General features: G+C 30.6%; 5 protein-coding genes across 11 annotated transcripts in view; 2 read left to right on the plus strand and 3 right to left on the minus strand.

Moving 5' to 3' along the window:
* Positions 1–2,378: 2,378 nt before the first annotated feature.
* LOC106774158 lies at positions 2,379–9,246 on the minus strand. 3 transcript variants are annotated; one of them, XM_014661036.2, is made up of 9 exons: positions 8,876–9,246; positions 7,842–7,970; positions 6,530–6,685; positions 6,259–6,364; positions 5,763–5,945; positions 4,767–4,932; positions 4,013–4,326; positions 3,352–3,441; positions 2,379–2,749 (listed from the first exon to the last, which is right to left on the minus strand). In XM_014661036.2, the coding sequence occupies exons 2-9, from the start codon at positions 7,854–7,856 to the stop codon at positions 2,688–2,690; spliced, it is 1,092 nt and encodes a 363-aa protein (XP_014516522.1). In that variant the 5' UTR covers positions 7,857–7,970; positions 8,876–9,246; the 3' UTR covers positions 2,379–2,687. The 3 variants fall into 3 exon arrangements, with proteins under 3 accessions (XP_014516522.1, XP_022642137.1, XP_022642138.1); XM_022786416.1 differs by lacking the exon at positions 8,876–9,246 and adding an exon at positions 8,690–8,835; XM_022786417.1 differs by lacking the exon at positions 7,842–7,970 and having other exon boundaries at positions 8,876–9,244.
* A 24,075-nt stretch (positions 9,247–33,321) lies between these two features.
* Positions 33,322–39,371, plus strand: LOC106773127 (probable trehalose-phosphate phosphatase 3). Its single transcript, XM_014659818.2, has 9 exons — positions 33,322–33,450; positions 33,702–33,842; positions 33,982–34,053; positions 34,161–34,286; positions 34,445–34,501; positions 34,898–35,002; positions 35,097–35,174; positions 35,250–35,390; positions 39,216–39,371. The coding sequence occupies exons 1-9, from the start codon at positions 33,349–33,351 to the stop codon at positions 39,369–39,371; spliced, it is 978 nt and encodes a 325-aa protein (XP_014515304.2). The 5' UTR covers positions 33,322–33,348.
* A 2,361-nt stretch (positions 39,372–41,732) lies between these two features.
* On the plus strand, positions 41,733–47,864 carry LOC106774255 (DEAD-box ATP-dependent RNA helicase 31). The gene is made up of 10 exons (XM_014661186.2): positions 41,733–42,486; positions 43,381–43,487; positions 43,836–43,891; positions 44,412–44,636; positions 45,171–45,377; positions 45,474–45,560; positions 45,684–45,779; positions 45,989–46,204; positions 46,536–46,721; positions 47,499–47,864. The coding sequence occupies exons 1-10, from the start codon at positions 41,819–41,821 to the stop codon at positions 47,724–47,726; spliced, it is 2,076 nt and encodes a 691-aa protein (XP_014516672.1). The 5' UTR covers positions 41,733–41,818; the 3' UTR covers positions 47,727–47,864.
* Positions 47,865–48,895: 1,031 nt separating this feature from the next.
* LOC106774038 lies at positions 48,896–56,862 on the minus strand. 5 transcript variants are annotated; one of them, XM_022786177.1, is made up of 10 exons: positions 55,731–56,862; positions 55,133–55,321; positions 54,362–54,454; positions 54,083–54,265; positions 53,902–54,004; positions 53,615–53,800; positions 50,609–52,873; positions 50,448–50,497; positions 49,717–50,297; positions 48,896–49,451 (listed from the first exon to the last, which is right to left on the minus strand). In XM_022786177.1, exons 1-10 carry the CDS (start codon positions 55,962–55,964, stop codon positions 49,424–49,426), a joined length of 3,912 nt encoding a protein of 1,303 aa, XP_022641898.1. In that variant the 5' UTR covers positions 55,965–56,862; the 3' UTR covers positions 48,896–49,423. The 5 variants fall into 5 exon arrangements, with proteins under 5 accessions (XP_022641898.1, XP_022641897.1, XP_022641896.1 ...); XM_022786176.1 differs by having other exon boundaries at positions 49,717–50,300; positions 55,731–56,860; XM_022786175.1 differs by having other exon boundaries at positions 50,448–52,873; positions 55,731–56,861.
* Positions 56,863–69,296: 12,434 nt separating this feature from the next.
* The window catches only part of LOC106773723, a 3,756-nt gene continuing 963 nt past the window's right edge, over positions 69,297–72,089 (minus strand). The window contains exons 2-5 of the mRNA XM_014660467.2: positions 71,212–71,727; positions 70,534–70,593; positions 69,991–70,407; positions 69,297–69,767 (exon numbers count right to left, since the gene is read on the minus strand). Coding sequence (XP_014515953.1) covers positions 69,420–69,767; positions 69,991–70,407; positions 70,534–70,593; positions 71,212–71,727 — 1,341 coding nt within the window. The 3' untranslated portion in view covers positions 69,297–69,419. The remainder of the gene's footprint in view (positions 69,768–69,990; positions 70,408–70,533; positions 70,594–71,211; positions 71,728–72,089) is intronic.

The raw sequence follows: 72,089 nt of genomic DNA on the forward strand, positions 1-72,089 counted from the left end.
TATTTAACCCGAATATAATCAATAAAGAAGTTAATGAAAATTTACGTGAATGAGTGGATAGAAATAGGTAAATTTTAGACATTTGTGTAAATAATATAACAAAAAGTAAAAGTATTAAAGTTCATTATCATCATCATTATTATTATTATTATTATTATTATTATTATTATTATTATTATTATTATTATTATTATTATCATTATTATTATTATTATTATTATTATTATTATTATTATTATTATTAACATTTTCAATTTCTTATGCAGAATTATTTTTATACTGGTAGTGAGTAAGTCCTACGTGTTTTAAAAGTCATGTCATGTAAAAAGAAATTATAAAAAAAAAAACTTTTATTTGAGTTAATTTGTTTTATAAACATCTGTCTTCAATAAGTAAAATCAATGTAACACATTTAAATTAAAAACTATTACTAGCCTAAATAATAACAACCTAAAAATAATTTTTTAAAATTATACTCATCAATTACAATATTTTCATCAAAAATAAATATAATAATAAATTTAATATAACAATATATTACACATCATTTTCTCTTATATTATATCATAAATATTAAATAATTTAAATTTTTACTAGCCATAAATAAATTGGAACTGTTTTTATCGATAAAGTTGATATAATATTCAACTATTTTTTGTTCTGCTTTTGTTTTACCATTCTCTCGAAAGAATTTGAATAAACTATATAACTTTAAATTGTCAAGTCGAAAAAACAATAAATAAACGCTTTTAAACTTCTTCTTTTTATCATTATTTGATTTCTCATTCTTCTTGCACTTGATGTAATTGTTATTATTATTATATTATTATTATTATTAATTGGAGACTGAATTGCAACTCAATAAATAGCATGAATGTTACATTATGCTATACATTCACGGAAAAGGAATAGCCCCTTTGGATAAATATGATAAAAAATAACCAATGTTGAAGTAAAGAAACTAGTTATGTACCTAAGCTTTATTCAAAATTATTTACAACATTTATTATAATTTAAGAGAGATAGAAATTAAAACAAAGTAAAATTACATCAACAATGTGATGAAGAAAATTAAAGAGAAAAAATGTTATAGAAAATTATTGAGTATAGTATTACTTTATTATGAGAATTGTTGCACTCTATTTGACTTGGATAAGAAAGAAAATACACAAAGAAAAAATTTGAATATAATTTTTTTAAAAATGAGAATAAGTTTATGTTGTTTGAATATAAAATGGTTTCTTTTACTTAGTTGGTAGAAAAGAAAATATACTATTATACCCCTTATAAAAGTTGTAAGTTACTTTAGTGTTTGAGTGTGTGTATATATATATATATATATATATATATATATATATATATATATATATATATATATATATATATATATATATATGTCCCTTTACAAAGTAGGGACATGAAGAGTCTAACAACCAATCCATGTTCATAGATCTTTTTGTGTGAGGGCAATGTTAGGTTTGTAATCTAATGGAAAAGTTTGCATTATCTTTTAGTACATATTTCAACAACTTCAATGAAAGTTGGTGGACCATACCATCTTCAATTTTGGTTGCCTCTAATAAAGCAACTTTATTTATGACTTGATTGTTCATAATGGGAATGAGATGATTGTTTGGGTGCTTAAAAAATGGAATATTGATTACTTGTAAGTAAATTATGAACTCTACACATTTGGCAATACCTTTATGTACAAACAGAAAATTATACTCATTTATTGATTGTGTTCTACTGTTGTTTGAAAAAGAAAAAATACTCTTTTCATAGTAATGGTTTTCTGTGAGAAAAATAGCAAGATGTTTGGTAAAATAATGGTGTTATAGACGAGTGACTAACTCTTAGGGCTTAAAGTAGTAACTGGAAACTTTCTACAGAAAGACACATCTTTAGTTTAATTACAGAAATGTTGTTTGTGAAACCATACATTAAACAAAGTTAGGCATGTTATTTTTCTTGAGAAAGGCATATATATATATATATATTAGAATCACTTGGGGCAGAAGGGCATTTGAAAAATCAGAGGTTTGAATCAGTAAAAGAAAACCATCCAATGATTAAGTGAAAATAAGTATACAATGATTAAAAGAAAAGGGTAATAAATTTAGGGGGAAAGGGCTAATTTTTAATTATGTAGAAGGATGTTTTAGCAATCTTAAAGCAACAATGAAAGACAGTGCAGTGAATAGAGCTTCAACAATAGTACATGTTCACCCACTGCACTCATTGTAAATGAAAAGGTAAAAAGGACTTTAATCTTGTTATGATGATGCTACAACAAATAATCTGACACCATTGGAGTGCCAAGGACATAAACATTGCATTGAAATTCTGTGAGGTAGATATATCATTGAACTGAGAAGGATCCAAACAATATTATATATTATATATTATATATATAAATTATATATATCCAAATGCATCAAATCAATTACACATCCTAAACACTGTCCCAACTCTTCCTGATAACAGATTTCTGAAAAGAATGCAAAAGATTGCTAGTTTGCTACTACAGGGAACAATTGACATTCTATTTTCATCCTGATGATAAAGATCAGGCTGCCTACACTTAGGTAACAGTAAACCTGTATGCCATGTAAGCTAGATGACATTTATTAATCCTAAATTTCCCTAATCTAACAATTAATGTGAAACATGCAACTTGCCTCACCTCAAGATTTATCCTCATCTGATTGAGAGCATGGGGGCTCAGAATTAACAAAGAAGTCATCAACTGAAACAAGAACAAAGGTACCTTTGTTTAAATCAAAACAAGGTCTTCAAAATAAGAACTAAAAAGCAATAGCAAAAATTTCTAGATGAACGACAACATTCGGCTGGCACATGTACTTACCATTAAATGCAAACACCATCTTCTATGGAATAAGGTGCTCTACTAGTTAATTTATTTCATGAAATTTAGATTTCATTCTAGTGTCCACTTTGTAGTTTTGATATTTTCTCCTGTAGTCCCCTACTTACTAAATTTCCATGTATGTCCATATATTTCCAGTTTTATACTTTGATACCTAGTTTTGTAAAGTGGAAAACAAGAAAATTATGCTAGGGTGGTCGCTAAATCCACCTACCATTACAGCACTAAAGGGATCTAACTAAAATTTTGTTCAAGTATTGGAATTTGGAGACTAATTCTGATATCTAAGCTACAGATAAAATAGATTAGTTTAACCTTTTTTTATGTATTGGAAGACAGTTGGTCTAGAACTTAGATCCTATGTCAACAACATATTGCTTGGCCACTATTATTCATCAATAATAATTAAATTCAGATAATTTAAATATTATATATAAAAATATATTATCATAGAACATTACCTATATCCTGTTGATCAGGAGATTCGAGCAAAATATCTGAATCGGATGGCAAAAATGGTGAACCAGGATAGTTTCCCAGAGCTCCTAGATCTGCAAAGAACTCAAGACAGTAAAAGCAAGAAGATACCAACAATTGTGGAACATATAATTCAAAATCTCGAGTATGATCCTTGACTGCATTCATTGATTTCTAAAATGATTACTGGTCATTTACATGGAACCAATAGCGCTTGGGACATCAAAACGTACATCAGATAACTTATGATGCCAGCATAAAATACAGTAAAAGTTCTTCATACATAAAGTCCAATTTTACTTCAAACTAAATATCGATGGTAAATGCTTCCTGATTCTTGTTGTTTATTACTGACTCACAGATTCAATTTTTTCTTCTAAAATATTCATATTACTTGGGTCGACTAATAACATAACAGCTCACAATTCAATTTTTTTTTTTCTCAAATATTTGGATTGCTTTAGGTTGATGAATAACATAACATAACAGATCACAAACTCAACATTTTCTTCTGAAATATTCAGATTACTTTGAGCAGATGAATGGCACAAAAGACCACAAGCTCATCATATGTTGTACATCTAAAACAATTTCACATTTAAGTGCATATCTGAAAGCAAATCAGAGAACTATATAAGAAATTACCTCCCAAGTTTGGTAAATCTGCCGTTAGATCTGATAGACTAAAGTTCCATTGTATTTGATCCAGTGATCTGGAAATTCCATTGCCACCATCTGGCGCAAGCTGTAATCCTACTGAACTTGCCACATCAGATGTAAATGCTGTATCAAGAGCTGAGGCATCTGCACCCATTCCTGATATTTCTGATGCAGTGAAGGGGAAATGGCCACTCGATGCGACTGATGTCGGACTTACTGGCATTTCTGAGACAGATGACATTGTACCATTTGGTGGAATAACAGGAGCCATATCAGGAGCGTTGTGGTCCATCACCATACTTCAACAAGGACAAAAGCAAAGCATGTTAGTTTTAAAAAAAAAGGAGGAAGGTCCTCCCTCCACTTCAAATTAATTAAAACCGCAACAATCCGGGCATAAAAATGTGCATATGCAGAAAAACACCAAGGGCACACAGTTACACAGAAAAATAAAATTACTAGCCGTTTCATGGTAAATCATCTCATAAAATTTAAAATTCCTATCAACATGAATGAGGATCATTTTAACTAACAGTTAGAAATACCTTATCAGTCATACAACTGAACAGTTAATGATGAAATAAATTACCACTTAACTACAAAACACACATTTACCCATTTCAATAACTTAACTACAAAAGATAACAATCCAAGACCATATACAAGCAATCAAAATTGTAATATTGCCCCCTGTAGGAGTCACAAAAAGGAATTATGTGTAGTTAAGAGAAGTTCTCACTCATTCCCAGAGTTCATCCGAATGGGGTGAAAGTTGCCTGGGGCAGGGACTCCATTAACCACGTGACAACTTGATATACCACAACCCATGGAATCAAGATGAGGTTGACCTGTTGCTTGCATGGGAGGCTGCTGTAGCACTGGGTATCCCATAGGTAGGTTGTTGACTGCACTGCAAACAAATGGTGTTAAAGAATAATGGAAGGAAATGAAAAAAAAAAAAAAAAAGATTAAGCAAAGTGACTTGCGCATGTGTAATCTATCCATCATTTTAGACTGAAATGTACACAAAGATTATGCAAAAGACTCATACCTACAGGCAAACAAAACATTTATAACACAGCAAAAAGTTCCCCGCATTCATAAAAATAACACAATTAAGGAATATGTAAAAGGTTTACTCAATTTAGATCTTAGGGTAATACAAAGCCAGAAATGCATAGGATAGAAGAACATACTGAAGTTTCCAATTTTTGTATTTCAGAATTATGAAGATAAGAATTTCCAAGAAATCTCGTAATAGCACTAGTGATTGATAATTCTTCAAGAATCCAAACTTCTTAACTAACCAAAGTTTTGCTTAAATCTAAGCATTAACATCTGGCGTGAAATCAGGCAACACCATAGTCAATACCCAGGAAAATGTAATTAATTACTGATTAATTCTCTTCAATTAATAATGTAATTAATTTTCACAGTGATGACACGGTAAAGCCTCTATGCTTTTAAGGAACTTCAGAGAATCATGAGAATCATACTACTTTTTAATTTTCATGAAGTATCACTTTAGACCATTTAGACGAGACATGATCGGTTCCCTGTTGTTGGCATGAAGTTTAGAGTGCAGTGAGAGTGAGATTACATAACATGAGAAGTGACACATAAGTGTTATCACTCAACTCAACACAGTTTACATTTAGCCATGCAAAGATGTGAAGATCTTTGTGTTTAACACAAACTGTCACATATACACACTGATAAGAGGGCAAGAATGTACCAGGCATTGGATGGATTCCGTTCTGTATCGGGGCCAATGGTACCTTTGCAGGCATGGGACACTTCATCAGATGATACTGATGCTCAAGCAAATGATTGAATAAAAGAATTTGCTTTTTCAATTTTAGCCTGATATAGTAGGCCCTGAAGAAATCTGCGTTCTCTTCCTCCAACTTCTGCCATACTGAATTAAAAAGGACCGGTTACAAAGCAATGTGACATGAGTCTGCATCTACTTTAAAATGAATTGAAAAGATACAAGAAGGCAAGTAGTTCCATATTTTCTGTAAAAGCTTTAAAATTATGCTAATTACCATGTCATCTAACACATGAATCGGATAACAAATTAGACTAAATAAAACTTGCATAATCATTACAATTTACATATCAATATCATTTAAACATTTGCCATAAATATCATATACAATAGTTATATAATTAATTACAATTCACAGTGCAATACATAGATGGCATGACGGAGACCTTAAGATGCCTACCAAGGGTGGTGAATCCAGGATCTATCTTTGCCCGTGTCAATAGTGTTTTAACCACTTCATCTTTATTCATATATAACTGTAGGCATCTTTCTATTAAATTCTGGACCTGTTTGAACATGTAATCCAAAAGACAAAAATAAACAGATTAATTCAGTTAAACTTCTGCAGATTATCCTAATAAAAATTCAATCCTTGGCATATAGGAAGCAAGGGGGAAATGAGAAATAACAGAAAACTAATCAAATGTTCAGCAAAGAACAGATATCCTTACAAACTCAATATCCTGCCGTGAAACTTTTTTACTGTCATTACTTGTAGCAGATGCTGAGCCTGTGTCTGTACCAGGAGCATCATTTGTGTGATTGTTTGGTTGTTCACTCTTAGGCTCATGAGAAGCTTGAGTTGATGACTGCAATTCTTCTGAGCTCTGCAAATCCATAAAAGACTAGCTTAGTGTAACTACAACAAATGTAAGCAGCCACAGGAGTTATGAAGGAAATTTAGAGGATTGGGCATATCGATGTAGAATGCCAGAAAGCCTGAAGATCTTTAATGTTCAGAACATTAAATATGTACAAACTAGTTTGCTTCTATAAGCATTACAGCAAACTAGACAATTGGAAATGGCAAGGATATTTTATTATTTTTCGGGGAAATACTGAATTTAGCCTCTCGTTAACCTCCATCATGTTCAAATTTGATAAAAGAATTATATCATTGCGTCTTGAGTAATAGACCTTCATTCCATAATCATTCAGTTAGATTCCTATTGAAGAACAATTAGATTCAGAGCAACTCCATCACTTGTTAACTTATTAATTAGTTATTGCTGGCAACACCAGTGACAGATGAGATAACAAACCACCATGAAAAACCTCCATTTCATCGATTTTAAAAGCACAAACCATTGTCTCAATGCATACTGTGGAATTCATTATGCTAACCGAGCATTCTTTTTCCCTCGTCATATCAACCCCCTTGTTGGTGCACAAGTGCACATCTTCTCAGGGTTTTCCACCAAAAAAACCAAATTAACAATGTCATATAAACACGAACTAAATCATTCTATATCCATTCAAACCAAGTGACAAACACCCAAAACTACAAAAATATTATACGGGAGGAATTAAGAAAAAGTTACAAATAATTCCATTAGCAACGACTGGCATACGTAATAAATGCGCACTTACCACTGCTACTAAATTGGGCTAAAAATTATTTGTTAAAGCTTATAAATTAGAAACTTTTCAATTCTCCGACTATGATAGATGGTTGAACAAAGATATACCAAACCACGGTGATGTTTCAGATTTAGCTAATACGGGGAATAATATGCTTATGTGGATTGAATTAAGTAGTTTCAAAAGGGTAAATTTGTCTTTCTCTCAGCAAACAGCACAGCATACATCAAATGGTTGGCTGTAACTAGATTTTAAAAGGAATAATATCATGCATATATATTCTCAATGTTGACATCCAATAAGGCCAACTGTATATTAGATTCATAAACTTAATCATTGCGATGGTGGATATTGCAAACTATGCACCAAATACCAAGATAAAAAAACATATAACAGGGGAACCTGCAAGTTCTTCATTTCAGCAGAAAGAAGGCTGACTGCATATCTTTCAGGGATTTAAGTAACCACTAATAGTCTTCGAATTCAAGTTTGTTTGCATTTATGTCAATGAAACGCCCAAGTTGAAGCAGTCTTCATATGAAACAAGAGGAGTAATGAGATAATGGTAAACCATACCGCTTAAATAAGCATATGGTTATTTAATTCAACAAAAACCAAATACCTTTAAACAAATATAAAATATAAAATAAAAATAAAAAATAACATGTTCTACATCAGAGAGAACCTCATGTGACAAAGAAAATGTAGTTGCCACTTGTCTGTACTGTTAAAAATCTTAAAAAGGAAAATAAGGTCCATTAGCTGTGCAATTAAAAATAAAAATACCCAGAAAGGAAGGATGACAAATGCATTTATTACTACACTAAAGTAGACATAAGCAAATTAGTGCACCCAGTCTAAGATGACGCAAAAAAGCATAACTTCCATAGTTTTTATCTTTTCAGTCAACTTAGTAATTTCACCATTCCTTGTAAAAGAATAAATCAGATGAGAATCCATGGCGTTAAAGATGAGTGGTAAAATTCTTCAGCCAGAAAAAATAAATTAAAAATTAAAGTCGGTTCGGGTTCTCCAAGGATTAAGCAATAATTAATCTCTCAATTTTAGAAACCACGAGAAAAGGGGAGAAGAGAATGCAATTATTTTCAGAAAAAATGGCAGTCGTGAACCAATGTCTTCCTCCAATGAATCCTAAGTATCCACAATTGATTCAAACGGTAGAACAAAAAAAAAAAACAGAATTTTTCAAATCTTATAAAAAGGAATTGAAGAAGAAATTTGGAGCAAACCAGATCTCAATTGTCAATGAGATGCTGAGAAGTGAAGTAGAAGAAACAGACGAATTCATCAAGCAAAGAAACACCTTCAAGGAAAAAACTTTCGAAGCCACGAAAGAAGAAAGCACCCCCAATGCCCCCGAAAAGAAACACCCCATGAAGCAAAAAAAGGAAATGAAGATCTAGCAAATATATTACCTGAAAGGCAGTTCCTGAATCTCGAAGCAGAAAAAGAAAAACACAGTTATATCGACAGATTTAAAAACCCCACCAGCTATTTGAAGCTTAATTAGCTTGAAAAAGATGCATCAACTGGTGGGAAGGGAAAAAGAATGGAAATTTAGGAAAAATAGGGAAGGCTGGTGAGTGGGGGCTGAGGTTGAAAGAAGGAAGAAGTGAAGAGTGAACAATAATAATAATAGCATTTGAGGTTTAAGAAGATATTTTGAAAAGGTTGGAAAATGATATTTACATTAGGGACACAAGTCTGAATGACAATGAGGGTGCTTCAAGAAAATTACAGTGTGTATGAGAGAGAGAGTATGAGAGAGAGAGAGAGAGAGAGAGAGAGAGAGAGAGAGAGAGAGAGAGAGAGTATGAGAGAGAGTTGTTATGTGCAAAAGGTTAACAGAGGGTGAAAGAGATGCCTTGAGGAAAATTTTGGAACAGGGAAATCAAATTTTGAAAATATATTCTACTAGCAATTTTGGATGGTGACTTCTTTTGACTCATTTGCTTTGGACTTTTTATTATTTATTTTTTTAAGTAAATAAATAAATAAATAATGATGAGTAAAATTTAATTTGTTATATTTATATAAGACAAAATATGGAGGTGTTCAAATTCATGCGACTCAAGCCGCTGATTTATCGGCTTCAAACAACGTAATGGAAAACATAAGAAACACCAAACTAACTGGCTCAAAATTAATGTTTATAATTAACAAGTTCTATTAGATATTACAGTGAATTGTATCTGTTCTAAAACAATTATAAAAAATTAATGCTTATTTTTAAGAAAAAAAATAAAACATGTTTACTGTATTTTAAAAATCTTAATTGTACGATGATTACATGGTTAACTTTAGATTAGATCGTCTAATAGGCCATTTATGTCCTAAACGATTCTGAGTAATGAGTGGCGAGTCAAATAATTAGTCTATAAAAAAAATTATGTTTAATGTTAATCAATTTAAGATAAAGTATAATTATTATTGGGTTAAATATGTTTTTAGTCTCTATACTTTCGAACGATTTTGGTTTTAGTCCATTTTCAAACTAAGGTATAATTTAGTCCTTCAACTTTAGAAAACTCTGGTTTTTAACTTTATTTGTTGTTTCAAGCACGTTTCATTATAGCATTTGGATTTTTTTACTCTGTTTGACACATTTTTTCTTCAATATTAATTGAGAAACGTGCTTGAAACAACAAATAAAATTAAAAAAAATTGATAAAAAGAACTAAAACCAGAGTTGTCTAAAGTTGTTAGACTAAATTGTACTTTAGTTTGAAAATGAACTAAAACCAAAATCGTCTCAAAGTATAGAGACTAAAAACATATTTAACCCATTATTATTCATCGAATCATAAGTAAATTATCATTAATCTAAAATTTTTTAAAATTTATAAATACAAATTTAAAATAAAAAATAGATAATAATATTTAATATACAATAATAGTTTAAACTGGGAAATATTAATTTTAACATAAAATTACTGCAATTAAAATAAAAATAAACACTTAAATGACCAGTGATTCAATACAAGAACAACCGATGATTTTGACCCAACAAATAATGTGTACCAAAATATATATTATATGACTTTTATTGTAAATATTATTTTAAAAAATCTTTAAATATCTCATCAACATAAATGTTTGCAACAATGTTAGAATGGAGTAAATACAAACTTTCTTGATACTTAATTTTGATTGAAAAATCTCATTTGACTAATTTTTTTTCTTTAACTGTGTTTTAAATATAATTAACTTTAAATTTACTTTATAAATATCATGTCACATTTATTAAAGATGTTTCAAGTCGACAAGAATTGTCAAGCATACGAAATGGTCTTCAGATTACGTCCAAAGTTATCTTTTTTGGATTCAAATATCTCCAAATCTTCAAACTATTTCAAACCAACCATACAAAAGTACACCTCAAACCATAAATACACAACAAGCTGAAATTAATAGAAAAATAATGAAAAAAATAAATAAAACACTTAACATAGTAAAATATGTTATGAAAAACAGTACATTAAATCTAAAATAGTAGTGAGGAGTAACAAAACCAACAATTGGAGGTTGAAAAAGGTAATTATGCAAATAAGTTAGGAGATAAAAAATATTTGTAATGGTTGTAAACACTAAATAAAATAAAATAATTTCATTAAGGTTGGAAAACTTTATAAATTTTCTTTTAAAGAATATGTATGATACTTGACATTTTTTTTATTAGAAAGTGAGTTTTTAAGTCTAACTCAATCCCACAAAACCGACTTGTAAAACGAGTGGAATAGAAACAAAAATATTCACTTAGAACTTGCTAGGATAGGATTTAACCATGACTCTCATACCATGTTAGAATGTGGATTTTTAAGCCTAACTCAATCCCACGAAATCGGCTTGTAAGGTGAGGTTTGCAGCTCACTTATATATTATAAATTGACCTTATCTTTAGTCGATGTGAGACTTGCAACATTCTTTGTTTCGCAATCATAAGTTAGTCTCTAATAATTAATTTAACAAAATAAGTTAGAGAATCATATGAGAATTATTATTATTATTATTATATATAAATATAATGTGAAAACAACAGATAAATTTGTTTTTTGTTTTGAAGTATAAAGAATTGGAATCAATATGTTAGCTTAACATTTTCTTAATTATGAAAGAAATTGAATAAGGAGACTTTTGTGTCAACCTTCTTCCAAGCTAATTAAAGAAAACTATGTATGATAGGAAAAGATGATGAAACACGAGGTACAAATAAGACCAAGCATGCTCAATTAGGTATATTATTAAATCTGGAAAATAAACCATTTGATGTTTGATTTCCAAAACTAAGCAAGTTTCATGTATGGTAATTAGAAAAACTGTTTATACAAAACAGTTTAAAACATTAATTAAGTTTTATGAGATATATAAACTTAAATAATAAATCATATATTTTTACTTTCTTAAGTTCATTTTTTAAATATATTTTATCTTCACAATCTTTTGTAAGATTTTGTGATTGAAATGAAAAACACACTTTACTTTGATTACAGTTGAATTATACTATATATTTGATTGAACTATTTTTATTTCTTAAAGTGGTTATATTGATTCTAAATTTAAGATAATCGGTATTGAAGTAGACTGGTGAGGTTTGAATTAGAAATTGATGGAGCTAAAATTGTAGTTTAACTTTGAATGATTTAATTTGTTTATTTTTTTCTAAACTTGAAATATGAACTACCTATTTAACTTTGAAGTAGTCTTTTTAGTTAGAAAGAAACTATTATATTATCAAATTACAATGGTTTTTGTACGACATATATATAAGTTATGTATACCGACTGAATTGTTTCAAACTCATTATTCAAATTGGCAAGAAATCAGTATGTATCGATCATATTCAACTAATCATACAATTAAGTTAAATAAATTAGTAATTAAATTTATCAAAATTAGATTATAATTAGATTCATTCTAATAAAAAAACTCATAGAAAAACATAAATAAAAATAAAAATTATAATTGTTAAAATTTTACGCTGCATTTATTATAATATTGTTAAATCGATAAAATATCAAATTAATTTAAATATTATATAATTTTTCACTAGTACATTCAATCAATTAGAATATAAAAAATAATAATCAAAATGAGAAAAACCGAACGCTTAATCTTATACACAAGATCGATAATTTAAACCTTATGTTTGAGATCACAAAACTTAGGAAAGGTATTGAAGGCTTTTCTTTTAACTTTTAAATGTGTGAAAAAATAAATTTGTAAAAATTTATGTGTATATTTTGTTTCACTCTAACCGTTATCGAATCATCTATTAATTTTTATTCTCATGTTCAAGATGTCTATATCTCGACGTGAATGAAATATATTGATAGTCTTACATCGACTATAAAAACAGAAATGCCCACTTAGAACTTGTTAGGATAGGCTTTAATCATGACTCTGATACCATGTTAGAAGGTGGGTTTAAGCCTAACTCAACCCCACAAAACTGACTTGTAAGGTGAGATATGTACCCCACTTATATATTATAAATTGGCCTTATCTCTGGTCGATGTGAGACTTTCAACAAACGTTTTAGCAAGTAAGAGAGCAGAAGTTTTGACAGAAATGAAAGAAGAAGATTATTTATTTTTGTTGGTGTCTTGAAGAGATACCGAGAGAGAGGGTTGGCATGCAAAATGATTGAAGCAATAGAGTGATGGGCGTGGTCTGCAGAAAGCAGCAGATGCATGTCTTTCTATGAGGTCTCGGGTGAGAGAGAAAGAAGGAATGAATTTGTTCAAAAGCCACGACACTGCCAAGCCTGAATCATTCATCCATTGGTCTCACCTAATTAGCGGATCTATGTGGAAAATGACAAAACCCCTTATTGCTGTTCTCCCAAGTTGTTCCTTGTTCGCTTTATATATATATATATATATAAATATACTCTCTCTCTTTTCTTTATCACTTTCTTCCATTCTCAAATTACGCGTGGTCCAACCTGTGCTCTATTCTTTATTCCAAACTTCTCCTTACTTTATAATAACTATGCTTAATTCATCTATTCTTTTAATTACTTTAATTTCTACATTTCTTAATTAAGTTGACCTGGCTTATTTAATTTCAGTAATTATAGGTTAATAAATGCTTAGGATAACTTAGGTCACATGAGTTAAATTTTAGTCTAATTTCGTTAACTCAATATACCTCTTACTAGCTCATATAGGTCAATGATTAACACTGATAACATATTTAATTAATTTTTTTACAAGCTAATATACTGACGGTGTTGTTTGTTACTGATGGTGGCTGGAGAAGAAAAGGCTGGCTCGTGAGCCGCGCATGTGTTGCGCTAATTATAATTAATAATAATTAATCTTGACTTAATAATTTAAGTGGAGAAGCGGAGCAATAGGAAAGAGACACGTAAGAGTTAAGAGAGGTTTTGTTGGGATGCAGAGAGAAAAGGAGGGCTGATCCATTGTGGTTGAGAAGGCGACACGTGGCGAGTATTTAGCGGAGGATCGTGGTGGACGCGTGATCGTTAATAGTTAGGGTAAAATTAAAAATAATAATTTATTAAGAGAAAAAACAAGAACGACTTTCAAAATTCCCGCTAAGATTGTGATCTCGGTGGCTCTCGTCTACTAGTGCCCATCTCTCTCACCTCAAATCATTATTTCATATCTCACACAATTAATTAATTAATTAATTACTCAACTTTTTATTTTAATGTTTTTGTACTTTTTTAATAAATATAATAACTTTTTCTACAACCATCCTTTTTTTTTTTAATAATTTGAACCGATTTAATGATAATAATAATAATATAGGAACAGAGCACTAACTTGGTGTCACCCACTGCCCAACAAAGACACCAACATGAAAAAACGAAGAAGCTCAAACGTTCGTGTTTCCGCCACGTTCCATCCGACCCACACCCAATCATCAAAACTCGCTTTTCTATGCTTCCATTTTTTTTCATTTTTAAATAATAATTATAATAATTTTTTGTTTATATTTATTCAGACAAATCCTTCGCATCTCAGATAGTGTTTTTAGGATTCATCATACCATATTTCACCTATTATTTATTATTATATTCTTTCAAGGAATTTCATTAAGCTTTTCTTATATTTAAAAAATTATCTGGAAATGGATTTTCTTAATATTTATTGTTATTTCGATATGTCTAATAATTTCGCACAAACTAAAAAATAACTTAAAGAAAAATTATAACTTTCAAAACCAACAATATCTCATATATAATAATTCACTTCAGCAAACTTAAATTTGGTAAAATTTTTAATTTTATTAAGACAGAGTGACACCCAGATGTTGATAAGGATGGAAAGTGATCGTCGATACAATAGAACGGATAAGAAACGATTCTTGGTAAGCTTCTAATGGAAGGGATATATGAAAGAATCGAACATAAACAATCTAGAGACTATATATGGGACTATACAATTAAATGATAATTTAAAAAGGATTAATTTGGCTATTCATATCAACAAATGCATTTATTTTTCGATAATGTAATTCATAAAAACTTCATGATTAAACAATTTAGAGATGAGCCTTATGATGATGTGTGGAACAATCAATATTTCTTATAAGTTGCCCAGATGTTACAAGACAACGTAAAATAACAAAACCATATAAAAGTTCAATTTTTATTTCAACGAAGAATAAGTTATTATTTTTTATGAAAATTTTTAATAATGAATGTTAATGAATCGATTTTGTTGGAGCTGGTTGAAATGACGATAGGTACAGGTCGAGATTATTGAGGTGCAAGATGAAAGAGCATTATTTGTCGGTGCTCGTTCACCCCATGATTGTCAATAGCATATTCGTTTATTACCTTTTTTTATTTTTTTTCTCTCTATAATAACAATTTTTTTAATATTTAAATATCAAAATAAAAAGAGGCTATTGGTTATTACTTGAAGAGACAGTGTCATTTTACGATGTTAAATCCATAAATAAAAATTGACAAGAAAAATAAATAACCGATGAACTAGTCATATAGTGAAACTTTAGGTGTCTTAATGATGTAGGTTTAAATTAATTAAGTTGTTCAACTTTATTAAGTTATCAATTTTAGACTTAAAACGCAAACTTAACATTCTATATGTATAATTAAGTATTAAGTTGTGAAATAAATAAATTAAACTCCGAGATTAAATCATTTGTACACAAAAAAATTAATAAATTTCAATATTTGAACACAAAAATGTCATTCACTTAACTAAATTCACGTCTAACAAAACTTTAAAAAATGTACGGTTAATAAAGGTTAAGTATTTATGTATGTAAAGACAAGTAAAAAATATACCTTTAAAGTTTATAATCTTTTAATTTTTCTTTAAAATTACAAGATAATTGCCAACATTTTATTGAATTATCATTTGGAAGAAAAATATAAAATAGATTAGTTCTAATTGATAAAAACTTTTGTCAAAGTAAATTTTTCTTTCTCTTTATAGTTTGAGGTCTATGCTTTTTTATGTAAAGTTTTGTCTTTAAATTCAAGAAATAATTATTGTTGGTTAATGATTTGGTGATATGTTTAGTTTCGAAATTAGATTCTTTAGAAGCAAATTAGAATCTTTGTACTCTTCTTTTTTATTTAATTTTAAGAAGTATAGTGTATAAGTTATTGTGAAATGCTTAGTGATAGTTTGAATATTTGAGAAGAAATTATGAAAAAAATATACATTAATTGAACCTAAGATTATACATTCTGAGTTCATACGAAGAAAATTAAAATATTATACTATTTAAATATGTTGATAGTTAAGTTAAAAAATGCAAAATAATTTAATTATGGGGATATTTGAATTGACATTGATTGGGTGTATTATTTGATTGAGAAAATTTTGTTTGTGTAAATGAAAATATTTTTTTAGACGTAGTTTGCACTTGTTTTAATGTTATTAGAAAATCATTTGAAATTTAAAAATTATGTAAATTTTTAGTTTAACTGGATTTTTTATTTGTTGGGTATTGACTTTCGTTTAAGCAATGTATTGGTCATTCATATAATAATGAAGTAAATATATTTAATATTAATAATATTAAGATTGGATGTTATCATGTTTATTTGGTCATTTGAACTATAGAATATTTCACTCAACCCGTAGTATATGGTTTTATAGTTTTATCGAGGAAGAGATTGAATTAATTCACTCTTATCTTATATTTTATATGTTCATTTGTTTGTCTGAACGATCAAGTAATGAAATAATCAAATAAATTCTTTATTTTCTAAGATACTTAGAATAAGAATTCATAGCAAAGAGAAAAATTTAATTAATAAACTTAATAAAAAGAGAGTGAAATGGTGAAGTTTAATTCAAACAATATTTATATTATATAGTTATTTGACTAACTTTTTAAAAAAGTATAAAAAGTATTACAATACTTAATTTTAATTGTAATGTTTTTTTAAATATCTTATTTATTCTCATTTCCTTGATTGTTCTATTATAAGGTTTGATACCTTTTTCTATGTTATTTGCTTTACTACCTATTTCTCTTTACTGTTATATATTGGGTACTCTAATAATTATAATTAATGTGCGCTTTCATACCATAACTTGTTTGTGACTAACCAAACTTTGATTTCTTATATATAGCTGAGAGTAAATAATCAATTCAAAATTTATAGTATTTGGAAAAACATGAGACCGTAAAAATTCAAATAATTTAATATATAAATAGTCTAAGAGTATTAAACAATCATGTGCTAATAGTTTTTCTTTTGGTTAATGGGTCGAGATTAACAATTCTTTTCACTTTGATCATTCAAGTCCTAAATCATGTTTAAGGTGTGACAGGTGGGATTGTTCGATTCATGTTTTCAAACTGATCGGGTTTCTAACATGTCGGACGATCTAGTTCTAGTTAATTGGACGGTCATACGGTATATAGGTCACCAAATCCGAGCATATCTTGATGTGCGAAGGAGTTTGTAGTTGGAAAAGTTCTGCGCGTTGTTGGGATGATAAAGTTATTACTCAACCGATCCGTCGCAAGCGATTATTTGCTTAGACAATTATCCCAAGGTCATGTCAACTGAATCCATACACACAAACAAAAATGTAACCTCCACTTGCGAAAACACACTCATTTATGGTAAATAACATAAAACTAACCTCTCTTCTTCCTTGCACTTGTGACAAAGCAATTGGTTCACTTGGGGTGATGGAGTTTCAACTTGCATAAAAGACGTCAATACTAAACAGAAAAAGAATATAAATTGGTCAAAACTAACAAAATATTCCACCAAAGGCAAGAGAAACACTTTCGTAAGAGGTAAGTGACAAATAACTAACCTTTCTTCTTCGTACTCGTATTCGAAACCGAAGGTTAAAATATAAAGCCTGAAGAAATGATGTTCATGGTTATGTTTTTACAAATTTTTATAGGACATATGACGTCGAAAAGAGAATTATTTTGACGTCTTATAAGCATCTTATGTTAGTAAATTTTACAACTGCTCGTCAAACGTTTTAATGAGTTCACCAAACATATAATGTACGAAAGTGAAACTCCAATGTTAATTGATATCTGAATTTCACTTTTCATACCTCTAATTGCTTCATTGAGAGCCAAGGGTCATTTCAATGCAAGTTGAAATTATCTACAGTTAAGCATATTTACAACATTGTCACTAATCATTTTTAATATTGATTTTTTTTAATACTCTCATTGGATACTACATTGAATACTAGATGTGGAAAACTGTCAAACTAATTAATTGATAACTCTACCCATAGCTAATAAATAACTATGAAATGTTGATGATAAAAAAATAAATAAAGGTTGAATGATATATGTTTTGATTACGGGATCGGAGACTGAACACTCCAAGCTTTCTCCGATCTTTCGACACGCACACCAAGGGTTTCCATTGAAATACCTAACGGTGGTGACCTACAAAGGAACACTCCGATGCTCAAGTCAGCGAAGTTACAAGAAGATCACAATGAATATGATTGGACCAAAAAGTAGTTTACCTGGTGATTAACTCTGTATTTATAGGCTCTAGGCTCAATAATTGACATTAATGCCTGTAGATATTGTATCTTTCATTTCCTTCTTTGTAAATATTGTATCTTCAGTTTCCCTTATGGGATATTCGCCTATTAAGACCATTAATTACCCTTTGACGCTGCCTTCAATGTTCCTTCAGTGCTTCGCCATACCGATCAGTCTCCTATCTCCTTTCGCCACACCCCTGATCGGCCGGTGGCTCCCTGTACTACAATATATATTTACATTTGTTTAACACATATTACAAACATAAAGTGATATAAAAAAAATTGTACTTTTTTTTAGAAAAAAGAATAAGGTAAAAATAATAATATGAAGTAAAAAAAATTGTGTAAATAAATTTGTTAATGTCACCGACATATTTCTTTATATATATAACCGATCTTTAACAATAACTGTAAATAAGATGAAAACTCGTGTAGAAGAATACATAATTACTACACTATACGTGTAAGTATAACTAGTCTATTTTTTTAGTGTCTTTGTAAGAATGAAAAAATTCTTTATATTCCCCTCTTGTAAAGTAAGCAACTTTGTAAGGAAATCTCTTCTTATATATTCTCTATAAGAGAATTATCCTTTCGTTTTGAATCTTATTCTATGTTATTTATAGCCAGAAGGGTCAAATAAAAACACTTCAAATTATTAATATTAAAAAATAATCAATGTATTCATATAGTTAATAATGACTTACATATTTTATTTATAATCAAATTTTTAATTAGTAATATTTGTTAAGAGAAATTTATGGAAAAAATGAATGTGATACAACGTTAAGTGAATGAATACAAATTCTTTGTAATCTTGTTACTGTTTTAGATTATTTATGATACATATACCTTCATTAATAAGCGAGACAACAAAACAAATAAAAATGTGTTTTATCAAATAAAGATAATAATATTTGATGGTCTCTTCATAGCCTATATGATGTGGATATCACATATCATAAATGTTATTTATGTTTCTCATGAAGGTTTAGAAATTTGACCAAACACCATATAAAATTGCGTGAACGGAATAATCTTTTTTTTTTAACTTTTTTACACTGAAAAAAATAAGTATATTATTATAAAAATTTAGAAGGAATGGCAAAATATAATAATTATAAAGAAAAAAGGATTTAAAGCAATCAAAATGTATATTTTATTAATGTTTTTGTGCTTGAAACTATGAACACATATGTTGTTTAAAGACATTAAAGCTTGACTAAATTGTGTTCACTACTTTCTCCTAATATCACCATCACATATGTTTAAAAGTAGACATATTAGATTCACAAAACCATGGGCATCAGCCAAAAACCAACCAATTTTCAGCCACTTAAAATGAAACCACCTTAAACAATTCTAGAACAATTGTTTCTGGTAATTTTGGAGAAGAAGGACATGCTTATATTATCTTAAATATCACGTAAACTCGAGCAGAAAAAATGGACCGACCCAGAAAACAAAAATCATTGGAATTTTGCTGCTAATGGATAAGCATAAGGTGTGCTGGCTCAACTTCCAAAACCTCATTAAGCACTTAGAGATAACCTTCTTGTTATTAGTCTTTGCTCAACAAACGTAAAAGTAAATTTCTTCACGACATGGTACTATAAAATCTATCATACATTTCCGATTCAATCAAGTTCCGTAACTCAACATCAAAAATCTACTTCACCTCTTCACTAGAATATTCTAGGTCTCTACATCTTCCAGATTTTAAATTAAGGTACTGTTAACTTTTATATAAATTTATTTTTTATTATACTCCTGTAAAGATCAAAATATATAAGTTTTTACACTGATTAAGTATTGTCAGTTAAAAGATTTCTTACCAATAGAGATATCTTATATGCATATAAATTTACGTTCATTTTTTGTTTTATCTGATGTACAACTTTGTTTGTATCGTAACAAATAGTTCATATCATTTAAGAATTGACTTAAAGTAATTTAATTTTTTTTTTATCTTCTAAAATATCTTTTAAGAACAAAATTATGGCCGATAAAGTTACAAAATAGATGATACTTTAGATAAAACATAACTTATAAATACTCATTTCATCATTTGAGATATCTTTCAAAAACAAAACTGTAATAAAATTTGAGATCGGAACATAATGATATCAATAATATTAAAACTATCAAAATGGACTAATATCATACAAATAATTCTCATAATTGAGGAAGAGAAACCCTAAGTGAACTAATTGTTTGAAGAGAATATAGGTTTCCAAGAAAATTAAGAAGAAGAAAAAGGGCAAAGTGTGAAAGAAGAATGAGTTAGTCTTATTCAAGAAATAATGTTGTGATTTGGGAGAGAGGCAACATGGTTATGTTGGTGGTGATGTGGAACATAGGTGTGAGAAGGAGAAGAGATTTGAGACATGAAATTAAAGTTGTGTTTTGGTGCACATGGGTGAGAGTATGGGTTGTGGTGGTAATAGAAGAAGGTATATATTTTAGTTTTGGAAGAACAAAGAGAAACCTAACTTTAGTTTAAACTTATTAGGGAAATAATTGAAAGGACCACAATGCATCAATTTCTATCACCTTTCTTCATTGTGTCTTCATCCTTTGTGTTGAGAGACCTTTTGTAAGCACTTGGATCCCATAGGACAACTTTGGCTCTTTTCCTTCCTCCATTGGGCCCTCTTTCAACTACATCTACAACAAATTTATGCTAAATTTCAATTTTACCTTTTATTCTAATTTTCTTTTACACTTTTAATTCCTTAAATATCAAACTTTACTCAATTTAGTGTTAAGAAATTAACTTTAAAATTAATTTAACTCTACAAAATCAATTTTTTACATTACTTTTATAATTTAACCTTATATATGGAATTTATCAAGGAACATGTTTCTGTAGTTGTTATGGGTAGTTCTTAAGGAACATTTCTTTTCAATCTTTTAGTATCATGTGCAAAATGATAAAATATTATGGAGTGATACTTCTCATAATTAAAAAGTTATAGGAATGAAAAGAAATTCATATATCAAAATTATGGGTAGTTAAAATTCAAGAAACTAAATTTATAAACCTATTGAAACTTTGTAAATATAGGAAATAAGATTATAATTAGAACGAATTTTTAATTTGTGCTCCAACTTTTTTTTTTTTTAAGTAGGAAAGTCATCGTAATGTATTTAAGAGCTTGTAAGATTAAAATAAATGGTTATATGAATTACTAGTAATTCATTAATAATAAAAATATAAACTTAAATGATATCTAGATAGTAAGGATTAATTAAATATTTTTACATGATAAAAGGGAAAATAATGAGTTGTCAAAGCATGTGAATGTTTGAGACGGAATTGGGGCATAAGGAGGAGCTGTTTGGATCTTCATTTCAACCCATCACGCACTTCCATATCACATTTTCAAACCTTTCAAATGCAGGCCCAAACACATTTTAGGCATCACCTTCTAATTCAACTATACAATCATAAATTTACTATCAATTAAACTAAAATTATTCATTCATTCTTAACTCCAATAAGACTACTACTACAAAAAAATATATAAATCACTATAATGATTTTAATAATAAATAATGTCATTTTTCATTATAATAAATAGAGTAACTATCATTTCATTTCATGTCATATAAAATATCTATATTCGTAGATAAAATTTATGATAAATAATTGATATCTGTATATATTTATTCTATGAATAGTAAATAATAGATATTTTAATACATGCTTATAAATAAAATTAAATATAAATATCATACTGGTTAGTATTTATTATTCACAAAAAGTTAAAATTAAATTTAACTTATATTTCATTAAATTTAATTTAATTAGAGTTTAAATTATTTTTTAATTTATATTAAAATTTAAATATTTTTTTAGTTTTATTTAGATTTTGTTTTAAAAGTTTATATATATATATATATATATATATATGTGTGTGTGTGTGTGTGTAAAAAAGAAGTTTTCGATATATATCCTATCCAATCTCAACCGATATTAACAAAGTGTGCTCCGACATATGAGTTTAAATTTCTGCTGGATATTTTGATATTATCATCGGCCGAATATTATAAATGTACTAATATTAACATATTAAAATTAATTTCAATATATTTTAAAACATGAAATCTAATGTACATAAAAATGTTTTAAAGACAAAGAAGAATGCAGAAAAATCCACTAAGAAATCGAAATTCCCTTACATATATAAATAAATCCAAAATCTCGAAGTATCTTTCACCTGCTCATGGAACACGTATAATTGGATGCATTTGGTTATTAAAATAGTTATTATAAAGCTTTGAAAAGTTAAAAATAATAATTAACACAAGAAAAGACAAGAATTTGAATGGGGTCTGTCCACTGTTCATAGCCACATGCAACACAATCAATTAATTAACCAAACAAGAAACTTTGTATGAGATAATAATGACATGCAAAAAGAGTTGCACCATCAAATATAAACATAGAAACTAAATTCTTAATTTAATATTACTTAAAAAGGTCTTTATTCTTTAATATTAAGTACTCTCTATGATTCGTGGTATTGAGGCAAAAAGGGTGATTTATATATTATTGTGTTGTAGATACGATGAGTTAAATTATCTCATTCCTTTGTAAAGAGGTGCACTTTGGAAAATATCCTAATGTCCACTTTCATACATACTTGTCAATATTACTATATAGTATAGTGTGTCTTCATTTCATGCTATATAGAAAAGGACACGTACTTTGGTTTAATCAACATATCATATTATAGCTAATCTTTTTCTAATTGCATGGTCAAGTTAGGTACCAAGAAAAAAAAATTGAGAATGGGGTTTTAACTTTTAGGTTTTTTAAGTATTATTTTGAGGTAGTGATTAGGGTATTTGGAAGCTAATTAAACCCACCCATAACTAATTTTATTTTGTACTATACTTAGTGACCTTACTTAATATTAATAATTGATGGATTTTTGCCTTTTCAGTCAAACATATATGTTAAAAAAGTGCTTCGGAGAACTGTAAAAATGGGTCACAACCTGCGGGCTAACCTGGCCCACCACGGGTCCAGGTTAGGTTGAGTTTGAAAAAATTGTATTTTTTTTATGCGGGTCAGATTTCAACTCGGCTCATGCGGGTTGAACCCGTAGTGGACCGGGTTGGCCTGACCCACCTACCTAATTTTATTTTATTAAAATTTAACTTTAATTTGATAAAAAATATTTATTATTTTTTTTTGCTTGAAAAAATTATTTAAGTTTTCTATTTTCAAAATTAATTAAACATCGAACTGAAATTCGGGAGAGTGAAATTTGTTTAAATTTGAATTATAAAAAATTTGTAATTTCTTTTATTTTAAAAAAATGTAATTAGGTGGGTCAGTGAGTCAACTCGTTTGCCCACCAACCCGTGGTGAGTTGAGCCGGGTTCGAATTTTTCTGACTCGCTAATAAATGAGCCGGATTGGGTTGGCTCACTAAGTGACCAACCCGTGGTGGACCGGGTCAGATGAAACCGGATTGTCCGTTTTGACAGCTCTAGTTATTCTCAATTGAACCCATATCAAATTTGTATTGAAAGATAAAAACTTTATTAGTTGTAAATATAATAGTATTCTATGTCCATTGTTTCTTTAATTTGTATATATTAACCCTAATTAAATATCAATAAACATGACGAAAGTAATATATAGTAAAAGTTATTATATGTTTTTTTTTTTTCGAAATTAAATCAAGTGGGCCTTAGGATCTGCACCCCATGCCTTAGGGTATGCACCCCGTGTTGAGTCTCGTAGAATGTTTTTTTGTGTTTTTTTTGAGTCTTTTGAGCATGAACTTTAAAAGATTGAGATGTGTATATATAAAAATGACTTATATTTATATATGGATATAGTTTAAACTCAGAAATATAAATAATTTGTACACAAAAGTATTATAGAAAATCAGTTTATATAATAATTAAATATTTTGTTTACCTCTAATTCTGTTTCTATTTAATAGAATTACTCAAAAGCATCTAAACACTGTACTCATCACATCCTTTTGTGCCCTATTACACCATGTACCATTACAAGACACCATAACCAACTTTAATAATTGATCTTAAATAAAGCTAGAAACTTTAAAGTATTTTTCATATTTGTACCAAAGTACAATTACTTTAAACAATTATTTATTTAAATTTATGGTTATTACTAACCTAACCCCTTCAACCTATAAAATAGATTTTTCTAAAAAAATATAAATTAAGCAAACACATGCATAAAGTAGAAATCTGCTTTTTTTATTAAAAAAAATCAAATAAACATGCCCTTGTTACATTAACTTTTTTTTCTAGTTTAGACACTATAATCCTTGGAACCATCACTTTGTTGAGAATATATGAATTTAAATCTCCTGTTGGATAAAAATAAGAAAATAGATAAAAATCTATTAATTTTATCTTAAAATTTTGAATAAAAAATAATGTCAATGTCTTATTTGATTGACTTTAGATTTTATTGATACGATGTCTCTTTGTTGAACCTCCTCATCAATAAATCTAAAAGTCACTTTATCATTTGTAGTTTTACTAAACTAAAATTGTAAGTGAGAATTCACTATAAGAATTAACCCTAATTTTAGTTTAGTATCTAAGCAATTAATCTCCAATTGGTTATAATAAATTAATTGGATGAATCACCAAAAACAACCAAACTTTCCAGATTAAATAATTTGCGGTTGAAACAGCACCATAATCAATTGATGATAAACAGTCTCACAGATAATATAAGATCGTTGTTGCAAGCAAAAGGTTAGTAGCAGATATAAATTTGCTGTGAATTCATGCTACACAGTGGACACCACGAAGGTTGAAGAATAAAAAATGAAGTTTCAGAATTAGAAATGAAAAACAGCATGTCCACTCACAAGCATCATAATTGACCCCAGATATAATGGAATTTGATTGAATGATTAAGACATTATTCAACCTTTTCACGAACATCTATGGTCGGAATATCATGAGAAAAAAGCCCTTGCTTTTGTTTAACTTAGTGAGGTTTGCTTTTTATTTTGTTGTCATGCCTTTCTATTTTTCCAACCATTTTTTATGTAAAGAATAAACATTATAGTCAACTTCACTTATATATTATATTTAAGATTGGTAAACTAAAGTTATATATATCAGGTTTATAAGAGAAGAAATTTATTAGGAAGATACAATACCAATAAAACCTGAGTCTAACTACATAAGAATTTAATACTATTATCAATTTAAAACTTTAAGACAATAGGTTAACAAGTCTTTACCTTTATATGATTTTCCACTTTTTTTAATGTAGATTCAGACTCATACTTAGATTCTTAACCATCTTTTCGAATTCCTTCCATATTGGTACACTTCCTATCCAGCAGAAGCATTATCAACTACAAGTACCCCTTCGTACTATTGTTTATCTTAACAGAACACGTTTATCTGGAAGCCTTACCAGAAAGACTTTCGATACAAAGACCATATTGTACTCGTCTTAGCTGAATCTAGCTCTGATATCACTTGTTAGGTTTATCAAAGCGAATGAGTTCACTAAGAAGACACAATATCAATGAGACATGAGCTCAATCACATAAAGAATTGATATTACTCTCAACCTAAAATCTTAAGACAATGAGTTAATAAGTTTTTATTTTTATATAATACTCAAACTTACTCTAAAATTAAACTCTTGAATTTCCAACAATATATATATATATACATACACACACATGTTTGGGATTTGCTAAAAATTGGTACATTTTAGTAATGTGTACCAGATTTTAGTAGACAAAAATACCCTCATATATTATGGATTCTAAGTTTTAAGGTCAAGGGTATTTGAATAATTTTCATTCTTAACACTAAAAATAAAAAAAAAAACCCAAACCCTTACTCACCTTCCTCCTTCATCTCAACCATTTCTCTTTCATCTCTCTCACTCCAACATTTTATTTCATCCTTAATATAGCCCCAACTGAAAAAAATCAGAAACAGTCGCTGTTAAACAATTTCTTACAAAAAAAAAAAATTATAATGAGTTTTCATTTCATATTTTTTGTCTTATCTAATTTTATCTACTCTCTCTTAAACAATTTCTTACAAAAAATGGTTTTATAATGAATTTTCATTTTATAATTTTTGTCTTATCTAATTTTATCTAATTTTCACAAGCATAATGACATTAGAAGAAATTGGTAATTGACATAGATGATTTTTTTAGAGATGATGGTTCAACATCTGCAGATAATGAAATTAGAGAGGTTAGTGAAGATGATGAAATTGAAGAGATTTCGAATGAACATTTGCCTGAAGGTGAATATGTCAATAACTCAACTCTTTACAAAAGCAAATTATTTAACGGCCAGTTTTTTTCAGTTGAGGCTACATGACAGAGAAAATGTTAAAGCGAGAGAGATGAAAGAGAAAAGGTTGAGGGGAATGAGGGAGGTGAGTAAGAGTTTGAGAATTTCTTGTTTTTTAGTTATAAGAATGAAAATTATTCAAATACCTTTAATCTTAAAACTTAAAATTCATAATATATGAAGGTATTTTTATTTGCTAAAATAAATAAACATTAAAGAGCTTACGCAAATTAGCAAATCCATATATATATATATATATATATATATATATATATATATATATATATATATATATATATATATATATATATATATATTATTGACATATTATGGTATAGAAGTTAACTAATGGATCTTTGCTTAATAAATGTTTATATTAAACTAACTTAAACAACCTTTATATAAAAAGTATCTCTTTAATGTGTTTCTTTTTTCTATTTATTTGTTTATCGTTACAAGTGGAGTTGTTAGTGAGAATGATTTTTAAAAGGACGGCATTTCAAGAAGACCGTCCCACATCTTATTTTATCAAGCATAGTTCATGCATTTAGGTGAACTTTAGTTATTTTTTTAGATAATTAAACTGAAAATTAAATCAGTCAATAATTAACTTATTGTTATTTTATATTTAACAATGTTCAAATAAAACTTGCAACTCCCAAATATATATATATATATATATATATATATATATATATATATTTGATATTAGAAAACATCAAGTGTTCAATATATGTAAAGTTTAAGAAAATTTCATAATATAGAAATTGTATTTCTACTTTTATTTATGAACATTCATTTAACCTATCACATCGTTTGCTTTGGCGTTAAATATGTTATAATAGTAACAACATGGTAAAACAATCTCAACTTTCTATATGTTAAGGTGGTTCTTGCACTTTATAAAACTTAATGCAAAATCCTCGTTTGTTTATCACTAGACTAACATATGATTTATCAAAACAATATTACTAATTCAACATCAACTTCTTCTTGTGTTAGGGTTCTTTCACTTAGTCATCAAAGTTTATACAAGAATTTTCATCATTTAATATCTTACTATATACTGCAAAATTAAATTAACCATGATATTTCGTATATATCTATATGATAAATGTGATAAATATTTATTTTATTCATGTATGACATATTTCTCGTGTCATTTGTGAAAAACAATGTCTTATATGACTTTTATAAAGTTCAGCACAAAATAAATATATAGTTTAATTTATAAAAGAAACACAATTTTTTAAAAATACTTTTCAATCACAAACATATTTAACTTTGATAAATTTTAAATCTGAGCTTGAGAGAAATTGGTGACTCATGTGCTCGTTAAAGAGCAATTTCCAATGTGAAATTTGATTTATGATGAATATTTGGAGAGATGTTTTTTTAACTTACGAGAATTTTGGATTTATTTTGTCCACCAAAATTTGCATATCAACTCTCTGTAAAGCATCTTTATTGTTGAAGTCATTGAGGTCTTAAATTAATTTTTTAGGTACCACTGTGCCACGTCACTTTTAAATATTTTTGTAATTTTACTGCAATGCAAAGATGTATAAGATCCACAATATTGTTACTGTTAATGTTTTATTTAGTTGTTGGTATTTAGATATATTTTTTTTATTAGATGGCATTAAATTTTATTTACTATAGTTACCTATAATATTAAAGTTAAGATACAATTACACAATAAAAATAATTAATTTAGTTGACTTTCTGAAATTTTTAGAACTGTTAATAATTTTTATATATTAATAATTTTTAATTTATAAAATAACATTTAAATTAATCATTTTTTTTCTCGTGATTGTAATTTAATAGTTTTATTGTATTGACGTAAACATAAGACACCAAATAGTTATAATAAAAGAAAATTGCAACATAACCCACTGTATAAAAAGTTTGAACTTGAAGACACATAATTTTCATATTTTACAAAAAAGGTAAATATTTGTATATTTTGGAATACTTTTTTGTAATACGAAATAGTTTCCGTTCTTAAATGGTAAAAGTAGTATATAGGCATGATTTGAAATGAAGAATGAATGGAGAAAAAGTGAGTAGAAAGGAAGCATTTTTATTATAAAGGAAACTACCCCACACAACAATTTGTGACTCATGACTCATGACCTTCTGTTACATATTATTATTTAGGATTTTGATATTTTGATAACTATTTTAACAATTCTTTTTGACAAATTTTTTGACAATAAAACACGTATTTAGTCTGTTTGAATTTATGTTTAAAAATATATTTGAAACATACCAATCACAAATTATCACGTAAGTTTTGTTAAAAAATTGTCAAAAAATAATTGTTAAATTTTTTTTTCTTATTAATTAATGTAATATATATATATATATATATATATATATATATATATATATATATATATATATATATATAATTCTTTCTTCTCTTTCACTTTTCATATCTTCATTGTCTAAGACTCAGTGTTGCATGTTCGTCTTCATCAACCACCAAACCTTACATTCTTTCCTCTGCCTTTTCTGCAACTCTTCTTCTCTTCTGTAAGTATTTCTTCTCTTTAACTTTACTTATCATCTTCTTATATTTTTAAGTTACATAGATTATACATGTTTTTATGTATGCATTATGGGTGTTTTCCACCATCCTTTGTTCATGCTTATGTCTCTTTCTTTTCTTTACTTTTGCTATTATTCAACTCCAGTTTCTTGATTGTTCATTTTCTGTCCATAGAAGTTCATCACCAAGAAAATATCATGCATCTTTTGAATTTAAAAAGGAAGAAGATGAAGAAGAAAATAACTTAAACAACTTTTAGACATTTTAGATGTTATTCAATGACTAGTGAGAGAGAATAAAATACATGTTTCATCATTAAACAGTGATATATATATATATATATATATATATATATATATATATATATATATATATATATATATATGATTAATTTGAAAAGAAAGTAAAAACAAAGAAAGAAATAAGATTAGTTTATATGTTGTGTTCTAAGGAACGAAGTACTTAAAAATCTTTGTGGTTATACTTGGTGTTGGAAGTTATTGATTAGATATGAAATCAATTCATAGTATAGAAGTGGGTGTAAACCTCACTTACATGCCGATTTAGCGGAGTTGAATTAGATTTAAAGTCCACTTCTAATAATGTATCAAAATCATCATTGTTCTTATTATATGTTAAATACATCACAAATTGTCTAATTTATCCATCAGACATGAGTTTTTTTTTCTTTTTTCTTTTTTTTTTATAATAATGAGATTATAAAATTAAGGGTTAAATATGTTTTTAGTCCCTATACTTTAGGGCGATTTTGGTTTTAGTCCATCGTACAATTTAGTCCTTCAACTTTAGAAAACTCTGGTTTTAGTCCTTTTTACCAAATTTTTTTAACGTTATTTGCTATTTCAAACGCGTTTCTCAGTTAACATTGAAGCAAAAATATGTCAAACAGTGTAAACAATCCAAATGCTATAATGAAACGTGCTTGAAACAGCAAATAAAGTTAAAAAAATTTGGTAAAAAAAACTAAAACCAGAGTTTTCTAAAATTGAAGGACTAAATTGTACCTTAATTTGAAAGATGGACTAAAACCAAAATTGCCCCAAAATATAGTAACTAAAAACATATTTAACCCTAAAATTAAATTAAGTGAATTACATTAAAAATAATGAACAATGTAGATTATCTATCATTTCTAATATAGATAAATTCTTTAAATTTTGACATAAAATTAAAATTTATTTTTATCTTAAATAATTTAATTTAATTTTCAAACTTTTTGAGCTGCTTAATAATATTTAAGATTTAAATTATTTTCATTGTTTGAGAGTTCAAATTTAATATGAAACATTATTTAACATATAAAAATGTTAAACTATATCTTTCATTTTTAAAATTCGAAAATTAAAATATATCAAAATTTAAAATAAAATAAATTTTAATTTTTTATGAAAGTTTAAAACTTCAAACATATTTAACCTTTTCTAAAAGTAAAATAGGAAATTAAGATATATGAAAGTGCTAAAATATCAATTTTTGCTGGTTGTATTACTAACATTAGAGTGATTGAGTGCATATGAATTGTGCAGAAAACTACAAAAATGAATGAATCAGAATTCATTGAACAATCATGTTTCACACAATGCTACACTCTACCAAATTTACATTAATGTGAAGTCAAAGCATATGTTAATGAAATATGCATTCATAATTATTAATATTCTCTTTAAAGCATATGTTTGGTCAGCTAATGTGAATTGAAAACCTCTTTTTATTACTTTAATGCAGTTATTAATGTGAAATAATGTTTTTCCAAGACATTAATGGAATATTTTAGTGTTTGATTTAGCTGTCGATTGATTTAGATGCTTTAATATACACTTTTTCTATGCTACAGGATTATTATAAATTAAAGCCACTCTATTGTGATTAAAACTACTATTTATTTCAAAGCACATGCTGCTAATTAAGAATAAATTAATATTCATTGATGAATATTTTAATTAAATGAGTATTTAACTGTTAACTCTAATTGATAGTTGAGTTGACATTTGCAAATATATATAATGGATCTCATGATTTAAAAGATACGTAAGCAAATGTTAATGATGCTAAATTCTAATTAATTATGTGATTACCATTTTAAGAATATACTAAATAATAATATATCTCTTCGCACTATCCATTTAAATTTATCATATATTACATTTTTTTTTTATTTTATAAACTATTTTAAAACTTTATCTACTATAATTTTCAATTGATTGAGAATATTATTTTTTATGGTTTTAGTTCATGAAAATTAAAAAATGATCCAATACAGGTTCTTTGTTTGACGTATAAAAAATTATTTATTTTTCTTACATATTATATTAACAAGTTATATATATTTATCTTTCACAACACTTTTACTTCTTATTTTTTATTTTAAAAAGTCATGATGATTGATGAAATGCCATATGGTCCACTTCCTTAATTATTTTCCAAATTAATTAATGTGTTTACAATATTTCCAGAATCCCACAATTCTATTAAGAATGATCCGTTCACACTTATTACTTAATTGTTTATTAAGAATAATTGATTTTTTAGTAAAAAATACTTTTATTTTATAGAGCTAATTACTATCTCTTTTTTTTTCAACTGTAGACTATCGTGTTAATCACGTTAGCATCTCAGTTATATATAAAATTAAATATATATATATATATATATATATATATATATATATATATATATATATATATATATTAGAAAAAGCTAAAATAACTGTAGAATTTTTTTTTCATTACTTTTAAAAATGCACTATTTTATTCAACTCTTTTGTCTGTTATTTTTCTTTTTANAAAATACTTTTATTTTATAGAGCTAATTACTATCTCTTTTTTTTTCAACTGTAGACTATCGTGTTAATCACGTTAGCATCTCAGTTATATATAAATTTATATATATATATATATATATATATATATATATATATATATATATATATATATATATCTTAGAAAAAGCTAAAATAACTGTAGAATTTTTTTTTCATTACTTTTAAAAATGCACTATTTTATTCAACTCTTTTGTCTGTTATTTTTCTTTTTATTTATTTTTTCCTCAATAGTAGAAAGCATGACTCATTGCTTGATCGATCTTATTGAAAACTTTTACATTAATTGACAATGTAAATCATGCATAACATAATTTATTATTGTAAATTAAATTCTATCATGGCTTCTCTTTATGGTGTATTGATCTTTGCAATTCATGGCATTCCTTCCTCAGTTGTTTTCCATACCTCTTGTGATTCCTTAATTGGCTACCTTTACCCATCAACTTTGTCACAATGAATTTGTAGCCACAAAAAAGAACATGGGTTTTTCCGTTAGTTGAATTCTCGAGTTTATGACTCGGAAGTCAAGAAAAATAATTTTTTTACATATTTAAATCTTTTAGATTCATTTGATATTATTTTTATTTATTTTTTATTTTTTTTAAAAAAAATACAAAACTTTATATTTTTAGAATATTTTATTTTTGTATTATGTGTTAAATGAATGTTGTAAAATTGTGTAATGATAATGGAGAATGTGACTGCTTGAGTTCCAGATAAAGAGGTTCTTTTTCTTCTGAAAAGATAAGGGTATATCACGTGCTTTTCACTTTCTTTGCACAATTGCACTTCGTGAACAATAAGAAAGTTCAAAGCCAAAGGTACCCTTTAAAAACAAAAGCCTTGTGACAACTTTCTATATTCCTCTTTTAACGGTCAACTAACACAAACTGTATATACCTGTTTTTGTCTCATTTTGTTTGGTGTTTATTTTTCCCTTATTTAGTATTTATTTTAAGACTCAGATTAATAACCCTTTACTCTAATTAACACCTTTTAAACTTTTATTAAAAAAATGTAATGTAAAATTTATTGCTTGGATTGGATGTATATTAAAAGCATGACATTATTTCCACCATTAATTCTCTCACAAACACTTGAATGCAGATAGCAGAGATCAGTTTCTGCTTGATTATATTTTACAGCATCTCAGATGGGATACTTATCACAACCATCAGAACATTCAAACATGAAACCAATCTCACTTGCAAAGATGGACGACAATGAAGAATTATGTTCTTATGCTTCCTGGCTAGTAAGCTTAAGACTTTCATTTTCATACCAGTAAAATTTACTCAATACTTAGTGATGTATGCTTAGGGTGGTTAAACTTATTCACATATTCTGTAACTTAAACATACATGGTGTATCTGCAAGATTTCAACCAATTATGCTTTGGTGTACCATGATCTATCTGAATGGCTCAATAATGCTGGCATTGATTTATATATATGGACCTCCTTTTCTGGTTCTTGTTCTTAATTATTATTATTGTATGGCTCAAAGGAAAAGCATCCTTCTGTCTTGGACAATTTTGATAAAGTGATGAGCGTTGCTGAAGGGAAAGAGATTGTTGTGTTTTTGGACTATGATGGAACACTCTCACCGATTGTAGATGACCCTGATAAAGCTTACATGAGTGATGCTGTAAGTGCTTTGCATAGGACAATCAACACCAAAAGAAAAACTTGTGGTGGCTTTTTGAGTCTCTGTAGTTTTGGTTTTTCTCTGTTGCTTTCATTTTCTCAGAACTTAGTTGTCAATGCGGTATGGTTGCAATTTGCAGATGCGTGCAGCTGTACGTGAAGTTGCTTATTGTTTTCCCACAGCCATTGTTAGTGGAAGGCGTAAGGATAAGGTAATCCACTCACTCAACAGAACAGTGCACTATGCAGACATGAGACAACATCCTTTTTTTGAGGATGCATTGTTTTTCAGTGCCTTTATTTTCCTCTTGACATGCAGGTGTATGAATTTGTGAAGTTAAGGAATGTTTACTATGCTGGAAGTCATGGTATGGATATATCAACTCCATCAGGGTCTTCAAAATGTGAAGATCAGAGGCATCAGATAAAGGGTGTTGATGAAAAGGTTTTTACATATATGTCTGTCTTCTCTCTGTACAATAGTCGTGTTGTGCCAACTGTTTGGACAAAACCACACCACAGTTAAAAAAGATAATGACAGTTAATGATGCTTGTGACAATTTGATTTCGTCATTCATGTCTCATACTGTGTTACCTTTGTAGGGTAATCATGTTGTTCACTTTCATCCCGCAAAAGATTTTTTGCCAACCATTCAAGAGGTAATAAACAATCATGTCTATAGTAGTTTGCATTCAGAGTTAAATATGAACAACTTCTCAATAAATATTCCATAAGAAAAAATAAAATGAGAGTTTATTTCCAATATACAGCCAATTTAGAGGGTCTCTTAATCATAAATCATCATTAATATCAATTTTAAAATAGTTATTACAAGATCAGTGTAAAATATACATAGACTATTAAATTATTAATTAAAGAAGGAAAATAAGTCAAACGTTTTTACATAAAAATTTGTTCAAATTTTTTCCATGAATAAACATTAATGAAGTGTGACAGTTGAAATACTCTTACAAAATTTATACTGTAGCTTAAATCTCTCTGTTGCACATGTGAAGAGAATTGAATGTCCATTAAATTTTCTTTTGCTCATGCAGATAATTAAGGTTTTGAAAGAAAACACAAGAAGAATAAAGGGCTCTATGATTGAGGATAACATGTTCTGTGTCACTGTACACTACCGGTGTGTGAAAAATGAAGAGGTATTATGACAAACACAAGATAGACATATCTAATGTAAAATCATGAGGCTGATAAAAAAAGCTTATGCAATTGTGTTGATTCAAAAAATTGTAGGATATTAGTGTTCTGAGAGAAATGGTGGAGTCCACAATGAAATCTTACCCCAATTTCCACATATCAAGTGGAAGAAAGGTACCAAAAAAAGATTGCCATTGATGAATACAAAAATGTTGGATTCTTAAACTTGAGCTTTTCATCTTTGATCAGGTTATGGAGATACGTCCGAATGTAAACTGGGACAAAGGGTGTGCTCTTATGTATTTGCTTGACACTCTTGGCTTTGACAACTTCAACAATGTTCTTCCTATCTACCTCGGTGATGATAGAACTGATGAAGATGCTTTTAAGGTACGGTTTCATAAAACATAAGCCTCGTGTGTAGAGTTTTATACCTCCATTTCTATAAGGAAAAAGTCTTTTTAACAACTATTTTTTAACAACTTTTTGACAATGTATACGTGACAGTTTGTGATTGGTCCGTTTCAAATATTTTTTTAGAATAAATTCAAACAGACCAATAAAATAGTGACACTTATCCTATTGTTAAAAAGTTATTAAAAAAGAGTTGTTAAAATATCATTATCCTTATTATAAATTAGGGTAAATACTTATGTTACCTAATAAAATTAATTGAACTGTGGTCAAATAGATTGAATAAACGATATCCAAAAATTGATATGTAAATGTTTTTAAAAATTATTTGTATATTTTAATCTACTTAATATCTTTAGTAATTAGTTTTATTGTATTATCTATTTTATAACCTTCAATTATGTTGATGTTTTTGTATGTAGTTAAATCCTTGAATGAAATTCAATCTTGGAATTGTTTCCTTCATGGTATATAGAGATTCCTCTCTTAATCCTTTTTCCCCTTAGTCTCTTTGTTTGTCATCCATGATTCAAAGAACTTCATTAAGCTTTATATGTTTTTAATATAAGAATCATATTTAAAATAGAAAATGATTAATGTGGAATATAAGTTAAAAATTTTAAAACTCATGTTCGATCTCATAAGTAGTTGCGAATGACAAAGCTTTATTAAGAGTGAGGAATGGTGCACACCCATTCATTCTTTCACACATATAAATTAGTATAAATATAAAAATAATTATTTTTTATTTTAATATATTTTATATATTTGGTACTTCTAAAAATTTTGTATATTTATCTTGGTATTTCCAAAATGTTTCCGAAAGATTTGTCAATGCTCACAAAATCCTTCATCTTATCATTTTATTGAAAAGAAGGTAATGAAAATAAGACACCAAAAGCTAACGAGGAAAAAGAATTGTGGACAAGTCTTAATGCAATGATTCTTCACTAGATATTTTAGGTTAATGTGGAGAAGTTATGTTGTCAATGTGCCTCGTATATCTATGGATATTGAGGCAATTATACATAAAATGTTGTTCAATGTTCTTAATGGAGACTAGTGTATTAATAATAGATTTATGAGTTTTGCTTATTGATGCTACCTTATTTCCCTTCCATTACAGTCAATAAATTACAATATGATTCTACCCAATGTGTATTTTGAATTACCCATAAAATCATAAAGGATATAAATGATTTGAATTATTAATCCAAAAGTAATGATTTTATGGTGTGTTATTATTTTATGAATCTTAAGTTTCTTCTTCTATGTTGCATACATCTTTTTTCTTTTTATATACATTATTCTTTTGAGCAATGGATTAAATGTTTTTTTTCTTGCATCAATGAAAAAATAAAATTATATAGTTACCCACATTTCACATTTCACATTAAAGCAACCTTCTTTTACTACATTTCACATTAAAGCAACCTTCCCTACACATACTACCTATCTAAATGGTGACACAACAACCGTCACAACCTCAATACAGTGTAACAACTTGTTTCTCTTATGACTCTATCTAGATCCAAATTTCTAGAACCGCAGTCCATTTTTCTTAACTACTAAACAAATCCATGAATATCAAATTTCATGAAAGCTTTAAGATTGGAAACAAGAAACTAGCAATTAATGGAAAAGACATATATATACTCGAATAAATCAACAATTACACAAGAATTCAGAGGTTAGAAGTTTTCACGACCTTTATGAGCTCCTCTGAGTGAAGTTGCACATCCAAAGAACTAAAGACTCAATGCCCTTCGCGTTTCATGACTAAATAGAACAGATCTGCCAAGTCAGCAGAGGTCACACTCAAGCGCCCACACAGGGGTGTCAGACGCACGAGGATCAGAAATCAACGTTCTGTACAACGTAAAGGTGGAGCTCCGGTGCCCCTAGAGGAAGGGGACGCCTAGCACGAGGCCAACACATCAGATGGCACTTAAGCGCCCAATTGTGGTAGAGTAGTGATTTGTTTCTTCATTTTTGCTACTCTTACCGCTTTTCCTAGGTTCCAATGCCTAAATTTGATGCAAAAACTTCTTCCAACTAATTTAAGCACATAAAACAGGGATTAATGATGATATTACATCAAAGTATCCCAAAACACACTTATTTATAAAAACAATATAAAATAGAGGATTAAGCAAGTTACAAGCTAGAATATAGTTGATTTTGCTACAAAATTGATGCTTAGATAATGATAAGAATTAGCATTATCAATAAGATCATTCATTAAGGTAATGATGTAACCCACATTCTCTTATATGCTAATGGTATTGTCCTAACTGCCTCTTTAGATGATCTTTGTAAGAATATTATATCACTCCTTGCTTCTTAATTGGTATAAAATATTTAGGTTCCTAAACTATTCTTTATCAATGAAGATATGCTAAAGAGATCATGGATTGAGTTGACATGATCTTATGTAAACCTACTCCAATAAAGTCTTAGTGTTACCTCAAGTTCTTCATATGAGGATTTGACTCACTATCACAATTCAGTAGAAGCATAACAATATCTTGCATTTATGAGACTTAATATATCATATGGTGTGCAATGTGTAAGTTTACACATGCATGATCTAAAGATAAATTAAATGCATGTTAGACGACCCAAATTTTGGATACCTCATTAATTTATTATCTTATTTCTTACATTGATGTTGATTGGGGATGTTATCTTGACATTTGGTGATTCACTTCTAGTTATTGCATTTTTCTTTGAGATAATCTTATCTCTTGGTCCTCCAAATGATAATCCACTTTGTCTTGTCCAATATTGAAGTCAAGTATAGATGGGTAGCAAATGTTGTTTATAAGTCTTATTGTTGAATTCACAGTTTGGTCCTAGTCCATCCAAAAAGCTACATTGATGTATTAAGAAAATGTGAGTGACATTTCTCCGAAAACAACAATGTACAAAAAACATTAAAACGAATATATATTTTGTATGTGAGAAAGTTGCTTGTGGATAAGTTCATACCCTTCATGATATCTTTCACTATCAATTTGATTAATACTTTTTTCTAAAGAACTTCAACACATACTTTTTTATGATTTTCAAGTCAATCTCATTATATGAAAACTTTTCATTTTGATGACGAGATGTGATATAATATATAAATATTTTTGTAATATTTAATATTAGACTAGTTAATATCTTTAGTTAATTAGTTTATTGTTTTAATTATATCGTAGTCTTAAAATTATATTGACACTTTGTATATAATACATCTTTTTAATAAAATATAATCATCACCAATTTCTTTCAATTTGAAAAATCTAGAGTAAACAAATCTTTCATTTTCATGATTAGTTTTAAGGGGATATTTATCATACTATTTATTTTTACTTAAGAAAGGTTAATCAATTTGCCCAATGTTTTGTAATATTTGTTAATTAATTATATTTACCCTACAAAATTTAGAACTAAAACAATTATAGTCCTTATATAATGTAACTGAGTTTTGGTTATGATTTTTATAAAATATTTTGCTTAAGTTTTGGTTCATCTGGAATGTAAAATAATTAATTTTGATCTTTAGTATTATATGAAACTAATTAATTACTTAGGTATTGAAAAAAAATTACGTGACTTTTTCAAGTTATATTATATTTCTATTGTAATATATGAGCATGTCATTTCTTGAAGAAAAAAAAACTTATAGTCAATCTTAATAATAAATTATGGGAACTATAAAAGTAGTAAGTTAAAATATTTCTACATTATGAAAACATAAGATGGTAGATAGCAAGATAATGAAATTTTTTGTTTTGGATGAAATGAATGTAGGTTATAAGACACATTGGACAAGGTTTTCCTATTGTTGTTTCTTCCATTGCAAAGAAGACTCAGGCTTCATATTCCTTGCGTGATCCTTCTGATGTGCTGGCTTTCTTGATTCGTTTAGCAAGATGGAAGAAGAACATGTTACAAAAACTTAAGTAAACAACCTCAAAAGGAGAAAAAATGTAGGCTAATTTGCTAGTTTTAAATTTGACGAATTGGCCTATTTTTTCATTTTTTTTTAAAGGGTAGAAACAAAAAGATGATACTAACAAAATGATTTAGAAGATACAAAGTTTAGTTTCATCGATTTAGATTTTTATAATGTGTAACTTATTTATAGGTTTATTTTCATTTTTGTTTTCTTCAGCTCAATTACTCCTTAAAATGGAAATTTTTTAATTGTGTTAAAATTATAAGTTGATAATCTTACTTCAAGTAAAAATATAAAAATTAAATGGTACATAAGAAAAACAAAAACTACCAACATTTAACTTTAAGGTTTTATGTACAAGTGGTGGTGTTTAGTCTCTTATTTGGATAATTCATACTTTAGAGGTGATCAACTTCTTTTATTTATATTGATAAGCCAATGTTTATATTAATCTATTTTTATAAAGTGTAACTTACTTATAGGTCTATTTTCACTTCTGCTTTCTTGAGCTCAATTCTCCTTAAAATGGGAACATTTTAATTGTGTTAAAATTATAAGTTAAATAGTACATAAGAAAAATAAAAACTACAAACATTTTATAGTTTAAGGTTTAATGTCACAAGTGATATTAAATCTTTTATTTGAATACTTCATATTTTAGATGTGATGAAATTCTTTTATCTAATTCGATAAATCAATGTTATTTTTCTTATTTAAAATTGAATATTTTTGAGTTTGTAGTAAAATTAAATTCTTTTGTATTTTGATCTGAATTAAAAAGTACATTGAAATAAAAATATACTAACAACAATGAATAAATGTATATCTAGATTTAACACTCTAATAAGTAATTAAAAAAATATAATAAAAGGAAGAAAACTATAGATAACAAGAATAAATTGAAGTTAATTTTTTTTTTTATAAAATTTTTGTAATTTATTCTACATCTTTTATCATATTTTTCATATAAAATGTTCTTATAAGAGTTTATATATTAAGTTCTAATTCTTAATGAACATGCAATTCATGATATACATTAGAAATAATAATATGTTATTAGAAAATAATATGTTACGTTATTAGACTTTCTTGTAACAAATAAATAACTATGGAATTATTTTAGAAGAAAAATACTTTACTATTTTTAAAATTAGACGAAACATTCTTTATTATTTTTAAAATTAGAATTTTTTTTTTAATTTAGAAGGAAAATTTTAATTTATTCTTAAAATTAGAAGGAAAATTCTAATTTATTCTTAAAATTTGAAGAATATTCTAATTTATTCTTAAAATTTGAAGAATATTCTAATTTATTCTTAAAATTTGAAGGAAAATTCTAATTTATTTTTAAAATTAAAAGAATATTTTTAAATTAGAAGATTTTTTTTTTTTATTTTTAAATCAACTCTAACCTATATTTTACCTCTAGAAAAAAATAAAACATAAATCTAATAATTATATTTCAATAATATAATTAGAGTTGATTTAAAAATAATGAAAGAAATATTTAATAAAAATATAAATTTTAATAAAAATTAAATTTTGTCTAAATTTAGAAGAAATAAAATTGGGATTGAATTGAAAAAAATTAAAAAATTTAAAATTAAATTGAATAAAAATAATAAAAATCATGATTAAATGGAATATAAGATAGTAACACCGATGATATTAATATTGCACTTTACATCTAATAATAACATTGTCACATGATAACTTAATAGATAAATAACATTTTTTAAAATAAAAAAAATTAAAATAATAATATAAACTTTTAAAAGTTTTAAAAATTAAGAAATCTATTCTGTTATTAATAATTTAGATTTGTAATAAAAAATATCAAATTAAATATAATTTATCAAAATAAAACTAATATTAAAAAATTTCATATTTAAAAAAGTCAAAGAAAATAAAACAATATTTAAAGCATAAAAAAATAACATGTCTTACATAAATTTCATTTTTTTATTAAATGTCTTAAAAATATTATATAATAAATCTTATCAATTTTTAATTGAGTTTTTAACTATTAATAATAAGAATTGAATGAGAAACCAAGTTGATGATACCAAATAGGTTTAAAATTTTAACTTTAAGATTTTAAATTTTTAATAATTACGTATAAAAATCGTTTAAAATTAAGGAGGGTTGGAAAAGGAAATTTAGTATTTGAATAAACACCTCCAATTAAAAAAAAAAGTCCATTTCCACGTTTTCTTATCATAGTTTTTAGAATTTAGTACCAAACATTTTAATCAAAGAATCAACATAAAAATATCAAATACGAACTTTCATATATTAAGACATTCTTCAAATTTCGACAAAAAAAAAAAAAGGGAGTTAAAAATGAAAATATAAATCCTTAAACCCTAATTCCCTCTTCAAAACCCTGGTTGGTTCTAACTTGGAAACGAACCACACAGACATACTCACTCTATCTATCTCTTTTTCTGCTGCTATGCATACAAAGCTGTTAACCCAAATTCGTCTTCTTCATCCCCTTCTTCCCATGAAGCCTCGTACTCTTCCTCTTCTCTCACGCGCCTTCTTCTTCCCTCCCTCCAAGTTTCTCCGAACCGCACCGTTTAAAGCTCGCGCCTTTTCCTCCCGGGCCCACGCTCACGCCCGCGACAAGCTTCCGGTTCGCCCCTCCAAGAGCCTCGTTGACGACGAGGCTGACCTCAGCGACTGGGTCGATGATTTGCGGACCGGCCGTGTCGACCGCTTCTCCCAGCGGTTCAGCAGCGACGAAGATGAAGACCGCAAATTCCGGCCGCCGCCGAGGAACAACAATAGGGCTTCCACCAATTTGGGGAAGAGGAGGGGCGAGGGTTTGCGGATAGGAAGGCAGAATGCGAACGCGAGGAGAAAGATTCGACCAAGGAGTGACGACGATGAGGAAGTGGTGGAGAGTAGAAGGAAGTTCAAAGGTGGTGGCGTTAGAGCGTTTCTCGGCGAAGATGAAAGTGAAGATGAAGAGAGTGATGGTAGTGAGGAGGAGGAGATATTGAACAAGAGTAGAACCGCTTTGTTTGGTCAACAAAACGGTCTGAACCGGAAGACTGTTGAACCGACTCCTAGACCATCTTCTCCTGGAGGTTCTGATTCTTACCTGAGTGAATCAAGGTGTGTTCATTATACCATTAATGTTTCTGTTATGCTACTTGAAGTAGTTTTGGAGTATGTTTGAACAAACTCCTCCGTTAAACATTTCTAGGAGAAAGAATGATAATAAAAAGTATAATTATAAGTTATGTTTAAGTGAAGCTTGTCTAAACACGCTCTAGGTCTTTGTTTCTTTGCTTATATGAATGTATCGAGTCTGTTGTTTACTACTGCACAGTATACTTGTTTGGCTAGATGATACGGGGTTACTGTAGTTGGTAGTACGTGTTTGAAAAGTGTGTGTAGACTTGAGGTGCCAAAATGAACCCAGTTTGCTGGAATTTATTAATGTAGGGAAGTTTAGCAGAATTATGTGTGACCTTTTTAGCGTGATCTGATGATGCTCTGATCCAGGATTAACTCTCCCCCGTCTTCCAAACCTGCAAAGCCCTAACTGGGCTTTCATTGGGTTTAGGCCTCAGTTTGATTGTCCAAATTGAATTTGGATTTTTTGACTTGACCACTGACTGCTCTCAACGCGTATTGGACTGAGTTTCCTGTCTTGCCATCTTTCGAATTGGAACAAAGTTAAAAAGAAAGGGATGAGAGGGTGTCTCTTTTTCAATACAGTTTTTTTCTAGATTGAATGGATACTGTCTTCTTTGTGTAATTGATGGGATTATGCAACTGTGCTTACTGGATAGTTGTTCCATACCTTCCATGTATGAGTTTGGAAATTGGTTATGGATTCTCTCATGTTGGGCACATGTTAAATGCCAGTTGTCTTGTATTTATAGAGGGATAGGAATGAAATTGATAGAGAGAAAGGTGAGCCTTTTGGCATATACTTTAATCTTATTATGTTATGCTGCCTTTGTGTTATGAATGTCTGATTTTTGAGGTATGATGCCACAGATTTGACCAATGTTCAGTCTCCCAGCTGTCACTTAAAGGAGTAAAGGATGCTGGATATGAGAAAATGACAGTTGTGCAAGAGGCTACTCTTCCAGTAATTCTCAAAGGTTGGTCTTTTTTGCTTGTTCATGGAGAATGGAACAATAAGAAAACAATTTTAAGATATAATCTTTTTTTTTGTGGTTATGTTTTGCCTGTTTGTTAGAGATGTCATGTCATATGATTCTGTGAAACCCTGACCTTTTTACTTTTTGTATCCTTTTCGTGTGGACGTTATATTATAAATTTTGTTGCAAATATCATTCTATGTTAAGAATCTATATTTCGATTATTGGGCTATTCCTAATTGATAATATTAAACAAGAGAAGAATTTATTCCAGATTTGGTCCACATTGTTCTGATATTTCTTGAGTTTATTTATTATTGGGGCACTTATTCAAATTAACATTTTTAGGTAAGGATGTCCTTGCCAAGGCCAGGACAGGCACAGGAAAAACAGTAGCATTTTTGGTAAGTCTCTTGATGTGTGTTTGCCAGAGTGAATTGGTGGTTAATTGCCTCTTTATTATCGGGATGTTTCTTCCTATTCCTTTATGGGTGACAATTCATGTAAGAAATATTTGACACAAGGGATACATTTGAAATATGCAAACTACTTCATTGGATCACTCTGCTTAATTTCTTGGGCTTTGGAATCAGAGCTGGATATTTTATCATGATAATTGGGCAATTCCTGCTTCTATTTTTTATTCAATTGTTTTTTTTAGGCAAGGAGGCTGCTGTAACTTTTTTTAAGTAGTGTGCGCTGGCAGTATTAAAGAATGTTCTATGTTGATCAACAAATACCTTTAAAGATTTTAAAATACTGATTAAAATGTCTGATAGAAGAAAACACAAAAAGTTCCACTTTAACTTCAACTTAATAGCACAAATCGTTGAGCTTGAAACTAATCTATTGTTTTATTGTACTAGTAGTAATGGATTAATAGTAATTTTTTACTCTTCTAAAATTTTAAGTGTTTTTATTCAGCTTCCATCAATTGAAGTTGTGGTGAAGTCACCTCCAAGTGATCATGACCACAGGCGGCCACCAATTTTTGTTCTTGTCATATGCCCAACTCGAGAACTTGCAAGTCAGGCTGCCGCAGAGGCCAATAAACTGCTGAAGTATCATCCTACCATTGGTGTTCAAGTTGTGATTGGAGGCACAAGACTTGCTTTAGAACAGAAACGAATGCAAGCAAACCCTTGCCAGGTAAACTCTTCTCATTCCTAACAAAGTTTATTTTTGTTGTTATTAGTTACTGACGCCTCCATATGACCCATAGTCAAATAAATGAAAATAGTCTGAAATATCCCTACGCTACTAAACAGTCTTGACATAAATACGCTGAACATATTCTTCTTGGCACATTTATGTTCCAGCCGTCACAAATTGTAGGATCTTTTGTTCTTTCTTCAACTGAAGATATTAGATTATAACATTTTTATCATCATCGTATGTTTCTTTACTAATTTCTGTTAAACATCAAGAGACAAAGAGAAACAAATTTGTGTTGGTGTATAAGTCTTTTTGCAAAAGATTTTTATGAGTATCACCTGAGGGTAGTCATCTTGATATTTTAATTTGATTGAAGGCTTTTGATCTATTATTTATTTGCATCCTCAACCTTATGTAGCTAACTACTAACTAGTTTTCGAGACTTTGTTGATGGTGTATTTAGTTTTGATAATAAGGTCACATGTTCTGTTCACACACGTTGTTAACTTCCATTTGCATGCTGTACAGATCCTTGTTGCTACTCCTGGAAGGCTTAGAGATCATATTGAAAATACTGCTGGTTTTTCAAATAGGCTGATGGGTGTGAAGGTTTTGGTGCTTGATGAAGCTGATCATTTACTTGACATGGGATTTCGCAAAGACATTGAGAGGATAATTGCTGCAGTCCCTAAACAACGACAAACTCTTATGTTTTCTGCCACAGTTCCAGAAGAGGTATGTCTTCTTTTACCTTTTTATTTTATGGTTGTGTTTCTTGTTTAGAAACTATATAAGTATTGAGCTTATTCTGGTATTAATATTGTTGCAAAGGTGCGTCAAGTTTGTCATATTGCTTTGAGAAGGGATCATGAATTTATCAATACAGTTCAAGAGGGTACTGAGGAGACACATTCACAGGTAATTGTTTATAATTCAAGTTAAATATCTAACGAGGTACTTGCATAATGAATGTGCATTTGCATGAACCAGCATATAATATCTTTTCATGATATTTATTTATGGAGTTTTTAATCATTTCAGGTCCGCCAGATGCATTTAGTTGCCCCATTGGACAAGCATTTCCCTTTACTATATGTTCTTCTGAAGGACCACATTGCAGATGATGTTGATTACAAGGTATGTTTTCCAATATACACCTATATTAACTTTTTTTTTTGGCACTTTTGCTTCTGGTCATATAATATGGTTAACAATTCAGACAATAATTTTTTATTGCTCTATTTGTAGTTAAATTCTGTATGTGATTAGACAACAAAAGATTTTACATTTTCAATCACATTTCACATATTTTACGAAGATATGTAATGTAGCTATTGGTTTATCAGGTTCTTGTTTTCTGCACAACTGCTATGGTCACTAGACTTGTTGCTGATCTTCTTGGTGAGTTGAACTTGAATGTGAGAGAAATCCATTCAAGAAAGCCTCAGAGTTATAGAACCAGAGTCTCTGAGGAATTTCGGAAGTCAAAGGGTCTCATCCTGGTTACTTCAGATGTATCTGCTCGTGGAGTTGATTATCCAGATGTCACTCTTGTTATACAGGTAATAGATACAGAACATTGGGTCATTACACATTTGTATGGCATCTTGTGCTGCTTGCAGTACACATTCCAAATATTATTATTCTGACAATTGTAGCTTATCATCCCCTGCAAACCATAATAACAGGCATCCTAGAACGCTTCATGGATTATTTTTTCTCTGTTTTAACTTTTTATCATGAAAAACAATGAATATTTGAAAGAATGCTCAATACATTATACGTTTGCTGAAAGATGACACCTGTTGCCATTGTTGAGAAGTTAAAACACAGGCTTAATATGATAAAAGTAATTATTTTGTTTCCTGTTTCTTACATTTGTTGAATGGACAGGTTGGTTTGCCCGCAGATAGAGAACAATATATACATCGCTTGGGTAGAACAGGCCGAAGAGGGAAAGAAGGGCAGGGCATACTGCTGCTGGCTCCTTGGGAAGAGTTCTTTTTATCTACTGTAAAAGATTTGCCTATTGAGAAAGCTCCCGTGGTGCCTTCAGTTGATCCTGATACTAAGAGAAAGGTATCACTATTCAGTGGAGACATTTTTTTCCAAATCAAAACGTCATTTTAGAATTTTAGTCCCTTTGATGGTAAGCCCTTGCGCTTGCATATCTGTTCCTAACTTGATAAAATCTTCACTATAGTCTCCAATTTTAGGTGGTGTTCGCCGGAGCCCTTTTCTACTATTTTTCCACTTTTGTTCCTTTGATGGTTGGCGCTTGTCATTTTAGTTCCTAACACATAAATCAAAACCTCATTTTAGAATTTTAGTCCATTTGATGGTAAGCGGTTGTCATATCAGTTCCTAACTTGATAAATCCTTCACGTCAGTCTCCAATTTTAGGTGGTGTTCAATGTAGTCAGTCCTTTTCTACTATTTTTCCTTTTGTTCCTTTGATGGTTGGCGCTTGTCATTTTAGTTCCTAACTTATAAAATCTTCACTTTAGTCTTCGATTTTGCATAGTCTTGTTCACTGCATCATTGACAAAGACTATAATAAATGTCTTGTTGAAAAAGAACTGTTAGAATTAGAGTGCAAGCCCTTGTTCAAGAGTGTAGCAGTATTAGAGGGCATGGTTTTAACGGTCTGTTTGTGCAAAACTACCTTGACCCTTTTGATTCATGACTCTTGCTTACACCCTTGGACTTGTGCTTATGTTCCTTTTCTCAAGTTCTATAAACCATCATATATCTTAGGGGACTAAAGTTCGGGTTAATTTTATTTTCATCTCGTGTTTTGGCATGTTCATCAAAGAATCAATTTGGAGCTATATGCCAACATTTTGCTGTTTACAGGTAGAAAAAGCTCTATCCCATGTGGATATGAAGAACAAAGAAGCAGCATATCAGGCATGGCTTGGTTACTATAATTCGAACAAGAAAGTGGGTCGTGACAAGTATAGGCTAGTGGAGCTTGCAAACGAGTTTAGTCGAAGCATGGGGCTTGATAACCCTCCAGCTATTCCTAAGCTGGTCCTTGGCAAGATGGGCCTCAGGAATATCCCTGGTTTACGTGCCAAATAGCCTATTCTTTTGATCAATTTCTGATAACTCATGTGAAATATGTATTTTTTTTTTTAGTTAAAATGCTCATTCAAAATTAATTGTAAGTTTGGAGGCATCAAATTTTCAATCACATATACATCGTCCATTATGTGTTTATCTTGGCTATTGTTCTTAATTACATCAGTCTTTTAATACTCCCCCTTTTTTCTACAGTAACAAGACAAACTGTGTTTTTGTTTTATATAATTATAACCTTTTATTGTTGTTTTATTTTATTTTTATTTCAGTGAAAACAAGTAAAAAATTTTCTAATAATTTTTCTTAAAAAATCTTTCCCCAAATTTCTCTCAAACTTTCCGAGTTCTTTTTTCTCGGTTTATCCCTGACATCTGTTTTTTTGGTAATTTACAACACAATTTGTTTATTATATTCAAGCAAATTGGTTACTCCAAAATACATTTTTAACAAACAAAACTATTTCTATTATAATTAATTATACTTATAATCAATTGTTGAAATAATTTAATTTCTACTATTATTCTGAACACTTTTTTACAAAACAAAAAATCTAAATACTTTTCAAATTTAATTATGTAAATGAAAAACGTTATACATTATTTTCACCTAATAACTCTTTAAATAATTTTCACATGCATGTGAGCTTTTTTTTTTCCTTTTTCTAAACATCGAAGAACTTTTTTAATTGATAATTCACAAATATCTAATCATTACCAATGTTGATTAAAAAATAAACATAATTTACAAACACTTAAAGAAGTGGACAATAACAATTAATTGAGAAAACCACAAGTCTTGCCAGATTAAATAATTATTTTAAGTTTATATAAAATTGAGGGCAATTAATTATCATTCAGTTTATATTTACAATCATTTGTTACGACAAAATACTTTTTTCACGAAGCATAAAAATCAAGCTCTACAATAACTTTCAAAATTTGTCTCAAATATGTAATATGAAAACTCCTTATTTTGAATTTAACATATGTAAATTGGCAAAAGATACCCAAACTTCAACATAATAGTTATTTAACAAACACATTTTTGATAAATGTGTAGTAACCTTTTATTTAGTTATAATGGATTACCATTACTTCTTAAGAGACCATAATCTTATCCCTTTGTTGACGATTTGAGTAAAAGACAAACGCATATGATATGACATCTAATATCTGATATCACAATTTTATTGCTACTAAGCTATAACAATAACAATGTTCAAAAGCTCAACACAGATCTTCTGCATATTCTAAAACAAGTACCCAATTACATTCATTCATTGTATAAAAGAGAATCTGACAATTCTATAACATGGTAAAATTTCTAAAATTCTGAACCTAAGCAAGTTTTCTAAATTTTGTTGGGTTACAAAATGTGTCTAAACTTTCAATAAAACTCTAATCCATCCCTTTTTTTTTGTTCCTTTTGGTAGACTGGGAGGAGAGTCCTGCATCCTCTCTGTCACCATGTTCATCCTCAAAACATGGTCTTGGATGGACAAACTTAACCAAAGTTGGTTAATCACCTATAAGTGTACATGCAAGAGTCTGGCCAAAAACAAGGGAGATCTTTTCATTTTAAGAACAGTAATGCCATGAAATGGACACTGTATTCCCTGCCGGGTCCTGCTACGAAAAAGGAGGAAATCCTCCTCTTTCAAATGTTAACTCCTCTTGGCCACCGATCTGACAGTAGAATCAGGGAGCCCTGTTGACAACCATAAAACTAAGACATAATGAAACAGTCCGAGTGAATAATTTACGAGTTTAAAATCTATGAACCAATGTGTAAAGGAGTTTTACATTGTCAACCAATTAGAATTTGTCACATATGGTAATTATGTCAATGTAATTGGTGTTTACACTGTAAACTCTAGTGAAAGATCATGTTATGGATTACTTTTAAGGTAATTATTGTTAAAGTCGGCTAAATAAGATGCTTGCTTCATGAATCAAGGGAAAATTAGAAGAGGTAGATTAGGAACAACTACCTTGAGACATGAGGTGAGGAGGGTTGATCTGGTGAAGATCGTTGGGTGTGACCACCACGAAACCTTTGCTCTTCATGTGCTACACTAGATTGACTTCCTTCATTTGCCTGTGACAGTTCATTGACACCTGAGAACCCCATCGGTCCCAAAGTCCCAAACTCAAGCTGCTCTTCTGGTATGAAGCCAGAATTATGATCAAAAGGATAAAACATTACAACAGATTGCATTGGACCATTTGATGAGACACCACTTGGGTTCATGGCTGGTATAGGATACATTCCATAAGTTACATTGGAAGAATTACTCTGCGAGGAATTTGAGCGAACTGGACCATTCTGGTGAGGAATGAAGTTGTCATGCCTATGTGAACTCCATGGTCTCTCTGCACGGCTCTCACTCGTAGACAACCGCTCTGGCTTTGAGTTGGACTTCTCCATTTGGTTGCGATTATGGCCCCGTCCAGTTCCTCGCAATTTTGAGTTAGTATTCCAGTTCCCTTCTCTGTCACCATGATGGTCACTTCTATCATAATTGTAACTTCCCCTTCTGGTAGTTGTTGAATGTCGATCCCGAGGAGACACCTTCTGAAATAAATTGAAAGGGAAGGTATAACAGTATAAAAAAAAATAGATTTTGAAATGGAAACACTAATTCATTTGGTATAGATGCATGCATGTAGGGAAGAAACACAACTGCAGGAAAAGTACCAAGCTCCTTAGAATTTATCATACCGGATTTGGCAGGTAGGTTCCAGTCCCACTTCTATACCGTGGCATATCATCTACATAACGTTGGTAAATATTGGTAGGTCTATTAGAAACTGACTGGAGAGGAGCAACCGGAACCAGACGTGGCCCATAGCTCATAAGCTGACTAAAAATATTCATGTTACCAGAAATAGGTCTTCCAGGACCATCCCAAGGATATCGACCCTGCAAATAAACAGGAGGCACCATAACAGGTGAAGGATAGATCACTGAAGGCGGATGACGTGTGTTTTGACAAAATCGGCCATACTGCAAATTTTGCCAGTGACTAACAAAGTCACTATTAAGAATGTCAGGCTTGTGCTCTGATGACTCCATAGCCACCCTTGCCATAGAATTGGAAGGGCTTGACACCTCAGGGTGTTCATATCCCTCAGATGAATCAAAATTCTGACTTGAATCACTGTTATCTGCCCCTTCTTCCACATTGAAGTTGCTTGTTGAAGTGTCAGAAGACTCAGTTGGAAAATTATATAAAGGAAGCATGGTAACAAAGGGAACAGGTGGTCCTGTAGGATAGAATGTAAACGGAAGAACCCCAGAATTGTCAACTGCTCTTGGGCGAGAACCAGGACCTATAACCACTGGAGCTATAGGTAATGGAGAATCTGGTCCACTAGTCTGAGCAGTTTCAAAACTAGATATTTGATTCCTTGGAACATGTATCGAAGTACCAGACGTGGGCCAAGTGCCTCTTTCTGGCATGTCAGATGGAACCGTTGACAAAGGAGTCCACTCTCTGTTTTCATCATCCACTCGATTAGATGAATTTTCTGAAACATTCTTACCCTTCCCATAAACAGGATTTTGAGATGGCACTGAGGGAGTGTTTTTTCTCCCTCTTCTCTCCCTCGTTGATTTTGAGGATTTGACTGATGATCCATCCCAAGAGCTTTCAGAAGGGGTCCTACTCCTGAAGGAGCTTGAAGGAGGTGCACTGGATAACTCTGAAATTGCAATTCTATCATCAAAATAAACTTCATTTCTTCGGCCATCTTGAAATTGTAAATTGTCAATATGCTCTTCTCTGGTTGACCCTCGGTTTTCTTTAGTAAACTTCTGCTGAACTCCAGCAGAACTGTTACTGTTGGAGCTGCCTACCTGAGATGACGGGGCAGAGTTGTAACTACCTGAAGTAGACTGTTGCCTATCTTCTTGGGCCATTTCAAGATTTCCATTATCAACTTCAACCTCACTTGCAGAACTCCTTTCCTGCTCATGCCAATAGTCATCAGCTTCTGTTAAATTCGCCTCAACTGAGTTGAAATTTTCATGGTTAGTTTCAAGTATATCTTGAGGATTTGAGGCCATTCCTATGCCAGGGAAATAAGGAGTCAAAGGCGGGATGAAACCTTGAGGAAATTGCATATTTGCACCCCAAGGAGCCTCGATAAAGGGAATGTTACCCGTGTTTCTCTGAGTATATCCCATTGACGCAAGAATGGAAGGTGGAAAGTGAAATGGTAGATGACCTGGTGCAATATTCATAGGCACATGATTCTGACCACTGAAACCCTGAGCTGTGGGAGATGCCATCATATTCAAAAGGTCCTGCTCCTCTTGATGCATCATCTGCATACCAACTGCACCAGAAACAGGTGCAAACTCTTCTCCCATTACACCTGAGCTTGAATCATCATGATTACTGTTTGAATCAGCAGCATTTTCAAGAAATCGATGAGATGAAATGTGCCTTACAGATGACTCATCCATTCTTACAGCTACATCAGGTTCAATGTTCTTCCTTCGACTATTTTCCAACTTCACAAAGGAACTCTGGCCTTTACTACTTTCTGTTGCTTTTGTATGTCTTCCTTGGATTGGAACATCACCATATGAGTCTGTCAGCTCAGGGCTAGAACGTGTCCTGGCAAACAGAAACCTTCCCTGAACATCACCAACTAGGTTATCAGCTTTAACATTTCTCTGACCTTTATCAAAATGAGTACCTTGATTAGAATTAGTTTCCCGCCTAACATGATCAAAGGTCCTTGAATTATTTTGGTTTCCATAACTCTTTTGATTCTGAGTATGTGACACTGCAGAAACAACATTTCCAGATGTCTTTCCAGATAATAAATTACTATACTGAGATAGAACACTTTGTGAAACACGTTCGCCTTCAGTTGATTCATGATTAGAAGCGCTATTAATTTTATGGTTATTGTTCCGGAGATTATCAGACCTCTGTAATTGGTCATGACTGGATAAACTCAACCGCTGTAAGTCAATGGTTGGAACATCAGGCCTTTCCCCACTTCCATGTCTGTCCCAAGTGTTCAAAAAGAACTGATTCACCTCAGAAAATAATTCCTCCTCGGGGCAATCAAGTAATCTAGCTAGCCTTTTTGCCCCAAATGCAAAGGCACTGCGTATCCTAAAGAAATTACCTGGTTCATTTGTACCATACATGCAAAATTAGCAAGAAGACAAACAGATAAGAAATAGCTAAGGGGAACTAAAAGCAAACAAATACAATGTAATTTAACTACAGCAGGACCAGGATGTATAAATTTGTCATACTCTCATTGTTGGTTACAATTAACTAAACACAACAAAGGTTTACTTTTTTCAATTCTAAAATCCAAATGTGTGTCAAAAGTACTGGAAGCTACAAGCAAATACAGCACCAATTGTCTATAGTATACCGAGATTTCTATTTACCATATATGGGAAAGAAGCCATAAGAATGACTCCCAACGAATATCAAATTAAATCACCATGGAGGTGTAGGGAAAAATGCTAGTCATGGTGGAAATGACAAGACATGTATTCTGCTTGAGTTTTATGTATTTTAATTTTACATTACACATCGGTTGCATAAAATATACATTGAAAAACAAGAAAAAGGTAGTCTCCAAGATATCAGGAAAGACAACAACAAAATGGTAAGGATACTACACTACATCAGAAGAGACACTCATGTTTATCCATTGACAGTAACCACACTCCACCCTTCCATTTGTCTTAACTCTTCCAAATTCACAAAGTTCATATTGAATATATTGTTGCATTAATAACTAGCAGCAGGGACATATGCATAAGAAATGAACTTCGCCAAAATTATAATCAGATAAATAGATACTGAGGAATGGAATGAGCCAAAACCAAATTTCTAGAAACCAACACACCTTTGCTGACACTACGACCAAGGTTATTGTTGACACGCAAAGGATCAATAACATTGAAATGCTTGGAAACAAATGGTTGCCCCTGATTTTCTTGGCCACCAGGGAAAACAGCATAAACTGAGCTACAGGCATCGAGAAATAACTTGCTGAGTAGTAGATCTCCACCATCTTTTCGAGGAGGTTCAGCTATGGATGATGTTAGTGAAGGAATAAGAAAAACAATCAATACGTAAAACAAACCCAAATCAATATAAGGGCAAAAGGGTCTTTAATGGGAATGCAACTACCTGTCACATCTGGGAGTGAACTAATAGGTACTGGGCCCCATAGACTTACACAGAAATTATCCCAGTCAAACTTACTAAAGAATTCCAAAAATCGATACAACACCTACGTGAGATAAAACAATACCATGTCAAATCAATCATCAAAAACACAATTAAAATAAAGCCATGTAATTTCTGTTACCTCAAGTGGTCCGGCAAAAGAATTGTTGTAAACATGAAAAATGTAAAGAACCAAGGTCTCTAAAGCATAAGTTGAGATAAGTCCATGGTGGGCACCGAGTATTCGGCTCTCGTAGTAACACCAAGCCTTTATAAGGATAATACTACGCTTGAATAAATGATTTTGATTAATCAGATTATCAACCTACAACAACAAACTCATTCTTGTAAATCCAAGAATACCGCTGATGTCAAATTTTCAAATGATACATTGTTAAGTTTATGAGATACACCAAATTACCTCCTCAAGAAAACATAGGGTACACAAACCTCCAAGCTGGTTAAATGAAATGTCTACTACAATATTCTCAACGAGACACTTTATAATTTTTACCTGCAAATAAAGGGCACAACAAAAATAACTCTCTTCAAAATCTAAAGCAAGCCAGACAATTAGCAAAATTTATAACAGTTAGAGACAAATAACTAGTAAATTGTCATTTTCAATTAGAAGTATTTAAAAATGCCTAATCATACTTCACAATAAATGTAAATTATGAAAAATTAATTCAGGAATTAATAGTATAAAATAAGTGTTCCTCAAGCTAGCAATCTATCCCTTGTTATACATACTCAATCATCTATGATCATGAGCTTTTGATAAAATCTCACATAAAGAAAGTGTACGACTTGGTAATGGTTAACATGCACTTCCCTTACTCTGATAATACGAGATGATTCATTTTTATAATGTCTTAAACCTTGTATCTATGGTTATTATAGTACCATAACCAGGCCTAGTGTCCAAGGACCTTAAGTTTCTGCAACATCCCACAACCACTTCAAATATATGCACATTACCACATAGGTTTATTCTTGGTGAATGTGAATGCAGAGTAGCTCAAGACTTTAAATTGAAAATAAATCCAACAAAAATCCGAACTTATACACGTCACAAATTTCTCAACCAAATTGAGAAAGCAACTATAGTAACAAACTGTATGATTAATCACAGCACAGAGTGACATGAAAGTTCAACAATTCTGAAGATTTTCTGTATTAGAGAACCTACTTCGGCCTGGATGTACTGAACCTCCTTGACACGAAACTCTGCATTCTCATTCTTCTCCTCATTCTCCAGCATGTCACGAACCTGATGTGCCCATGTCTCCTTCAGATTTTGATTCTTACTGAATGCTGTTAAGTCAATATCTCCATCAGGCAAATAAGTTTTAAGGGGAACCGACCCAAAGGTGAACACCTGTAATTGTAAACAATCGTTTACATAATAATATGTAAGTACAACTTCAAGTTAGCATCAATAATACTACTGGTCCTCTTCTGGATGAAACAAAGAAAACCATGATAAAAAATACCCATCGATCACCAAATTAAACTTTAAAAAGGCACGATGTAAAATTATTCCCTGAGTGGGAGAATACACTGGCACTACTAGAACAAAGATTTCTAAACACAAATTGGAATTTCTGACCTAGCACCGCTCCATTTAAGACTTGCAACAAGTACTTTCATCATGCAATAATGATATCAAGATTGATCACAGCATCCTTTCACAATTTAAATATCATAGGATAGTCATAGACAAAACAATAGATGACTCACTACTAATCATAAGATATTATGCAACAGATAAACCACGACAAACCAACCTGGCAAGGGAAGCACTTCATGATTAGCCGTTGGACATAGTCAGCAACCGCATTCCGGCGCTCCTCGGAGGGTGGATTAGGCTGAATGCAGGCAATCAGCTCTGCAGTCCTTTGCTCGGCTTTCAACCACCGCTCCGAGTCAAGCACCTGTATCACGGAGGCAGCTTCATTGGGCAACAAACCATTTGGCAATAGCCCACTTGGTGGCTGTGCCCACCCTTCATGTTCTCCCATGCAAGCCTATTGTTCAACACTTCCAACAAAACCTACCAACCCAAACGAACACGCCACCACCACCACAGTTCCTTCTAGATAACCCCAAAACAACCAATATTCAAAGTCACAAAAACCAAGAAAAGCTTGCAGCAATAGTTATTATCTCAGGGTTCTTCCACAGACTTCGGAAGGGGAAATTTTTTTCCCCTTACACAACAAACAGACCAAGACAGAACTTAATTCCCTCAGTAGTCAAAAAGCATTAAACAGTAAAAATAAGGAAAAAAAACTGTGAAATTCAACAAACCAATTATGGGTATTACCCAAAAATAACACAGACAGATGGAACGGCACAATTTCAGAGAACCCCACCAAGCACCAAACGAATCCCCAAAAGTTACCAAAACCAGATTTTGCAAAACACCCAAATGAATCAAACAATAAGAGAGTTGCTTGGTTGCAACAAGAGAAGAGTTTAGATGGTTAAAACCCTAACGGAAAAGGTTGAATCCCAACACAGTGGAAGTGTAGGGGCGAAACAATAGCGTAGTGTTGAAACCCAGAAATGCGTAGAGGAGATGGTGGGCATCAAAATATCAGGTGGAAGAAAAGTTGGGGTGCGATCAAAAACGGGCCTTGGTGCAGATAGAGAAAAGGGTGCAAAACGAGGGGTGGTTGTTGTCTGTAAAATATGAATGATGAATATTAGGGATTGAAGAAGAAGTAGGCTACAAAAGGGGTTCGGCGTTGAGAGAGAAGAGTGTTGGTGTTGTGAATGTTGTGCATTTAAGGGGTTTTTGTTTTTGTTTTTGTTTTATGGTTTTTGTATTACAAAAAATTTATTGGCAAACTGAGGCTGTGAGGGTGATAATAGAATCTTGTGAGATAGACAATGAAAAAAGCAGAGCACAGAGAAAAGGGAAAAAGGAAAGAAATAAGTAAAAATATTCAGTTATTCATTCATTCTTCTATTTTCAATAATTTGCACCATATTCGTTTTTATCTAATTGGGAATTGTTTTTGTTACCTGAAAACAATGTTCTTTGTTAGCAAAAGCCTAGCCCATGTGGGTTTCTCTTTTGTGTTTTGGGCTCATCAGATACTTTAAACTCTTAACTTCATCACACTTTATTTTCATCATTCTTAATTCATACACTCTATACAAACTCATTCAGGATAAGGAATTAGGTTTCACATGTCAAACTTGTAAATTATAAACATCAATTTCTGAAATTCCCATCCAAAACAAGGAATAAAACATTACTATTATTAGATTCATTTTTACAATTTGGTTTTTGACTAATTTAATTTTAAACTGCCAAAAAGGTTTAATCTACACAAACTGATGCCTTTTATTTTATCATTATTATTCATTAATCATTTGATTATAGAATTATTTGAAAAGGAAAATAATTAGTAATTTCTGTGAATAAGAACAATGGGAGCAAATTGGGAAAGTAAGGAAGGAAAGTTTTTTTTTTTTTTAAGTATAAGTTTATAGCACAAGAGACATTGGGCAAAACATCTACAGTTTTCTGGAAATTTTTACTTATAATATATATTTTTTTAGCTCCAACCAATTACATCCAAAATTTGTTTTTAAGTAATATTGTAAAAATGGATCACTGGCTATTATGGATTAACTACTTAGTGAGTTAACTCAATCCAACTCACATATTAGTTAGTTAATACAAATTTGAACTCGATTCGACTTATCATAAGTTGGTGGACTAAATGGATGGACTCATTATCCACTTAATTATAAGTTTTTTTTTTCAATTCTAAAAAATAACAATTTTTTTCTAATTCAAATATAAATAAATTTCGTTCCAAAATGATGTTAAAATTCAAAGACAATTCAAAATAAAAAAAATAAAATATAATTCAAATATAATCCAAAATCATGTTAAACTCCAAAATAAAACAAAATAATAAATATCTAATATTAATAATTTTTGTGTCACTTATATATAATATTAGAGCTTTGAATAAATAAATCTCTAATATTTTGTAAGTTAACTAATAATATTACATTACAATATAATAATGATGTGGGTTGGTGAACCAAACCAGTTTACCACAAATTAGATTTGAGTGAAGAAACTTTTTACTTAATAAATTCAAAATTGACTTGTAATTGTTTTTTAACTCAAAATAAATTAGATTGACTGATAGTCTCAATCTATTTTCTCTACACAAATTTTAAGTCAATCCATAATATTAAAAAGCATCTTAGGTGTCTAATTTTAGAAAAAGAAAATAGATTTTGGAGTTATTCCGGATAAAATTAAAGTTGAGTTGCTGAAAGAATAATTTATAAAAAAAAAAAAAAATAAGGTGCAAGCACGTGCAAACACTAAAATTTATATTAAAAATTATTTATAATTTGAAATTTATATTTATTCAAATATTAAGTTGACTTACAATGTTTAACTGTTATTTTTTTTTTTTTGGAAAAATTTCTCTGTGGTGATGATATGGAGATAAAATCATTTGGACACCAACATCTAACTGTATTTAAGACATAGACATTGTTACATACATGGAAAGTTTGTCCAATGGTAATAATGTTTTTCCAATTTAGGAAAACCATTTTTCAAGTGCCATTTATCTTTACTTCACTTTTTTATTTGTTTTGATATTTTGTCAGTATGCTTTGATAAGTGACTGATTTGGATTTAACGTGTTCCCATAATTTATTTAGCTTATAGACTTTTGTTGTTTTATTATTGCCAGCATAATGGAATCTGATTGGTGTTCAAAGTGATTTTCAGATATTCTATCTTAGAATGCATCTATTACAGATAACTTCAAATTACCACTACACTTTCATAGATTACCTTTTATAACTATTTATAAGGAAATTCTCTTTCTTTCTCTTTTTTTTTCTCTTTCATATATTAGATGTATAAGTAAGTTCAGAGTGGTTATCATATTTTTGTAAGTTTTTTTTTTCTATAATCATGCCATATTTTTTTTTCAACTTTTGTAAATTTTATTATATTTTGAAAGTCAATTCATATACTAAAATTGATTATTATTTGTTTTCTTCATGTGTATTTAGACAAATTGAAACTAAGACTTTATAAAAGAGACAAGTCACTCCTCAAAAGTCTTATTGATGAATGACACTTGAAGAAGATAATTCAAAATTTTGAATTTGTTTAGAAAGTTGATAATTTCAATGAGAGAAAACCTTAAAAAATACTTTAAATTTTTCATCTCATTAAACTTCAAATTTACTTAAATAATTAAGCAATTTTGAATATGTTTTACCTTTGCTTGCTATTGTTTTTCCTCCAAGAGTCTTTAAATAATTAATCTCTCAATCATTGGAATGGGATGTTATATGAACTTTGATTTTATGTAGTTTTAGTTTTTTCTTTCTATTTCAATGCATATGTTTTTTCATGTTTTTTATTCCACCTTTAAACTTCATGTTTTTATGATTTATCGTTTATGCTCCTTCAAGTTTCATTGCATAAGAAGGAAGAAGTTTTGAAAATTATAGACCTAATGTTGAATAATTAAAGGATTTCATCTTAGATATACTATTTGTTGTCTTAATCATCATTGTATCACTTGTCTTCATACCACTCTTGCACTAAAATATATGGGGATTAGTGTTTTATATCAACGTTTTTCATTGCTAAAAAGCTAAGTTTTGAGATAATTTAATGTATGAATGAAAAAATTATGATAGACATTTAGAATTTTGAATTCTTAATAACTATTAGGTTGATTTTATAAAATTTAATTTCAATAAATTTTTACCATCTTATATACTTATACTCGTAATTATGATAAATTATTTTATCTTATTATAATAATGTTAAGATTGTATTATTTTATTTATTTTCATTTGTAACTGTAACATCCCAAAAATATATCTGCAAAGTATACTTAAGAGTCCTTACATTTACAATAAAATATAACAGTTACAGGGAAAAATAAAGTCAATTTACAGTTATCCTAAAATAACCATAAATTAAAAACTTGAAAACCTACATTGATACTATTATAAGTATAAACCGAACGGTCATACAAGCAAGGTATAAACCGAACGGTCCTAAACTAATACAAAAGAAGTACAAGACCAAACGGTCTTACTCTAACAGAAACTGTCTTCTCTTTCCAGCACCTGCTCCAACGTACCTTGAGCACACTCTGCTCACACCCACAGGGTGATCATTGCAAGGACAAGGACGACCGAACTGACAACATGACAAGACAGAAAAATAAGGGTAAGCTAGTGTAATTAATTAACTATGCTAACATATATTTCAGACAAATCTATAATACAATAGTACATATACAGAAATCATACAAGCATGTTATAACCAACCACATTACTATGACTGTCTGGACTGTATGAATATGTAGCTACGGCCGTTCTTGCACTCGTGGAAAGGTAAACTGGAACACCACACGAATACCATAGCTTGAAACCCAAGCTGCCACACAAGGTTAGCCCTTCATCCCCCACTGTAGCTGGAAACCCAAGTCTACACATGAGTTTAGTCCATTAGCTGGAACCCTAAGCTATACGCAACCAGGCCTCCTGCTATTCTCACCACATGTGTCACCATTATCTACTTGAGACTCGGTGACCATTAGAATGTTAGGATGAACGTCAACTTAGCATAATCATATTCATACTATTACCACATTGAAACCAACCACTGAGACATTCCTCCCTGGAATTATCTTTCATATCCATATTATAAATGTCACCTCATACTTTCACATTCCATTAGAATTATCATATCACATTTTGATACCATCATACTTTCACATCCATAACATATTTAAATATAATCACACAACAGCAAAACAAATCCCACCCTTGAAGAAGACCTAAAGGAAGATATTAACATAACCTATGGACAAGACTGAATGGGAGAACACTCCCTGTATATGAATATGATTGGATGGTCATTTAGAGAATAAGACTCAATCATGAGCCTAACACTTGAACCTTAGACCGAACGCCATTGACCTAAGTCGAACACTATTTATCTTAAACTTATCCATTCAAGACTATAATCATATGAATGGATAAGTGACACAAAAATTATCAATATTATAAACTTATTTATTCGCTTTTTGGGTTTGTTTTTGGATTATATTTGAGTTGTATGTTAATTTTTTATTTTGAATTGTCTTTGGAGTTTAACATCATTTTAGAGTGAAATTATTTAAATTTGAATTACAACAAGATTGTAATATTTTTTGGATTTAAAAAAAAAAATTGTAATTAAGTGAGTCAGTGAACCAACTCGTTTAACTCACTAACTTGTGGTGGGTTGGAGCGGGTTGAAATTTTTCCAGCTCGCTAATGATTGAGTTGGGTTGGGTTGACTCACTAAGTAGTCACCCCGTGGTGGGCCAGGCCGAATTGGATCGGGTGGCCTGTTTTGACAGCACTATTATCTCATGACAGCACATAGATAACTACTTTTTTTACCTAACCTTTTTTTTTTCTCAAACTCACACATCCAAACACCCCCGTCCCCCCATTTAAACTTAAAACTCAAGAATTTGATTAACCCTCACTCTAACCACTTGAATTTAGTTTTAAACCATCATACCACTTCACTATACACAATTATAACATCATAAACATTACAATACACACTGTCAAACATTCAAACAACTCATACAATACTTGATCATGATCCATACAACAAAATATTAGTTCAAACATATAAATTCACTTAATTCATGTTATCATACACTGAAAAGTTAACTTTTAAAACACCAATAGAATTCTAAAGCTAGGTCTAGATTCCCTCACCTTACAAGAAACTGCTCAACTCTAAGAACATCCCATTGATTGCTTGAAGCGCAAGGAATTTCTAGACGAACCTAGGAAACATCGAAGGATGATCGAAACGAACCATTAGGACCTCAATTTAACCAAGAATCAAAGAAGACATATATGTTACATGCAAGGAATGATTCTTAGACAGAATCACAAACTGAGAATGAACAAAAACAGAGGTAGAAACTTACTTCCTCTATTCTTGAAATTGATCAGGTAAAATTGGAGATTACTTTGTTGTGATCTCCTAGGTATCTCCTGATCATTAAACAAATGACCGAAGAGTTAAAACTCTTAGGTTATGTTCACTTGAGTGGAAGAATTTGAGGAAGAGTGAATGAATAGATTTTAAGGGGATTTGAGAGTAAAGTATGTGTTATTTTTTTGAAGAGATTTGGAAGTGATTGAGAGTAGATTTGAAAGTAAAGTTTGTGAAAGTTTGTGAAGTATTTGATTGATATGATAGATTAAAAAATATTTTAATAGATAAAAATATAAATTACCAAATCGTCCTTAATGATAATAATAATATAAAATGATATTTATGAATATTATATATTTTGTAAAAATTATTTAAAATAGTATAATTAAAAAATAATATATTATAATTTATTTTTTATTATTATAATTATATATGTGTGTAATAATTACATCACATCTGCAAAACATGTAAAAAAAGTTTGAAAGAAGAGGATTAAAAAAAGGTTAGATTTGTAATAATATATAATCCCCTCAAATCTTTGCATATATGGAAGGAGACAATCCTCTCATCCATCAATAATCTGCGCTTCCAAATCCACGCTAATAAGTGGAAAAGACTGCAAACAAAAGGGCCACCCGTTGAATCCATTTTTTCCCACAGGATGTTTGGACTTTAAGGAAAGGCTGTATTGCTTCCCTACCCTGTTATTCTAGTTGTCCTTTCTTTCTTATTGATTTAGTTTCCAACCCTTGCTTACTACTAAACAGACTGGCTACCAAAGGACTCTTGATTCACCATAGAATGAATAAGTCCTAAACTCGGGGGAATCAGTCCCAACAACATGAAAATAGGACTTAATCTCCATGGCATCACTCATACATCTTATGATACTCTATTTTGTAGTATATTATCAATCAGCTACTGTGACATACTGAAAGCAGGGCTAATGGATATTTTATATGTTTCATCTGTATCTCAATCTCAAGGAAGACTGGCTAAAGCCTCCCACCCCCACACCCCAAAAGTGATGATTTCTAGCCTAAGTGTCGTTTTTACCACGAGGATGTAAAAATATATATAGGGGCGACTACCTAGCGGGAGTCGTTTCGNTTGTATGCCACGAGGTCCCTATGAACAAGGGGAATCATTGCTTTTGAGCACAGGCAACCCTCTACCATCCATCCCATTGCATTCCTTCGTCTCGTATTGTACTGTACCATACCAAACCAGATACAAGTATTGAGTGAGAGAAAGGTAGCTTCTCTATAGATATATTATAAATTCATTTTTGATATGGATAGGGATCCCTAGATTCCTGTCACTACGGATTGATTGTCTCGACTTAACTACATGGTAGTGGTCTAGGGAGCGCAATTGTTAGAGCACAACAAGGTACATTCCTCCCTTTCCATCTTCATAAACAGGAAATCCTCAAATGCGAACATGACCTTAGAGAGAAGGTAAGGAACTCTAGAAAAGTGATTTATAGATAGATGATACTTTTTTAAATAATGAAACTCGTTTATAACAAAATTATTTATAATAAAACTATTTAATATTAAGATAACATGCTCTCACTATTTTTAGACTACCACCATTTCTAAAATACTATGGAGTTTTATAAAAACTATGACAAAAAAAATGTGGTAGGTGCACTAACACAATTTTCTTTTACTTTATAAATGTTGAATATTTACATTGATATCTAGAAGATAATATAGATTCTATTATTCATATGATTGAACAAATTGTTTTTATACAAACTACTAGAAGAGTGGTGTAACACCCCTAATGGAGTGCCACTAGAAAATAATAGAATCCGAAATTTTTTGCCAATTTTTTTATTTTATTTAAAATTAACATCGCAAAAATAAAACTCAGTGGTTTAAGCGTCTTAGAACATAAAGTTCAACCTTACAATATCAAATCCATTATTCAAAACAAGAAATAACTTTAAAACATGATAAATTCCCCATAGCAAATTCCCAAATCTCTCATCGTGCTACTCCAGCCTTGCATTATCTNCAACACCATCTACTCCCGTACAAGTANGATCATTGCAGGTGGAACCACAACCACAAAAGGAAAGGGTGAGTAACTAAGGACATAACATAGCATATAATTTCAAAGACAACATCATAACATAGACTAAAATAGTCATCACATCACAACACATCTCACATAACTTAAATCATCACCACCCAGACTATCATAGTCATAACATTACAATACATCACAGTATTAAACTCACAACTCAAGTCATTTACACAAGTTTCTGTTGTTTTCTTAAATTTTGTCATACCAAACCTGTTTCACAAAACAAGGCGATTCGAGCCGCCTTCCATCGCAACTTCAGGCCTATCTCCCTGACTCCTCAAGGAATTACGAGTAAAAACTTCGGTTAGGCGCACCAACCGAGCACTATACTCACAAGAGCCGAAGTCATTGGGCGAGACATCCAACCCTCTCTAGTCCCCACGCATGAGGATAGGGTGACACTCGAATCTCAGTCTCCGCAGAGAACTCAACACACTATCATATCGCAATACGAACACCATCGGTTCAACAAAAATTCTAAGGAAATGACAGAACACTTGCTCTCATAACTTCACCATCATGACCATACACATATCACCCGCATATTCAAAGTCAACCAAATTCATTGACCAACAATTAATTAAAATACTCAAATAATTAAATCAATCAATTTTTCACAATAAAAATAATTTAATTATTTTCCTACTTGCGCACCCCCGTGAAATTATTAATCTCACCCTCCCATTCCATAAGAACCAATATTTCTAATGCAGCCCCGCTATTACTAATTCACAACATAATAGAAAAAAATATAATTCTATAAAGTACCCCTTAAACTTCTAAATACACTCCCTTTCTTAAACCTACCAACTCAAGTGGTCCCTACAACTATTTTTTACTTTAGAAACACACTTTAATTTTCTTTCACCAAGTGGACCCCACTTAAAATATTCATTTTTCACTAAAAAATTATCTTTCTCTCTCCTACTCTCCACTTTTACGTAACCAAACTTTCTCTCCCTTCTCTCTTTTGCTTTTATTTTCCATACACAAAATTTCATTCACTCATCTTTTCTCACATGGACCCCACTTCCCACTTTATTTGACTTTTCAAACTAAACCATTCCTTCCTCTCAACAAAGTCACGTAACCCCTGCACCTCACTTGGTTCTCCCTGCACCTCCTTTTAATTTTCTTTCAATTTTATATTTCCAATTATAACCCTTTAGAATTATTTTAATTTAAAAATAAAGCTGACCTATTACTCATTTAATGATAAAATAAGCAACCATTCCTCTACTGTGCTGCATCTCACAAACCCTACACCTCCCTTTCTTTTTCTCCTCTCTTCTTCTAGCAGTCATCTTCTGCTTCCTTTTCACCCTTTATTTTTAAGGTATTCTTGCAGAGTTCCTCCCCTCTTCTCCTGCTCCTTCCTCCCCTCTTCCCGTCCTCCTGGTTGTAGTGTAATAAAATGATTTATTTGTTGTAAATATTGTCTTTGTGGTTGATGTGCGGGTTGGGAATGCTTGGTCTGGGGTTGGGAATGCTTGATCCGGGATTGGGGGTGTTGGATCTGAGGGGAAGGAGGGAGGCCTTAACCGCTCTTTGAATTGTGGATAAGGCGTTCACCGCTCTTGGAATTGCGGATAAGGCGTTCACCGCTCTTGGAATTGCGGATAAGGCGTTCACGCACTGGGAAGTGCGGTTAAGAGGGTTGCCGCAGTTGGAGTTGCGGATGAGGTTCGCCACACTTGGAACGAGTTGCAGTTATTGTTGGGGCAGTTAGATGAGCCGCACTTGGAAGTGCGGTTGAGGATCACCGCATTTGGGAGGTGCGGAAGGTTGAACTGGGTTTTTTTATTTTTTTTCTGTTTTATTTTTCCTGCAGTATTTTAATTTTTTTGTTAGTATTTTATATACTTTTTTTTTTAATATTTTATATTTATATAATCTATAATTTTTATTTTTATGATATATTTTATGGTTAGATATTATTGAATATGTTTTTCGTGTATGTTTTTCTTGGTCTGCATACGTAGTTTCTGTGTGAGAAGGAGGACAGCCAATTCTATATGTAAATAAGAAAAAATGCAGTTGGGTTTTCTTCTTGCGTTGTGATTATTGCTTTCAATAAGCATAAATGTAGAGAGCTGAAAAGTCGTAATGCAATTGAGTTGGTGAAGTATTTGTGGCTAATGCCCAATTATTTGATCCATGATAAAATATTATTTCATAATTAAAAAAATATATTGCTAATGGTAAAAATGTGTTAACAATACCTTGATTTCAGTTTTCCTATATATGTAAAAAAAGAACAGTTTTTTATGGCTAAAGTGGTATAGTATATGGCGGCAAACAGCAAAGGCATTTTGAAATGCGTTCTCCATAACCGCAACTCAAATGGCAGTTTGTTTTTGCCGCAATTCGATGTGCGGCGAAGAAAAAAAAAACTAAGTTGGGGAACTCTCCTTCCTCTTCTTCTTCTCGTTCTTTCTATCTTCCAAACCACCAACAAACAGCATTACCACACAATCACAAGTGAAACACACAAAGAATTATTTTGCTTAATAAAACCTATGCAACCAGTTCTCCGTACACTTCACTAAAACAATAAAACAGTAAAACTTGTTAGTTCTCCTTACACTTCACTAAAACAATAAAACAGTAAAACTTGTTCGTGAAATGCTTTGCTCGTGAAACCAGAAAGGGGTGAGGAGGTGTAAGGTTTATCAGAGAAATCTTAGGTTGTTGACTGTTAGGGGTTAAGAAATATTTATTATTCATTAATTATGTTTGACTTTATTAAATTAATGAAGGGTAAAAAAGTAAATTTGGAGGTACAGGAAGAAGCAGGGGAGGTGCAGGGAGGAACACTCCCTCTCTAAACTCTCTTTTTTTTTCTCTCTTTTTTTTTCTTTTTTTTCTTTTTTTTTCTTCACTCTCCCAACCTTATTCACGTAAACACACAGAGACACTTATACACTACAATTCTTTCATTTCACTATTCTCTCTCCTCCACTCAATGCTCACGGTCCCACACAATATCCTACATACTTTTATTTTTCTTTTTCACTCACCTTCTCTACCATTTATGTATCAATACTACAACACCCATATTTCTTCTTTTGACTTTTGAACCCCAAAACCTCTCTCATTCTCCTCTCTCATCTCACGTCAAAAACAAACACCCATCTTCCTTCCTCTTTTCACGTCAACCATGCGACATCTTCATCACCATCTCTCTCATGTTAACCACCGTGACTCCTCCCTTCCTTCTCTTTTCTCCTTGCCTTTGCTATGTGATTTGTAGTGTACCCATCTCCTCCTTCCACTTCCATAATTCTTCCTTCATGTTCTTCTTCCTCCAATGTCATCAAGCTTCTTCTTTCTTCATTACTTTAATCAACCCCATATACCCCAACTCTCTAAAACATCACTTCCACTCCTCTCACTCTCATAACTCACTCTTTTCTCTTCCAACAATGGGAGAAAACTCTCAATACCCTCCTACCCACACTCTTGGTCAAAGAGTGTAGATAAACATCCCACAAAAATATTATAATTCATACATGGTAATAAGGAAACACGATGCACACAATATAACATGATTTTAAGTGTACCCATAAAACTTTTTCATACACATACATCACCCCAAAGTGCCCAAAACATGTATACCCATTTTAACAACAATACTTTCTGAAAAGCCAACATATAAAGTTCAAGGTATACCCATAACTACAAAAAAACGAAAATCAATATATATATATATATATATATATATCACCCAAAGTATACCCCTTCACAACCCAAATTTTGAAAATGCATGAATATAATCATTCTCCATACAACAACACATGAAACTAATTACAAAAAGAGAGAGCATGCATCAACATATTAACTTTAATCTCAACACAAAAGAAAGAGAACATGCATCAACATTATCATGTTACCTTCTACCCATCATACACTATATTATATCCCAAGTTAAACCCCTTACCTCTAGTTCCAAGCAAGCTTCCAAAGGCTCTTAGGTTTCCTCCCTTCACTAGACTCCAAGTCTTCACTCCTCTAAGACTCTCTCAAGTCACGACCACCACCCAAACACTAGGATGTTCTTCTTTCTCTCACAAACTTGATTGGTCTAGAACAATGTAGTGTTTCTCCACTCACTCTCACGACTCTCTCTCTCTCTCTCTCTCTCTCTCTTTTCTCTCCAAGTGTTTATTTTATTTTTATTTTTCTAACTTAAACTTACACATTTAAGTAGAGACTAACTCTCAACCCTACTAACCCTTAACCACTTTATTCTAGGTCACTCCCAAGGGCACCCTTAAGCCATTTCAGATTTTTCCCATTCCTAACTCCACATTAACACCAATAAAACCTCTCTTTAATGTGTGTAAATGGTAGTTTTAAAAGGTGTTAAAATGCCCCTTAACTCTCATATATGTAACCTACAATTACTAATAGAATGGTAACCTCCCACAAGGAAATCAAATGTCACTTAATATTTCCAAAGCTATGAGAAAGTGTGCTCAACACCATGCAAAGTAAAAAAAAATGGAAAGCTAATGGCCATGCATTGTAACGTAAAGAATGAATGAGGAGCAACACCCTGCTCCCAGGACAACTTTTACAATGCAAAAACATTAAAAATATTTCAATGAAAGGCACATGCTGTAGCTCACACACACGTGAGACTAGCCTTTTTGGTCTTGGGAAGGTTGGAACTTAAGACCAAGCACACATCCCTCCCATGCACACATAACAACCACTAGACCAGGCTCCATCTACTGATATAATAGCGCAAACAATTATATTTACATATCTTTTCAAGTTTTTCGAAAATTAATAAAAAAATCAATATTAATTTAATTTTCTTCCCTTCCTTAAATATTTCTCAACAACATTTCACATCAAAATTTATTATCTAATACCACCAAAATTATATTGCTTAAGGTAAGAAATCATTTTATTTATACGGGTTTTACCAGTGGAACCTTGCATTACATTGTTAATTATGAAAAAAATAAAAGTTTTGAATCAAGTCTTCTATATAAAAAAAATTCATCACAAGAAAAGAATAATAATAATATAATGAGCCATAATTATTATACAAATTTTATTAGAATCATTACTAATATTTATTAATATGATAAAAGATAAATAATTTTTTTATGACTCATATGCTATATGAAAGATAAAAACAAAAACAAAAAATAAAATATTAATATATGATAACAATTACATTGTTTAATTAATTCATTTCAAGATTATTGATAAAACTATCTATATATTGATAAAAATATGAATATATGATACGAACAGATATTCCTATAGCATTCTTTCTATATGAAGAAAAAGAATTTTAATACTTTCAATATGAAAAAAGAAAATTACTACAAGATTATTTTCTCATCTTTCTCTTCAATATTTTTCGTTGCTGCCTTGATCTCCTTGTCCTGACAACAATCTTTGAATTTTGTGCTAAAACTCCATTCACTGCCATAAGATAGTTGTTACAATCATGGTCTCTTAAAACTGTGCCATCTGAGCCATAAGCTTTTGGATTGCTTAGTGTTTCAATGGGGTGTGGTTGATTAAGGAATGTTCTTAGAACAATTGGAGAGTATCCACATCTGCTACTGTCAAGAACATAGAAACCACTTCCTGATGGCAGTAAGGGATGTGAAGGTGATGTTTTCTCATCTGGTTGGAGAATCAACATTTTACCCAATGGTGAGTACAATAGCTTCTGCAAAACAAAATAATTAATAGATATTTTATACTGCAATCTAGTAATATCATGTATTATAAGTTTGTTAAGTTTATAAGTTTGTTAAGTTTTACAGTGATCATCTTAGTACATTTTATATTAGCATGACAGAGTAACATGTAGAGTTTAAATCTAATTCAATATGATAAAAGTAACTTGTAATATTAGTTATGAGAAGAACTTACACAATAATGATGCTTACCTTTTCTATGAGACAAGGATGTGAATCCAATGAGCCTTTTAAGCGCTTAAGGACAGTTATAACATGGTTAGGGAAACTGCATGAGAAGATCCTAGGAACAATATCTCTGTGCATCATTACACAGTGAATGAAGTTATCATCCAGGCCAAGGTCATTGAGTAATTTTTGGCCTCCACATAACACAAATGGAGAACCAAAAGTCACTACTGGAAGAAGAGTTGAGGAACTGACAACCTTCCTAGTCAATAGCATCAAAGACACCAAAACTGAGAGACTGCCCCCTAGGGAATGTCCAGCAAATTGAATCTTTGCACTGTCTCCATGTCTCTGCAAATGGTCCATTATTTCTGGCATGAATTGCTCGTATATTCCCTTGGCAGCTTCATATATTCCACTGTGAACAAGAACATCTGTGTCCTGTAAAAGAATAGATATGAAGGACTTTGGTAATTTTCTCACTAAATCATATATTTATCAACATTTGAAGCTTGGATATGCATCTAGTGAAGAAAGATCATTCCTTAACTTACGAATGAACCTTACCTCAAATGTGGTAGGCTCAAATGAGAGGTTTGCTTGCCAAGATGCCACAGAATATGATCCCTGCAACCATAAAACTAATTGCATGGCAAAACTTTTAGATGTTCTAGGACTCAGTAATCACCTAAAAATGAATGTCACATTATGCAGTTAGACCGCACTTCTTGTCAAAGGTTTTAAAGAATGATACTTTGACACATAAATTTTTTACATTCATTATCATTTTTTACTTTTTACTCTCTTCTTTCTTGAAAAAAAAACAAAAGTTTACATTTTTATATAATCATTTTACTCTTATACTGTATGTCAAATGAATGTAAAAGTATATCCTGGTACCATTATTCAAGAAAGAACTTACATATCTTTATCTAGCAGCTCAAGTTTTTTATATTTTTAGCAAGGTTTTAAAGAAGGGTCTGTTTGTGACTGTAATCCTAACTGCAATCTCAAGGTTTTGGGTCTCTGCAACCTTTATCACACTTGCATTGGTCACATTTCATAGCTATTTATTTGACTAAAGTACAACCTCTAGTACAATTTAAAACCTTGATCATTGGTTCAAATCACAGTAGAAAGGCCAATATTACATAGGGGTGTAACATAAAAAACCATTCATATTTCTTCTTCTATGAGGTAAGTTTTAAGATGGTTGGTTTGTGAGATTGTGTGAAGCAGTTTTACCTGAATGGCAAAGCATCGAGTGTGCGTGTTGGGATCATCACAAACAAACCATTCACAAGAAGAAGAACGAAGTAACTGAAGGTCCATTGCTGATCCTGCTGCAGCCACCACAGTCATTGTTAATTCTGCAACATTCACTCCAGACTTGGACTTGTCCACCTGTGGAGTTTCATCAGCCTCCTCTTGAGGTGAGTCTTCTCTTCCATTGAAGTCTTTATCATCACTATGCTGCTTTGACTTAGAAGCAAGAGACAAAATGTCCTTGGCACGTGATTGGACATAAGAGGCAGCTGAAGCAGTAATATCATATGCAAGCTTCATTTGATGCTTCTGTTCATTATCATCACCCTTCTCTGAGCCATTTTGAGAGGCTACTGAGGCATCCATAGGCACACAAATGGAATCCTGATCCATTTTTGCTTTAATCTCTGTCACATCATCTCCTTTCTTTTTCTTTTTCTTTTTCAAAGATGATGTAACGAATTGAAGATCATAGTATCTTCCCAAGTCCTTAGCCTAGAAATCAACTCATAGGGGTTACTTTTGTGTATCACTTTTTAGATCATACAGAAAAAGAGAGGAATACAAATCCAAAATCCCATTACTAAGGTTCTGTCTTCTTCCCTTTCTAACATTTTGACTTTAAACACTGATATACAAAACAATACCACACTCAGAAATCAGTTGCTTGCAAAATCAATTAAGCTTTGAACATAGTTTCCAAACAAAGTCTTTGAAAAACCGAAAAAACAGTAACAACTGGGTGTGTTTTCTCATGTTCATCGTTAGTTTTTATCCTATTCAATGCTCCAACTACTTAGGCAATTTTTAGCTGGACTTTGAAACTAGAAATCAAATAGATAAACATAGCTTAAAAT

This window comes from Vigna radiata, chromosome 9, assembly GCF_000741045.1.
Source record: "Vigna radiata var. radiata cultivar VC1973A chromosome 9, Vradiata_ver6, whole genome shotgun sequence".
Taxonomy (NCBI): domain Eukaryota; kingdom Viridiplantae; phylum Streptophyta; class Magnoliopsida; order Fabales; family Fabaceae; genus Vigna; species Vigna radiata.

Coding starts and splice junctions, on each gene's coding strand:
- LOC106774158 (XM_014661036.2), bottom strand. Junction 6,365..6,529: donor CACGGCAGGATATTGAGTTT/GTAAGGATATCT, acceptor ATGTTCAAACAG/GTCCAGAATTTAATAGAAAG. Junction 5,946..6,258: donor TCCTGGATTCACCACCCTTG/GTAGGCATCTTA, acceptor TTTTTAATTCAG/TATGGCAGAAGTTGGAGGAA.
- LOC106773127 (XM_014659818.2), top strand. CDS start 33,349: ATGGGATACTTATCACAACCATCAGAACATTCAAACATGAAACCAATC. Junction 33,843..33,981: donor AAGCTTACATGAGTGATGCT/GTAAGTGCTTTG, acceptor TGCAATTTGCAG/ATGCGTGCAGCTGTACGTGA. Junction 34,502..34,897: donor TTTTGCCAACCATTCAAGAG/GTAATAAACAAT, acceptor TTGCTCATGCAG/ATAATTAAGGTTTTGAAAGA.
- LOC106774255 (XM_014661186.2), top strand. CDS start 41,819: ATGCATACAAAGCTGTTAACCCAAATTCGTCTTCTTCATCCCCTTCTT. Junction 45,780..45,988: donor CAGATGATGTTGATTACAAG/GTATGTTTTCCA, acceptor TTGGTTTATCAG/GTTCTTGTTTTCTGCACAAC. Junction 46,722..47,498: donor ATCCTGATACTAAGAGAAAG/GTATCACTATTC, acceptor TGCTGTTTACAG/GTAGAAAAAGCTCTATCCCA.
- LOC106774038 (XM_022786174.1), bottom strand. CDS start 55,964: ATGGGAGAACATGAAGGGTGGGCACAGCCACCAAGTGGGCTATTGCCA. Junction 54,005..54,082: donor CTTTTGCCGGACCACTTGAG/GTAACAGAAATT, acceptor TATCTCACGTAG/GTGTTGTATCGATTTTTGGA. Junction 53,801..53,901: donor TTCACTCCCAGATGTGACAG/GTAGTTGCATTC, acceptor CATCATCCATAG/CTGAACCTCCTCGAAAAGAT.